A 72,089-nucleotide genomic window follows, 5' to 3' on the forward strand; every position below is an offset into this window, starting at 1 on the left:
GCCGAAAGACAATTGTAATGACGCATTTAAAAAGCACATCCAGCACACGGTTATCTGGTCAAGAGCCAACATGTCTGCGGTGTGGACTTATTTCAGTATCTCGGAGAAATACCCACGGGTAGCGATTTGCAAAACATGCAATGCTGAAATTTTAAGAGGGGGTGTATCTGCAAAGAGTTTCTCCACGTTGTGTTTAATTTATCACCTGAAATCCAAACATTCCAATTGCCATTCTAAATATGAGAAGAATGCAGCACAGAAAAGAAGTCAATCCAAGCAGCATGTCCAGTCCGTCTGTAGCGGACGGTTTTGAAAAGGCAAGAAAGTTTTCCAGTGATGGTGCCAGTGATTTCAATGCCCTTATTCAAGCCTAGAACAGACTGGATTATTCTCACTGAAGAGATAAAACGAGGTGGAACACATTATTATTATTATTTTATTAATTATTATTCTGTTATTGTTTGTTGTATTGCTGTATTTCTATACACCTTTTAAGTTGTTTGTTGTTTTTCATTTTTTGTGGAGATTAACAAGTTAAAAATAAATTGCACTGATTCAATAATTGTTTTTGTTTTCTTATTTGACCTATACACCACAATTTCACATTGCCTAATATAAATATTTACAGAATGGTTTTATTTTTCCGATTATCAGTACCAGCTATTCAAAATATATAATTTAGTGCATTTTACAATGGAAGAAATTTAAGCAGAATTAAGTTCAAGTTATCGTTGGTGTGGCCCTCTGACACAATTCAGGTTTCTCATGTGGCCCATTGTAAAAATTAATTGCCCACACCTGTGCTAAAGGACTGAATAGTGAATATAAGCTAGTAACCACCAGTTTTCCTAGTATTATTGTATTAACAGGGGGATATTCATTTTTTCTTATATCCCATATTTGACTGAACTCATCCTTTAAACATACTAAACATGCAGATAGGATCACACACTTAGGGAACACTTAAATCATGTAGTAAAAGCTTATCCTGCTACAGTAGTTATTGTTTGTTTCATGAGGTGAAATCTTAAAGTACTAATTCAGTCAAAAAGAAAACAAACAAATAAAGAACCTAAAATTAATGTTCTACATTGAGTGCAGCTTTAAGTGTTAGATCCATCAGTTATAATAATAGTTCTGTAATTCTAGTCAGCTTACATGATTTAATGTGCCAGAGTTTCATACAAATATGACCAGACCAATCCTTAAAATGTAAAAAACAACAACATATTCACAAATGTTATCAATGATCCTAAACCTAGTGCATGAATGAACTAAAAAGAGTTAGAAACAAAAAGACCTTGTGTACATTCTGATATTTTACTTACTAATGGTAAGTTTCAGAAACTCCATCGTCCATTCCATCAAATAATTTAATTTAGATTTAAACATGGAGAAAAGCCTCAAGTTAGGAATTTCCTGCAGACTTGTGGAAAAACAAGCAGCAGAAAGCATGGCCTGTACTTCATGCTGGATATCTGTAGCTAATTTGATTTTGCCTGAGTCTAACCGATGTACGGATACAGCCTTGGTCTAATTAAAATCATACATGCTTTATATTACACATATGTTTTTTGTATTTTGAGGTTTTACATAGATTTGGACCCATATGTAAGTCTCTTTTGTGAAATTTCATACATTATAATCAATACTTGCTTTGCTGAGAAAAATGGATGGTACAGTTGCCTATAATTCTCAGAAAAGTCAGTTACATCTTAAACCCAAATCAGGTCTTCCAACTTTCATGTTTGTATCTTAAAATATCATTAAATATCTTTCAATTAACATGCTTCACACTTGCAAACAAGTAACAAGTCAAGCTGAATAGAATTTCAGGTTTAAAATTTTTTGATTGAACACATTCATAGTAAATGAAATTGTAACCATTTAAAGACAAAAGATTGCCATAATCAACCACTGCCATAATGTAAAGTCAACTGGAATCAGGAAGTTTAATGTAAACTGCTATAAATACAGATTAAAGTATTGTACTGATTGTGCTGTTGATGCTGACATATTTAGCCATAGTTACTGTATGTGAGCCAAGGCCCACAGTGTTCAGTCAAGTCTTCCAACTGGTCAGGTCAGATTCTCAGAGTCGATCCAGCAGAGTATCATGGCCTTCTGCACTCTCACAGACATGAGCTCAAGGTCTGTGACTTATTTAGCCACCTGTAGTTCTTGTGATTAGATTTATACTGTTATTTTGTACTCGTAGACCCAAGACTTTATGTCCAAAATGTCTAAAACTTTTTTGATGTAAATGGAGACCAGTTGAATGCAGTAATTTATTGTGAATAATTAATTTCTTTATTATTATCATGTAATCCAGTACTGGTAATTTCATGGGTGATCTAAAAAATAAAACCAGACCCATTCTGCGTTTTGAAGCTGGTTTGTGAAGAATTTGTTCTACAGGACCATGAGCTTAAATTGAAAACAAACTCATTGTGGGAATTTTTAATGAAAATTGGAGGTACAGTTTTCTCTGGAACTGAAATAGTTTCTCTTTTGCCTATAGTAATGTGGTAGCATTTAGATTTTTGGTTTCATCCAAAAGTGAAAGTGGATCATTCTGACTCCAAAAGCAAAGCAAATATTCATTCATTCATTTTCTACCCTCGGGTCACGGGGAGCCTGTGCCTATCTCAGGCGTCATTGGGCATCAAGGCAGGATACACCCTGGACGGAGTGCCAACCCATCGCAGGGCGCACACACACACTCATTCACTCACACAATCACACACTAGGGACAATTTTGGGAATCGAACCCCGACCCTGGAGGTGTGAGGCGAACGTGCTAACCACTAAGCCACCGTGCCCCCTCAAAGCAAATATTATTTATTAATTTTATTTGTACTTCATTTTAAAAATGTCTTAAATCAAGTAAAAATTATACAGTGATTAAAACTGTCTATATTTATTTTATGGACTATTCATTGATGGACTGTAGACTAATACGCAATAACTAAAAAACAAGAAAATAACTAAAAATGTTACATCGATACAGCATTCCATTTCAGGAATGTAGTTAATTCTATTTATAATTAAGTCTTCCTATAGATTGTTAACATTTCTAGATAACCTTAACCTTGTGTAATAAAAAATATTGCCCTTTTTAGTACTTGTATTCACACAAAATTTCTACACTGCCCTGTCAGCATATCCAATTCTCCCTAATTTGCTTCATCAGTGGAAAATATAACATTCCGATGTTAATGTTTAAAATGCATGATTTACAGAAAACCCAAACTGAACATCAGCACCTAAACAGGGATGATAAAAATGTGAAGTTTTTTTTGTTAGTTATTATAAATATTTCTTATTTCGAGAGGATTGGTGGGGATGTGGGCTGCAAGGCAGCATTATTCCATGTCTAACCTGAGTACTTTTCAACATTTTGAAGTGTTACCACCTGGAATTGAAATGGACTTACCTGGTATTCACTCCTGTTGCTGTGAAACACACAAATGATCCTTTTAGGAAAGAAACACATTTTTAACTTGCTAATGAAGAATTATGTATCATTTGCACATTTTTTTAATCTTTCAATTCCATTATACATCACAAGATGACTTTAAATTTAACATTTGCTGGGTCAGTGTGGAACCTTTATCTAGCTAGTTCTGGCCTTCAGGCAGTATACTGTATTTAACACCTATGCTTTAGATACAAAGGAAAAGGATAAAAAAAAAGACAGCAAGAAGCAGAAATAATCAAAAGAGATTCCTGACAGTGACAAAATAAAGGAAAAAAGATCAGATTTGTGTGACTAAGGTAAGAAATAACATGGATATCACATATAAATTTATATCTCCTGAAACCTAAAAATCCATAAATTAACTTAAAGAAATCATTGCAGTTTTATTATTAATGATGGTACATAAGCATTAAATGCAAAACCTAGCTGACAAAGGCTTAATGAAAATGTAAATGTACACGCAAAATCCTGATGTAAAAAAGTGCTTAATGCTTGGAAGAGAAGAGGTCTAAAGAACGTAGTGCTTTGAATGAAAAATGTATGTTTGTTACTGGGCAGTGAAGGAGGGTGTGTTTACCATCTACGTCAAAATTAATTATGTGTTAGTATGGGTGTGTTTGTCTGTGTGTGTATGTGTGTGTCTGTGTAATATGCCTTAACATTTACTTGTAATGGCACAATGATAAAATCCAGTTTAGAGTGTAGAGTGTGTATGTGTGGGATTTCTTTAATGTTCCTTGACCTTCTGCATCAATAATGTATGAAATGCAGTTTCAGAATATAGGGGAATACAGCACAGCATTTTATTTACCTTTTTATTTTGTGTGCATGTTTTTTGTAGTTTCACTATGTATAAGTATCTGCTTAAAAAAAACAAAACACTTTGTTTGGCAGTAACACCCAAAGGAAAAAAAAACACACACCCACTCACACTCTATATGACACAGAGTGCAAGCAGGGTGTGACACAGACCAATGACGTGCAGAAAAGTGTCACATATTTAACAATAGCCCTCATGAGTTAACGCACAAAGAGACATGAGGGATTGGAAATACTTTTAGTTTAGTTCTTTTAGTTTTTCTTTCACCTAATCCTTTGACCTTCTGCTGATGATATATCAATGGTTTTTTGTAAGATCAATTCCCTTTTTTTGGAAGATTGCTTCAATCATATGCTTCCAGTGAGCAAAAATCCTAATTGTAAACTTAAACATTGGTAAAAACAAGAATTAAAGGGTTGAATTTGTGTCAAAATGTATGCAATTTGTGGCTGTTATGCAAAAAGATTCTATTTCTTGTTGAATAAAAGTAACATTTGACCTAATGAAGATCGATACAAATATATCAAGTCAAGTCAAGCAGAGTCAAGTCATGTCAAGAAGATATTGTCATGTCTTTCATATATAGCTGATGCAATACATAGTGAAATAAAAAAAACATTTCTCCAGGACCATGGTGCTACATAAAACACAGAGCTAAGGACTATAAAAATATGTCACTTTCTGTATAGATTTTGGCAATATGTGTTGTGACATCTAGCATGCACACTACATTATCTGGTTTGTTTAACTAGTGGTATAAGTCCATGGCTATGAATGTTATTAGTATGACATTGGTGCTGATTATTAGACGTTTTCATTGGTTAATCAGCACTCTACAGTATATAAAACTACATCATGACTCCATCTCACAAAATGACTTTTCTCAATGGGTGGCAGGACTTTTAGTGACAGGCATCTAAAGTTTATCATTTAATTCCACATATAGAGTTTCTATATACTGTATAAAGACTTTCATGTGGCTTACTGTATTTTTCAGATTTTTTAACCATCTGGTTTGTCATGCTACTCTCAGGTTAAGAAAACCATTATAAAGTATAAAAACACTATTATTATGATACTATAGAAGAAGAATTTTGGATGGGAGTTAATGTAATTCTTTTTTAAGCACAGTAAATAAAATCGAAGCTCATGAAAGTAGTTAAAGACTGTTAAGTTTATAGAATATTTTAAAAGTTTATAGTCATTTGTTTAGCCTTGCTGGATGCAAATAAGTGCTCAGTGTTTATTCTCTAGCAAAATGGAGGCATACTTTGATTATATTTTGATGATATTCAGCCCAAACATTTGCATATCTAAACATGCCTTTTTACACTTGAAAGTGTGTACAGGGACAGAGCACAGGTTGACCTCATGGAGTAATTAGAGGCTAGTCGTCGAGCAGCCTTGGATAGCCTAGGATAGAGACAGGCCTTAAGGCTCTGTAACCCTCCAACATTCCTGTAACGTCTGGTCACATATTTAACCATTTAGCTTCCATGGTATAAAACCATGAACATTGAACATTTGTTTAAACGCATAAATGTTATCTAAAACCAGACTCACACAGTTAAACAGGATTAGACTATGTGTTAGAGATATGCATATATTCCATTGTTTAGCACAGAAAAGATGTTAGACAGAATTTTTTTTTTTTTTTGACTTTAATTTACCAGGGTCATGAATGTTAACCAATTGGATTTTAGTTTTTTATGATACACTGGATTATGCCTACTTAAAAATCAGATGCTATTTTCAGCAAATTAATGCTTCCTGTTTCATATTAAATATTAAACCTGCATGTACCAGTCGTTTATCGTTTCCTCATGCCTGATCAGGCATGTCAGGAAGGTGTGCCAGTTTATTAAGAAGGGGTATTCCTATGAACTGATTAACATGGCACTTCTGAGGGCAGAAAAATATAATAAAATAATAAAACATCTTGATTAAATATGATGTACGTTTAACTCAGGATAGTTTTGTTGACCTTTGTGGGTTCTAAGATTCCAGTTTGGGACACATCCCATGTAAGTCTTTATTGACTATTTAATGAATGAATCATGAAACCAGGATCAGGTTAGGTCAAAAAATGGAAGGATAGATATCTGTTTGAATGACACACACGTAGATAACAGCTGACTCTCACTACAACTGCAGATTACTGTACTAAATGGTATGTTACTGTAGCACTGGCGGTCAGTGACCCCTTACTTCCTTTTCAGCTCTGTGCCAGGACTGAATTTACGTCACATTAAAAAAAATCCAGAACTGTCTATATGTACTGTATTTAAGACACCTGGATTTAAATGGTTATAATGCTTCTACGTGTGTTTGATCAGTGTACATGACTGCTGTGTCAGCAGGTCATACTGGTTCCACAAGGATATACATATCTTGCAAGACTACATTACAGCACAATTTACCTGCTTAAATAAATGTCCTGAAAATGACTGGGTGTGTGAACTATAAATAAAGTAAGTAAGGAATCTTTGCCATACGTACACATAATCTTGAATTAAATTAACCTGTTTTATACTTGATTCCCATTGATGATTGCCTAAAAGCTTTGAACCACAAACTTCTCTTGATGCCGACTATTGGTCAACACAACATGCCAGTCCAACACAAGTATGAAGCTAAAGAAGCATCCAGAGACACGAGTGCTGCCAATATGAATTATACTGTACATACAGTACAATAGTATACTGTAGTTATAGTACAATAGTATAGTACAATAGTACAATAGTATAGTAAAATAGTACAGTACTATACATTGAAGCCATTTGGTTTCAGGTTCAACGATTTATATGAGATGGTAGATAAAAATTTCAGCTTTCATTTTCTGACATATACATCTAGGTAAGTTAAAAAAATTGCAAAATTTTTTTACAAGTGGTCAAAGTGTGGAGGAAGAAAGAACCTGCTCAACATCCATAACATATAAGCTCATCTTTCAAGCACATTGGAAGCAATGTCATAGCTTGTCCGTACTGTACATGGCTGCTTCTAGAACAGGCTCACTGATCTTTTTAATGATAAAACTCATAATGGTAGCAGCAGAATGTATTCATAAGTCCACAAAACCTCTCGTCTGCCAATTTACAGAGAAATGTATAAAATATTTAAAGGAACTTCATCAAGCAGTAAAGCAACACACTGCCAACACAACAAATAATTGTATAATTGAGAACTGTAGTCTGTTAAATGCTGTTAAAAAGTGGAAGGTTTTAGACTGGCCAAGTCCCCTGACCTTATCCCTGAGCAGCATATAACCTCCTAAAGAGGAGACTGAAGGGAGAATAGAAGTCCTACAGTTTCACAGAAAAAACATTACATATTGATACTCACAATTTTTCTGCAACCTCTATACAATAATTAGCAATGCTTTGTCACAAGCATACATTTGCAGAGCAAAATTTTTCTAACATATTATGTGTTACTTCAGCTTCAAGCAGAATGTTACTGCTTTTTATGTGATGAGACTAAATTGCTTTTCATTTTGTTTGACGTAAAATTCTCTTTTTGATTTTTAAATACAACCTGGCTTGCAATTCTCACTGTAGTCCAGTACGGTAACATAGGCATTTTTAAAAAGTCTTAATTCTCTGTATTCTCAAAAGCTTTGTTTAAGCAACTTACAAGATAAAATATCTACATTCTGAAAATATTCGCTTTACCATAACACTTTAGCATGTGACTTGCTGTGATAAAAAAAAGCATGTAACCTCCCGCATCTGTGTCTGATCTTATTTGGAAAGGGCAGGTATGGGTGCAAGGTTTCATTCCAATCACCCGATCCTCTATTTAAAGCCAAGATCAACTGATTAAACAGGTGTAATCAAAATGTGTCTTAATTAGAATGAAATCCTGCACCAAAAACGGGGCTTTCCATGTGTGATAGTTTGGTTAATTAAGCTAAAGTTCTATTAATTATACAGCTCATGAATTAAGACACTGATATGTTAATTAAGCTAATTATCTGTTAATTAGCCTACATTCTTGCTGCATTATGATTACTGCAGGAAAGACCCATTTATTTTCCTTTCCATTATTTTGGTCTGCATAGTTTGTTGTACAAACCAATTTTACCAAAGTTGCTGTTCATTTATGAGTAATTCAAATAAAATTAAATAAAACTAAACTTTCACTTAACAGGGTACCAAGAGACATGAACGAAACAAGGAAGCATAAACCTAAACATAAAGACTTTACTGTGCGCATCTCAGGGCTCTTATTTACAATCTGTTCATACTAAATCTTATTTTAAATATACACTGTTATTTGGAATTACGTTCTATTGAAACAAATGAAAACAAAACTGAAAGTGTCTGAATACTCATTTCACTCAGTGTATATATAATGCTATAATTCAATTAGTTTTCAGGGTTTTGAAAGGTACAGGTAGCTAGAGGTAGACAGAGATATGATGATTTTGCTTTTTATTAAAAACAAACAACTAAAACAAACAATCCTGGCGGGTTACGTAATACTCAACATGAGAAACAGACAATAGGTGAGACACTTAGCAAACAGATGTGAACCAGGCAGAACAAATAGCAGAGCGGTAACCACAGCTGAGCATAAAACTGGCAACGAACATTAGTAATGTCACAGACACAATACTGCAACAAGAAAAATAGGTATCTGTGTGATAATCACGGGGAAAACAACCGTGATAACTGTAGTTTTTATCAGATGTAGATTGATGTGACAGAAAAAATGAACTGTTGTGCCAATATGTGTGAAAATAAAATAAAAAAAAGGTATACTTTAAGTCAGTATTAAATAATGTTTTTCTTTGTTGATTATAGATAAACTGTCTAAAAGTAAATATATAAAGATTCCTTCAAGTACAAAATCTCTTTCAGGCAGTGTAGATATTTTCAGTTGCTCATAAAGTTGACTTTTGCAAATGAAACCCTGCCAGGCATTTGAGACAGAGCACTTGTGTGAATGTAACCCTGCTTGTTTACCAGTGTGCACTGCTCTGAAGGAACTTGTGTAAAGCCTCACTCACCCTTGCTCTTTTAGAGTTGTGGGAATTTTCTCAAAACTGTCTGATTAAAGACAGTGGGGGAGCATGTAACATACCGTAAAGTCATGCTGCACAGGACATGCAGAGGTTTGATGAGAACATTATAACAGTGGGAAATGGAGTGAAACGATTCTAGTCTAATGCATTGCACTTAATCCTACTTATTCATAGGTGTTTCTGAATGATGTTCAAGTGACATATTCTTTCACTGTATGTTAGACTTGTTAGGATATACACTTAGGACACATGTCATGGCTTGTGTTTTTGAACACCTTTTTTATGTTATCCTTTTGTGCAATGTTATGTTTTTTTTTAATATTACTGGTCTGCGCTTCCAGATTTTTATAGCAAATTTAAAAAAGTACAACAACAACCTCAAGCAACAAACATTCCATGCATGATACTCGATTTTGAGTTGTCTTGATTTTATGTACTAACTTAATAATGGCATCATGGAAAGTTTTCCAGTATCTGATGAATGCCTGCTTAAAATTATCTAATGAATAATTAATAAAACTGCATCTGTTGTTGCCATTCATTATGTTGTCCATGCTGGTTGTTATCTTCCTATGTGAATTCAGCAAAAGGTGATGTTGAGACATATCATACATATCTGTTACTGTGAAAGAGGAAGTATTGAATATGGTACATGTGCAGGTAGGGGAAATCCCACAGAACTTAGGATGTCTAGTGATTATTAGGAAATCTATGCCCTTTATAGACATTTTGAAAAGTTTAACTATTCATTCTCCAGTTTATTAGTTGGAATGGTTTACAATTTCTGTTTCAGTTCAGTGTTAGTGTAATGTTATGCAAGTTTTGCTTTATCGCTATAATTAACCATTTTAATGTCATTACTGTAGCATCTCTTCTTAACATGCACATATTTGTGATGGGTCCAGCTAATTCCTAAAGACACCCCATTCAACTATTTAATCAGATTTCCAGACCAAAGAGGTGTGATACTGTTTTAAATATAGTCTTCATGAGAGCAAAGCATAGTCATTAGCTTAGAGCTTGTTACACTACTTTGTTGGAATTTTGGTTTCTTTTTAACCTAGACAGGATTCATGATTGCAAAATATGATCTCTTGCCTTGTATGACGTCTGACTTCAGAAAGAACTTCCTGGACTGGGAAATACCTTTCCACATGAAAATAAAACAATCATCATAAAATATTTTACTCTTGCATCAGGTCTCTTACCTGCTGCATGAAAGCACTATAATCACCCCTAGGATTTGTACTGTCTTTAATGACCCATGACCTGCAATTACAGCAGCTATTTTACTCTAGCAGACAAATGTCATGTTCATGTGAGTGTGTGACTAGAGCTCAGAGTGTAATTGGTTCATCTACATTTAAAGACTATGAAAAGTTTTTTTCATCAAGGAAACAAATATACATGCAGATTTGGTGCACATACACATGGTGTCAGACCAATTACCTTTAGTTCAATTTAATATTATTTGTATAGTGCTTTTAACAATGGACATTGTCTTAAAGGAGCTTTAAACAACATAAAATGTTTGTGTAAATTTATTTGCATTTATCACTATTTATCCTCAATGAGCAAGCCTGAGGTGACTGTGACAAGTTGAAACTTCCATAAATGGTATGAGGAAGAAACTTTGAGAGGAACCAGACTCAAAAGGGAACCTGTCCTCATTTGGGATACACCAGATAGTGTGAATATAAATTATTATAAACACCGGAGAGTGTTATTATAAATAATGTCCTTTCTACAGTCATATACAGTCACTTGGAGTTGTGTAATCAGGACCTCCTGAGCAACTCATAAATTATCTCATCATCTGAGTTCATTATAAGTTCAACACTAAATCCTCCATGCTAAAGCCTTCGAATGCTCAATGATGGAGAAAAAGCATATGTAGAATGTTATTGTGTGTATTGATTAAAAGTTCGTTCTCCTTAAAGTCCTCATGGGGTTGGCAAGTTCTCTTCGATGTCTGAAATCTTCATGAAGCAAAATCAAACCAGAGCTAGTACGTCTGTAGATGCCTCAGAATCCTCACAGGGTTGGCTGGCTTCTCTTTGAGGTCTAAAATCTTCAAGTTCATGAAAAGCTACAAAAGCAATAACTACAAAAGTATAATATCCCCAAGTTACTATGTTATTACAACATTATAGTTAGCTAATTTATCCAGGTAATTGACTAAATCAGAAGATGTTTTCTATGAAGTATGCCTGAACACATGAGGAATAAAAGAAACAGCAAGAGATTAATAAATTTTACAAATTAATAGCTGTGATGCAATTCCTTTTAATGTGCCAAGAATGCAAGTGAAATGACAGTTCAGAGGAGTTTCGCAACTCCTTAGTTTCTCAAAAGCTTCTGTAAATGTGGAAAGTGGAAATGTTATAATATGTAATTTATAGTGCACAACTAATAACAGCTAAAAACACTGACTGGTAGTTTTTGCACATCAAAGTAGCTCATTACAATTGCACGTACCAGCACATATGCTCATAATAATTAAACTGCTCTACCACCAACCTGCCTCCGTATATACATTGTTAATTATTTCCATGTACTTTCTTCCTTTCTCCTCCGTATAGTAAATTCTTTTTTTATTGTAATTTTGTTTCAGTTCTGTCATTCTTGTCATTCTGTGTATGGTTATCAATGTGAGAAATGAAATTTGAATTTGGTAAATTGTATTAAGATTCTACACAGCTCTGGAACTATCCTGGAGGGATGAATCAATTCTTCCAAAAAACTTCCCCTGTGTAAACAATTCCTCAGTGGGTTAAAATCCGATGGCTATGAAGGATGTTGTGTGCCATGTGGATGAGGAGTTTGAATTGGTTTATACACTGCAAGTCATTCATGCACTGTACTATAGCATCCCTCTCTACATAATTATTAAAGTACTTCTCTTGTCGTCAGTCTGACTTCATCCTGCATTAATCTCAGTTGTCTGTATTTTTCTTGGATAAACACAGTCATACACAAGTGTCATTATTATGAAATGTGCGCTTTCAACCACAATTTCCAACCCTATTGTGACTCATTCTGGATGGTGCCATGGATATACTGGATAGTTTATGCTAAAGTTTTAGTTTTCTTCAGAGGATCATTTTACTCTAAGATTCTATAGCTATGTATCTAAGCACTGCTGCTGTAATCATACCACTGATACTGAACACCATTTTAGCACAGTCAGTACTGCTTAACTTTATTATATAAAAGAGCTGTCAGCTCTGGATGGTCATTAGTGATCTAAATATAAATCTATACCTGGTTTTTAACAAAGTTGCTTTGCGACAATGTGTGGTGTTAAGATGACTTTACTGAGTTATACAGTAAGATCGAGTGTTTACCTAGTATCTCATGCACAGGGCACTCCTCCCCTTCTGTCTGCTCTTCTGTCGTCACCAGAGAACAACAGAGTGCTCCCTCATCAACAAACACACACACACACACACACACACACACACACACACACACACACACAGTTTCTTGACTGTTCTTATTATAACATAGACAGACTGCAAGATTCATGTTCACACATTATCAGTCTTTTAGTAAAAGTGTCTGTTTGTTTAAGCCAATGTTTGTTTAAGCCAAATCGAACTAAAATATTTCCGACAGATTTACATGCTGTAAATTGATAAATGGCATTCACATGTAAATGACCAGGTGTGTGCATGGCACAGGTGATCACTGCAAAAGGTGAAATTCTAAAAGCTTTCTATGACAAATAACTGCATCCTGACTAGGGTTTACGGGTGGAGAAGGAATGCATTCTGATGTACTTAGAATATACAGTACATTAGGAATTACAGTATATGGTTAATTGTAGGTTAAGACATGCCAAATCACTTATCACACTAAAATATGCCAAAATATCTGCCAAGCACAGCATGTGCCAATTCCTCCAGTAGTATCAATGCTTGGTAATTTGTAATTTGTGTAATTTGTGTGTGTAGGTCACACACCGTGACCTACAAATGTGGCAAACACTTCCACACCCTGTACCACAGACATTGTCACATTCACAGTCTACTGATAATCACACACCTGAACACAATAAGCTTCACAAAGAGTAAGAGAACTGACTGCAGTTCCACACTCATCCACATGAACTTACCAAGACTGTATTTCTATGTATTCTTCTTCTGGTATTGACTTTGTTCTGCTTGTCATTTATGATTTAGAATTTTACCTGCATATTGATGTGTGCCGATCAATTGACTGTTACTTGCTTTGGATTTGTTTGCCTTAAACTGTAAAAAAAAAAACCACAAACTCCATTTGCATTCATCTTCACCTCCAACTCATGACTGTGTGTGTGTGTGCTGTGAGTCACAGCTCTTGTACTTTTCAAGCATACTATGTCTTTGTGTTCTCATCCCAGCTTGCCTTGCTTTCTCAGCTGTCTAACCGAAGCAGCAGGCAGCCTTGACATTGGCGTCATATCACTGTTTGTCCCTAAACATGACATATTTGTTTGTGTTCTAGGTCACACACCATCCTTCATCTTCTCATCAGCAGATGTGTGTCTCTGAACTGCCTGGTGATGTGTGAGAACAGAAAGGGTTGTTGCCAGTTGCCCTGGAAAACTGTAATAATAATTTAAAATCAGAACTGATGCAGGTTTTTTGGCTACATTCAAGACACAATTTGCTATACACCAAAAAACATCTCTTGCCATCACATAAGATCCCATAATAAGATAAAAAAAAAAACAACAAAAACATTTTTAGATAAGAACATTATAACGGACTGGTTTTAGTGGTTGGTTCAGGCCAGGGGTCGGCAACCTTAAACACCCAAAGAGCCATTTGGACCCGTTTCCCACAGAAAAAAAACACAGGGAGCCACAAAACCCTTTTGACATCTAAAATGAAGATAACACTGCATATATCGTTTTTTACCTTTATGGAAAGTATAGAAAAAACTGTAGTGTGTTGCATTTATGAAATCAATGAATTGTTACCGGGGCAGGGTTAGCACGTTCGCCTCACACCTCCAGTGTCGGGGTTCGATTCCCGCCTCCACCTTGTGTGTGTGTGGAGTTTGCATGTTCTCCCTGTGCCTCGGGGGTTTCCGCCGGGTACTCCGGTTTCCTCCCCCGGTCCAAAGACATGCATGGTAGGTTGATTGGCATCTCTGGAAAATTGTCCCTATTGTGTGATTGCGTGAGTGAATGAGAGTGTGTGTGTGTGCCCTGCGATGGGTTGGCACTCCGTCCAGGGTGTATCCTGCCTTGATGCCCAATGACGCCTGAGATAGGCACAGGCTCCCCGTGACCCGAGGTAGTTCGGATAAGCGGTAGAAGATGAATGAATGAACTGCTTCCGAGTAAACGAAATTTTATTTCTGCAAGCAAACAAAAATATTTTGAACAGTTTGAACTAACCTTAACAAAAAGACGCTGAGTTGAAGGTTACTTTCAAATAAAATGTTCAATGTGTAATTTATTCCTCTTCAAAACAACATCAAAATTTTAACACTTAAGTAAAGTTGGCCGCATATTCACAGATTGGAGTTTCCCGAGTCAATAACTCCTGAGCTAAACGCTGTTACTACACAAATAACACCTCTTTACTATAGTAGTAATGTAGAGAGGCAGCTACAACGCAATTTTTCCTCAAAATCATCTTTCCTCCGAGTTTGACAAAATACACAAGTCTCTATGTGCAAACGGCTGAGAAACAGATTCCAAGGGACCGTCTGCAAAGTGCAAAAACCCGAAAAGCGAAAACTAAAAAACAGTCAATAACTTCACTGTAATACACTGTACACTGTACTGTGAAGTTATTGATTTTTTTTTATTATGAAAAATTATAAATATTATACAAAAAGACATTTCTCCCAAATAAGTGTTGTAGTATAACTATCAGGACATCAGTGAAGTGTATTACTGTCTGTATTACTGACTGTTTTTTAGTATTCGCTTTTCGGGTTTTGCACTTTGCAGACGGTCCCTTGGAATCTGTCTCAGGTGTTCGCACTTAGAGACTTGTGTATTTTGTCCACCCGCGGAGGAAAGCTGATTTTGAGGAAAAACAAAATATGACGCATATTTTGAGCGACAAAAAAATTAAACACGGTTTATTTTAATGTTACAAGAGCATAATCTTAGAATTTAATTTTTAAAAACTAACTAACTAAAATAAAATAAATTTAAATTAAATATTAATTTTCCAAATCCACAGGGAGCCGCAGCACAGGGATGAAAGAGTCACTTGCGGCTCCGGAGCCGCGGGTTGCCGACCCCTGGTTTAGGCCTTCAGAGAACTTTTTTTTAAACTTAACACTTACCAGGCATGACTACCAAAACCAAATAAATTCCTCTGGTTGAACTAGAACTAGAATCCTGTTTTGTAGAACCAATCGGTTAAACATAGTAAGAATGTTGCAGTCTTTTCATCTTTTTCCATTATCTTAATTGGAATGCACCAGTAAAGATTTCGTGTTCACTTCAGCATTACCTTTTAAACAAGTCTAACAGAAGATTTAGCACGCTCTTTTTAAGTATCTTTTTAAAGGTTAAATCCTTCAGAATGACTTATTATGGTTATATACTAATTTGGTGTTATATCATTTACTCTACATTTAATTAATTTATTTCTGCATTTGAATCGGCTCACTTGTCCGGCTCTTTTAAACGATCTCATGTAGTTTTTCATGTACAAAATCCCTGACCATCATGTGTGTGGTGAGCTCAATGAGCATTAAAGCACTTTCAGGTTTTAAAACTGCTGATGAAGGCATAAAATAGTGACATGCACTGGTTTTAAAATGGCTGACCCCTTAAGCACACACACAAAACACACACATACACACGGTAAAACATACAAATTGAATAGGTAGTCACTGCTGCCATGGCAACGTGGCAGTTACTAGCCTGTCTAAACCTCCCATGTTTTTAGACATGTAATTCCCCTTAGAGCTCCCATTTCTTTCTGTGTACTCATGCTCAATGGTGTGTTAGCACATCAGTGTGATTTTCAGTGTGCATGTTCGCATGTCCACATGTGTTGAAGTATGTATATCCATTTTTATGATTCCCATATACATTTACAGTTTGCCACGATTGTTTACACACTGCTGTTGTGGCTTGAATAACGTTTCTCAAAAAAAAAAAAGCCGTCCTCTCTTTTCCCTCCTTTATTAGGACAAAACTCTAAAGACTAAAGATTGCTGGATTCTACTCCTGTTACACTATATGCAAATATTTTGTGTAGTGCTCTAAGCACAGATTTTAGGGTTTAATCAGCTTTCATTTTTTGGCAGCCACTGAAATATACAAGTAAACATAAACAAACATTGCGAATCAATTTGAAAATGGCCTCACTAGAAAAACACAGCAGAGCTTTTCTTTACACTTCTATATCTTTCTTTACAAAAGTTTCTGAAAGTTGTAAAAGGAAGACCTGAGTGTCTCGGGAAGTAAAATATATTGATGGATTATGTGTATACAGTTGTACCTAAATGCATCTGTGTTTGTTATGGAGACATGTGCATATAGTATGTCTATGTGTGTGTGCTGTACTGTGTGTGTGTTTGTGTGTGTTTGTGTGTGTGTGTGTGTTTGTGTCTGTGCATAAACTCTTAGTAATTGCCATTTGTGGTTGCATATCCTAAACATATCCTCATTGCTGTTGCGTGTGCATGACTGTAAATACCACACCCTGCTGTCTGAGTGTGTGTGTGTGTGTGTGTGTATGCATGTGTTTATGCTTGTTTCTTCACTCAGGACTCAGACATGAAGGAAAGAGTGAACAAAACATTAACTAAATGTAATATTTATTCTATTCTACTTTTAGTTTCTGTTATGCTGAAAATTTGCTGCCAGAACAATAAGCATCAGAAAGAACATACTATACATTCTGCTCATACTAAACCCTGCCTAGAAGAAGTATCTCAGGTCCAGTATGTGAATAACATGAATATTTCCAGTACATCTACAGTAAGAGCATACTAAACTATTTTTGACAGCATTTATAAGTTACATTTCCAGTATGTTTAAGATTCACAGAGCTCACAAAACTCATAAACATGCAAATGTGAGCCTGCAAATTTAAAACTTAATGGTTTTGTTATATAAAAAATTGGTTGTATTTCAAAGCTTTTTACTTCTTTACCATGTAAAGTAAATAATATTTATTTTGTATAAATTTTAATTATATTTATTTTGATACAAAATAAAAGCAAAATATTTATGCTAGTTATTTCATTACTCTGTTTAAATTGTATTCCTGTTTCCAGATAAAGGCTGGAAAAGTTTAAAATATAAAAAATATGTAAAAAAAAAAAAAAAAAAAGATGTCTCAACCCTGCTGAACAACAACAAGAGTAACAAACAAAATTACAGTTGTCAGGGTTTAATGTTTGCCATTCTGTAGATTTCCAGTAAGGATATTCTAGTTACTGTTAATTATCACCAACTGAGCCAAACAAAGCTTTATTTCATAAGCCAGTGTTTTCAGCATTGGCACAATGAAAAAATCCACTGCTGAGATTTCTGAGGTAAATGCTTACAAAGTGCTTATATATGTACAGTATTGGAAATGACAATATGCTAAGATAAGACACAAGATAATTCCCTGGTGGTCCATCGACAGATCCTGTGCCCTCACTGACATGGCCTGGGTTTGAATCTGGGGCAAGGAACCAACCCAGCCACTGAAGGATTAACTTTCTATGGGAGGGTTGAGTCAGGAAGGGCATCCAGTCTAAAACCTGTTCTTTAATTAAATATTGGATTGGGATAATTGGAAAGGATGATCTGCAGTGGTGACTCTGAGCAGGAGAATATATGATGTATGATGCATTAAAGATATACAGCTTCTAACAGCATCTGACAGACACTAGCTACCTCATTATTTGATCACATCACTCTGCCATTTTGCACGTAATACATATACTTTTACAACCCAGCCAAACAAGCAGATTTTGGTGAGATTTAAGGAATTTGCTCTTATCTCTTTCTCGGTTTCCTTTCAAGTTTTCTTATATGGAAATTCATCATTTGCATAACAACTTGTGGTAGGAAACATGACCTATCCTCTGCACTCTTCACAGCAGAACGTGCATTTACTCATGTGTGATTGTGCTCGGTGATGGACTAGCACCTTGTCCAGGGTGTATCATAGTACAGAAAATGAATGGCTTGAAGTTCAATAATATAAAAACAACAGCATTAATCTTTTGGTATCCTCCCACCATCCAACATGTTGTGTAATGCATAACTAGCCAGCTACATAGCACATAAAGTATCAGTATAAGTAGTTACAGATTATTAGAGTGTTATGCAGTTATGCATGTGTGTGAGGGATGTGGTATCCTAGTGTTTAAGGTGTTGGACTGCTGACAGGAAGGTGATGAATTTGAATTCCAGGCCCACCAAGCTGCCACTGCTGGGCCCCTGAGCAAGGCCCTTAGCCCTCAGTTGTATAAATTTAAATAAATTTTAAGTCACTCTGGATAAGGGTGTCTGCTAAATGCCAGAAATGTAAATGTAAACAGTGGAGCTTTTTTTAAATGCCATTTAATTGAATAAATAATTGCCATTACTCATGAAAAACTTTCTCCAGATAAACAAATGTTTTGATAATCCTGATTTATATCATACACATATGCCTATGTTGATTTATGTCTATCAAAGTGTTGGTACTTTCTTTAATGTGTTCTATACTCCCTTTTCCTTTTTCTGCTATGTAAAGAAATTTTCACTTGAAACTTGTCCAGACTTGATATACTGACAACAGTGTACTGTGCCACAAAATCACCTCAAAACTATAATATAATTGTTATCTTTCTATGAGGATTTTGTATATTCACAGACCTAATTACTCCATATACTGTACACCTTTACTCTTATCCTTTTCTATTTGTGCAGGCAGCTATGAACATTTCCAGGAACCTTTCAGAACAGAATTTAAATACATACTGCTTTGGGAAAATAAAGCTCTACAATCTCTCTGCTGATCATGACATGAGAACAAGAAGAAACTTTTTCAGGCTCCATTTAGGCTCCAATTTCCTCACATAACTAAAAGCACCTGTAAAATGTTTGCTTTTTAAATTAACTGCAGCATCATAGATAAAGTCATAAAGCATGAGTTTGTTTATCGTGATGGTTAAATTGTAAAAAGGAATTTGCTTTCAGTGTTTAATTAACCAGTTGAATTTATCATAATATAATATCATAAAAAAAACAGTAGTGGTCATAAAACTGGGAAACATAAATTTAGCATATTATGGAAACTACAATAGAGAAATAAAAAAATATCTAAAAAATACTTGGTTAAATAATTCATTTAATGCACACATCTGAACTTCATTCAAATGTAGTCACATTGTTTATACTACTGATCTTGAATTCCTATATTATATTTTATATTTTCTGTATATAGCTTTTCCTTTCCTACCTGAAGTAAATAATGGTTTATGTAAATTCTATTTTTCAAAGTATTTTTATGTTACTTACAGTTGCAAAAGCATTTCACTGCACATCTCAAATGGTATGGTTGTGAAAATATTTTTGAAGTATTAATTATTTGAAGATTCAACAAATAATCAGTAACAGTAGTGAAGATGCACTGAAGTTTCATTTTAACCCCATTGTGTAACACACACTTTGGTTTTTATGGGCTTGTCTTCTATAGTTCAAAATAGTTCAAATTATTTCCTTAATGAAAGCATCTCAGAACCACTTAACATGTAATGCATTGTCTTTCAATTTGTATTCACTTTCTGTTTTAAAAGATACCAATGCTTTCCAATACCAATGCAAGATACCAATGCATACCAATGCTTTCTAAACCATATGACTAATATAACTTTAATTACATCCATCATGTAATTAATGTTATAGAAGTCAAACAGTAAGACCTCATTGCATTTCTAAAACAATTGATTAAAAATCTGTTTTATTATCTAGTAATCATGCCACAATGTTACAGTACTTCCAAAGGTTTACACCGAGTTGCACCAAAAAGGCCTTGAAAATACATGTAAATACACGTTTTCAGTGCTTGTGGACTGAGCTAAAACCTGCTAAGCCTGCTAATTTCAGTTCATAGTTGAGACTTCTCAAATGGCATACGTCCTGTACTTTTTAGTGAATGTAGTGTGTTCACACTGTGAAACTCAGCAAGATGTACTGTGTTATTTTTATCCTGATAGCCAACCATAGGAACACTCTGAACACAGAAGCACTCTGAGATTTTCAAAATGTCCACCAAGTCACAGATAGACAGAATTTAGAAAAGACAGTTTTGTTATTTAATTGATGCTTTGTCTACATAAAGGCGTGAAGACTCCTGCACTTTGCACATTTTCCCTAAAGACTGAAACATGTGTCTGACTTGGAGATTTTAACAGGGTCTCTTAACCACAGCCTTAATAAATATATGTCAGAAATCTGTATGATCTTGAGGCAGATGCATTTCCTGACACTTTCTTTATTTGATCTCACCTGCTTTGTTGTTATTTATTGTATATCCATGTTGTGTTTTTATTTGCTTATCCTAGTTTAATTATAGCTTTCATATTTATTTCATTTATGTTTCAGAATGTTGCATTTAGGCATGATTGGCAAAAAAAGGTCAGGGTGGCAGAGATCATCCTGGAAACACAAAGATATAAATCCTGAATGGAATATCAGTGCATCGCAAGGTGCCTCACATGCCCTCTCCCACATCTTGCAGTAATTTAAAGTAGAAAATCATGTTTTTAATTGAAAAATGAAAGAAATTAATCATCTGGAGATGATCACGCAAGTCACTTAGACAAGTTTTTGATCATGACATGTTTGCTGAATTATTTGTACAGTTACCAGTGTTAATCAAGGAAATGAGTACAAATGTATCAGAAAATACCATGTTTTTAATGTACCTGTTAAATCTTTGGCATAAAATGATACACTAAGAACACAAAAGCCATTAATAGGTGTACACTTGCTTTTTTAAGGAAATAAAAATAGAAATTTGTGATCAGTACTCAAAACTTGACAAGAACAAAACATGGTTATAAATGAATATAAAACCATATTTACGCAAAAAATAGAAAGTGACAAAAAAACTAATTTCACATTAGTGGAAAAGGAATATTTCATGAATCACTCTCCCATAATCTCACTAGACAACCAGCATCCAGAATAAAGCCTGTTACAATTTGTAAAGAGGTGTGTTGATACTGAAACAATGAGATTTTTATATATTTTATTTAGAAGAAAAAAACTGTTAACTTTCCCCAAGAAGCTCCACCTATGTTCTTGTAGCAGACTGACCAGTCAAGTGTGTACAAGATTCCAATAAAACTACAGCACTTAAAAAAATAAAAAAATTATGTTACCCAAAACCACTTATTTAAAAGAAGACACATGGGAGTTCTTTTCAGTTCATTTGTACTCTTTGGGCACATCCTCTTCCTCATTAAGTAGACACGTGCGAATGATTGCTTCCGTCACGGCATATGGGTCGCAGTTGGCTGCGGGACGGCGATCCTCAAAATAACCTCGCTTCTCCTGTCCCACGGCTCTTGGGATTCGGATACTAGCACCACGGTTTGCCACGCCAGCTGAGAAATCGTGGATGCTGGATGTTTCATGGCGACCAGTAAGACGCCTAGCATTGTCAAGTCCTCCTTTAGGGTCGTAGACACGAATGTGGTAGGGATGTCTCTTGCCCAGCCGCTCAATAGCCTCCTCAATATACCTGCATAAAAAAGTTTGGAAAAAAAGAGAAAGATTTATGATCTGGAGGATTATGGATTATGGAAAAAAAAAATCAGTCCCTATCACTGTATATGTTGTTTTATCATCTATTCTTAAAAAAAACCCCAAAAAAAACAAAACAAAAAAAAGTATTGCATATACAAGGACATTAAACATAGAACTGGACCGCAATTAGACATTAAGATAGATAAGCAATTCATTTAGATTTGTCAAGATTGTTGTTATGTTATGCCCATTTTTGTTATGTTATGTTATGCCCAATTGTTATGCCCAACAGGCCCATTACTACAACTGTAATTCCCTCAGTACCTGAGGCCTCCATCCTCTCGCATTTCCTTAGTGCTGAAGTTGGTGTGGCAGCCAGCACCATTCCAGTTGCCTGTCATGGGTTTGGGGTCAAAGGAGACCACAACTCCAAAGTCTTCACACACCCTGTGCATGATAAAACGAGATATCCACAGGTGGTCACCCATGTCAATGCCTTCACAAGGACCCACTTGGTATTCCCACTGAGAAGGCATGACTTCTGCATTGGTGCCACAAATCAGAACTCCAGCATACAGACATGCTCTGTAATGGGCCTCAACAATGTCTCTGCCAAAGGCCTTATCTGCTCCCACACCACAGTAATAAGGACCTGTTTAAAATACACAACATCCCTTCATTCAGTCATTCATTATAACCTATAAAAGGCAGAGAGCAATACTGAATTAAAATCCATAATGCAGTCCACAAAAATCTTCACCTTGTGGTCCAGGGTAACCATTTGTGGGCCAGCCAAAAGGATGACCGTCCATGGCAAGGAGTGTGTATTCCTGTTCCATTCCAAACCATGGATGCTGGTTTTCCGCCATCTTCATGATTTTTTCACACGTATGACGAAGGTTAGTTTCTAAGACAAAAAGACATTAAAAAGACATTATCCACTAACACTCCTTTATAAACTACACCAGACTCGAAAGTTTTACCAGCAAAAATTAAATGATACCATATTCATACCTGCAGGTTTTCTGTTGTATTTGAGAACCTCACAAAGGATCAGCTTGTTGGGGTCCTTCCTGAATGGATCTCTAAACATGGTCTTTGGTATGAGGTACATGTCACTATTCGATCCCTCAGCCTGGTATGTACTGGAGCCATCAAAATTCCACTCTGGGAGTTCTGCAGGAACCCACAAACCATAACTGAGTCAAATCAGAATTCAGACAGAGCATTTCGCCAGCATTTACATGCAAAGAGCATCTCAAAACCGCATCAAAATAGTGAACTAAACAGTACCTTCAATTGACTTGGGTTCTGAGTCCAGAGTCCTGGTCTTGCACCGGAGTCCCTCTCCTGTCCCATCAATCCAGATGTACATGGCCTGCACTTTGTCTCCCTGTGGCAGGGCCATGTACTCCTGCTTCACAGCTTTATTCATCTTAGCACTGGTAGAAAAGGCCATTTTCTCTTTGGGCTATAAGAAACCTAGAAACACATAATTACACACCACTATAATTAATTTAGACGCTTTTGAAATTTTGCATACATGTATATAATAATGCAATGCATTATACCATATGCACACAATATAACAAACATAGATATTTTTAGATGTAGATACAAGAGGTTCCAGTTAAGCTAGATGTTTAAGGCTTACTGTAAAGGAAAATGACCAGTATACATTTTACCTTAACATGTTATCCCAATGCACTATTCTCTAAAACTAGAGCTCCCAATGACTCAATGCTAAGCTTTTAGGACCAGAGTACATTTTGTACTGTTTGTGATCCACTAAACTCAGCTTGCACTTGCGGTTCTTTACTGAGTTCATTAAACAAAATTGAAATTCATTAACAGACAGCTAATGTGGGAAAGTCTTCTTGTGCTTCGATGTGTCTCCGTAAACTTACGAAAAAGCAAACAAGAAAGAAAACGACAAAGAGTGAAGCTCAGTACAGCGCCAGCACACAAAGACACCGCCATGATGGAGAAACTCCACAAGGAACAGAGACTCCTGGAGCCGGACAAAGCACATCAACATCCTGAACCACGTTACACACGACTACAACGATTTAAAGCTCGTTAATACCTTTACCTAGACAATCACAATAGGATTTATTTCAAATAATGTACCTTAACCTAATCAAATTCAGATACTAATAAAGATAAAGTCAAATCACTTATTATTATTATTATTATTATTATTATTATTATTATTATTATTATTAACCAGAACAAAAGACTGATAATATTCACGAAATTCTATACTGTACTATTAAATAAATTCATGTGTATTTATCCTGCTATCCCTACAGTTCTGTGAGAATGATGTAACAGAGAACAGAAATTGCACTCGCTTGGCTATAACATTATAATAAACCTCTTTATAAAAAAAAAACATTCTACAGTCACATCGAAGAGAACAGCAACTTTATCTAATATTAAACAAAACGTTGAAACGACACAGTTCTGATTTAAATAAAAGGTTTACCTAATAAAAGAAATGTCGACATAAAAATAACATTAAATCGTTGTTACCGTTCAACAGGATTAAATGATCAGTAGATGACTGCTGTGTGTCCAGCTGGTTTTACAAGAAAGTTTTAGTATCTCACATTCTCTATACCGGCAAGTTCAACCGTGTCACCAACTTTTAAAGCGCGACATGAAGCTGCTACTTTCCGAATGGATAATGGTGAGACATGTGATCAAGTTCTGGAGAAACCAAGAGAGTTCATTGGACGATCGTGGTGAGGCGGTCAGGGTGAATAGATCTAGAACGATATCATTGGACGAATGTTTGACGTAAGAAATATGAAACTATTAAGATCTAGATTCATAGATTGGATAGTCGGTTCATGAGTTAGATGACGTATTACAGACTGGAGGAGACCATTGGACGTAATCAGTGCCAACAGGATGCAGCATGTTCGTTTTTTATATTTGTGATTTTAATATATTTTGTTAAACCACCTTGAAACACCCTCGCCACACATACAAATGTTGGTCCTCAATAGCGACTCACAGTGGCTTGTCAAGGAAACACAGCTCATCACTACACAGGAAATCTACACTTTAGCCAGGGTACTTTCAATCAGCAGTGAGGGAATACTAACTAGGAGTTCTGGGACTCCTGATCAAGATAGTGTCGTGTGTGTGTGTGTGTGTGTGTGTGTGTGTGTGTGTGTGTGTGTGTGTGTGTGTGTGTGTGAGTGTGTGTGTGTGGACAGAGAAGTTAAGCTGTGGGTCATTAAAATCATCCCTTCATCCCTCTAGTAAAGGCCATGTGTATAGGAAGCTTGATGGATTTTGTATGGTTTATGATCATGCTTATCATTTGTGTAATTTAATTTAATTTAAATACTGCTTACTCTCTCATCACTCATTTTCTACCGCTTATCCGAAAATACTGCTTATTTTATTTTATTTTATTTGCGAGTGCACAAGTGATACATCATTGCCCCCTGTTGGATATATTTTGATCTGCAGCAATAACAATCCTTACTATTACGGTTACATACGAAAGCTATATATTTTTGTATTTCAGTATAAAAACACGTTTTTGTTCTAGACAACAGGACAAATAGAAGCTTTGTACACAAAATGTCATGAGAGACATTACATTTCAGACAAAAGTGCAGCATCATTCACATTCATGTACTGAACTTACTGTATATTTACTTATTTTACTGTGACACACACTTGAGATAGGATGCAATCATAACAAAAAACAATTAACTGATAGGTAAGAGCACAACAGTGGCTCTTTGAATCTGCTGAGATTAAAACCCCCTTCTGCAGTTACTGGCGCCTTTCATTAAAATAAACAAAATTGAATAACAAATGAATATCAAATGAATAACAAATTAATAACATGTCAAATGTGGTATTTTGAGTTTAAACAAATATGGACACATATATAAACGGGGACACATATTGGCCTATTATATTCATATGCTAATATTTTGTTTGTTTAAAAAACATTGTTTTTTTAAATCAATACTTAAATAAAACTATTGACCAACATTTAATGCATATTTGGCACATTAATCAGCACCTCTGAACCTCATCCTGTAATGTCTAACAAGGTGGAAGTGAATTATTTTACAATGGGGCCGGCGGATGTCTCTTCTATGCACTTCACATTGTATAACAAATGTTCTAATAGTGTTAAGGATCACAAATTTGTTTTTGGTATCTGCTGACCACAACAAAAAGTTGAGAAGTTTGTCCATTTAATTGGATGCCCTCAGGAGGCAAAAAAGATAAAGGTAGAAGAAAAGGCAAATAGCACAGGAAACCATAATATATAGTGCATTACATGTTTTCAACATTGGATAATTATTATATCTATTTTAATATCTAGTAATAATGCCACTTAAGTTTACTTCCAAAGTTTACACAGAGTTGCACCAAAAATGCCTTGATAATACATGTAAATACACGTTTTCAGTGCTTGTGGACTGAGCTAAAACCTGCAAATCCTGCTAATTTCTATTCATAGTAAGTTCTAGCTGCCGATTGCCTTGGCGTGGGTTTTATGCTACATGTGGAACAAGATTTACAATATTAGATATTTATATCTCAATCAATGTAACTAGTTTAAATAAAGTTTCCATTAAAAATATCTAATTTGAGATGTCTCAAATGGCATATGTCCTGTACTTTTTAGTGAATGTAGCACTAGTGTGTTCACACTGTGAAACTCAGCAAGATGTACTGTGTTATTTTTATCCTGATAGCCAACCATAGAAACACTCTGAACACAGAAGCACTCTGAGATTTTCAAAATGTCCACCAAGTCACAGATAGACAGAATTTAGGGTAGACAGTTTTGATATTTAATTGATGGTTTATATCTACATAAAGGCTTGAAGACTCCTGCACTTTATACATTTCCCCTAAAGACTGAAACATGTGTCTGACTTGGAGATTTTAGCAGGGTCTTAATAAATATATGCCAGACATCTGTATGATCTTGAGGCAGATGCATTTCCTTTCTTTCTTTATTTGATCTAAACTGCTTTGTTGTTATTTATTGTATATCCATGTTGCGTTGTTATTTGCTCATCCTAGTTTAACTATAGCTAGTTCAGAATTTTGCATTTAGGCATGATTGGCTAAAAAAGACCAAGAAATCCCTAGATATGGAATGTTGCCCTCCTGTCATTGGCTCTTTAAGTAAACGCTTGATTTTGTCTGCACTGTTGCGTGCTGTATGGGATGTATCTCATTGTACTACTTGGATCTTTAAACTACATGTTATTGTGAATGTGTTATCATTCAAAAGCTTTCAGATTCTTAATGAAATATCAGACAGGACAGTACTGACTGTGAAAACATTAGATTAGCAGTTTCTGGTTAAGATTTTCAGTTTTCACCCCTAAAAATGCAGAAATCTTTTCATATTATTTTTTAAGCAAAAGTTGCTGTGAATGTCTCATATCTACTTAATGGCATGCGAAAAAAAATGAATTGTGCAATAAAAAAAAAGGGTGGCAGAGATCATCCTGGAAACAAAAGGAAGAAATAAATCCTGAATGGAATATCAGCATATCGCAGGGTGCCTCACATACCCTCTCCCACACCTTGCGGCAATTACAAAAAATGGAAGAACTAACCATCTGGAGATAGTCATGCAAGTCACTTAGACTTCCTGTTGTACCAGGTTTTTGATCACCCAAGATATGTTTGCCGAATTACTTGTACAGTTACCAGTATTACTCAAAGCACAAATGTATCAGAAAGTACTGTTTTTAATGTACCTGTTAAATCTTTGTCATAACATTATACACTAAGAACACAAAAGCCATTGATAGTTATACATTTGCTTTCTGAAGCATAAAAAATAAAAAAAATTCATCTGTACCCAAAACGTAATAAGAACAAAACATCATTATAAAAGGAATATAAAACCATTAGGGCAGTAAGTAAAACCCAAGTTAACACTCAAAATGGAGAGTGACGAAAAAAACTAATTTGGGCTAGTCCCCTTCTTCATTAAGTAGACAAGTGCGAATGATTGCTTCCATCACAGCATATGGATCGCAGTTAGCTGCGGGACGGCGATCCTCAAAATAACCTCGCTTCTCCTGGCCCACGGTTCTTGGGATTCGGATACTGGCAGCACGGTTTGCCACGCCAGCTGAGAAATCGTGGATGCTGGATGTTTCATGGTGACCAGTTAGACGCCTAGCATTGTCAAGCCCTCCTTTTGGATCGTAGACACGAATGTGGTAGGGATGCCTCTTGCCCAGCCGCTCAACAGCCTCCTCAATATACCTGCATAAAAAAGTTTGTGAAAAGAGTAAGATTTATGATCTGGAGGATTATGGAGAAAAAAATCCATATCATTGTATATGTCTAGAGGTCATGGTGTCAGAACTTGAACTTTCCAAGCTGCTTCATCATCTATTCTTGAAAAAAAAAAAATCATGTATTGTATATACAAGGACATTAAATTTGGAACTGGACTGCAATTATACATTAAGATAGAGAAGCAATTCATTTAGATACAGTTTCTCTTATACAATGTTACACATTAGAGGTCTAAAGTTTAAAATCACCAAGTAAATTTGTCAAGATTAAAGGGTCATTGTTATGTCCAACAGATCCATTACTACACACTTCCCTGTAATTCCCTCAGTACCTGATGCCTCCATCCTCTCGCATATCCTTAGTGCTGAAGTTGGTGTGGCAGCCAGCACCATTCCAGTTGCCTGTCATGGGTTTGGGGTCAAAGGAGACCACAACTCCAAAGTCTTCACACACCCTGTGCATGATAAAACGAGAGATCCACAGGTGGTCACCCATGTCAATGCCTTCACAAGGACCCACTTGGTATTCCCACTGAGAAGGCATGACTTCTGCATTGGTGCCACAAATCAGAACTCCAGCATACAGACATGCTCTGTAATGGGCCTCAACAATGTCTCTGCCAAAGGCCTTATCTGCTCCCACACCACAGTAATAAGGACCTGTTTAAAATACACAACATACCTTCATTCAGTCATTCATTATAGCCTAGCAAAGCTAGAGAGCAAGACTGAATTAAAATCCATAATGCAGTCCACAAAAATCTACACCTTGTGGTCCAGGGTAACCATTTGTGGGCCAGCCAAAAGGATGACCGTCCATGGCAAGGAGTGTGTATTCCTGTTCCATTCCAAACCACGGATGCTGGTCCTCCACCATCTTCATGATCTTTTTACACGTATGACGAAGGTTACTTTCTATGACAAAAAGACATCAAAAACATTATCCACTAAGTAAGTTTTACCAGCAAAAATTAAATGATACCATATTCATACCTGCAGGTTTTCCGTTGTATTTGAGAACCTCACAAAGGATCAGCTTGTTGGGGTCCTTCCTGAATGGATCTCTAAACATGGTCTTTGGTATGAGGTACATGTCACTATTCGAGCCCTCAGCCTGGTATGTACTGGAGCCATCAAAATTCCACTCTGGGAGTTCTGCAGGAACCCACAAACCATAACTGAGTCAAATCAGAATTCAGACAGAGCATTTCGCCAGCGTTTACATGCAAAGAGCATCTCAATACCCCATCAAAATAGTGAACTAAACAGTACCTTCAATTGACTTGGGTTCTGAGTCCAGAGTCCTGGTCTTGCAACGGAGTCCCTCTCCTGTCCCATCAATCCAGATGTACATAGCCTGCACTTTGCCTCCCTGTGGCAGGGCCATGTACTCCTGCTTCACAGCTTTATTCATCTTAGCACTGGTAGAAAAGGCCATTTTCTCTTTGGGCTATAAGAAACCTAGAAACACATTACACACCACTATAATTAATTTAGATGTTTTTGAAATTTTGCATATATGTATATAATAATGTAATGCAAGGTCAAGAAGCTTTTTTTTTGTTATTTCAACCATACAGTCATATGCAAAAGTTTAGGAACCCCTGACAATTTCCAAGATTTTCATTTAGAAATATTTGGTTGTTTGGATCAGCAATAAATGAAAATCAAGGAAATTGTCAGGGCTTCCTAAACTTTTGCATACGACTGTATATAGCTGTGCAGTACACATGAAATGAGACAACATTTCTCCACTACCATTGTGCTACATAGAACAAAGACAGAGCTAAGGACTTAAGTAAGTAGTCTTAGCTACATACGTAAAGTGCATCTGTACAACCTGGTGCAAACAGTGCAAGACAAAAAGACAGTGCAGTACAAAAGACAAGACAATACATGAAACACAATACACAAAAGCAGCGCCTACCATTGTAAATGCTGTATGTTCTATATTGCATGTGCAGAAATACTGGAATGAACACATTCGTATTATAGCAGCAATTACATGAGATATTGTATTGTATTGTGCAAAACAGCAACCAACTGAGATGTGAAAGACAACATGTGCAAAGAGCAAAAACCTGTGTGCAAAACAGCATGTAAAAATTTTGATATAGTGGTGATTTAGACATGTATGTATATTGGAGGATGTGTATTTAGTGCAGATCAGTGCAGTCCATACAGTTGATCATGTGTGTGTCTGTGTGTGTGTGTCTGTTTGTGTGTATTGTGCTTGGTACAGTTCAGTTCAGTTCAGTTCAGTTATTGAGTAACTGTTACACAGTCTGGTATGCTTCGGTACTTTTTTCCAGATGGCAGGAAGGTGTAGAGTGTGTGTGAAGGGTGTGTGGGGTCATCCACAATGCTGTTGGCTTTGCAGATGCAGTGTGTGGTGTAAATGTCCATGATAGAGGGAAGGAAGACTCCTCTACAACAAACATCTCTTTAGTTTTATCAACATTCAGAGACAGGCTGTTGGCTCTACACCAGACAGCTAGCTGTCACACCTCCCCTTTATATACTGACTCGTTGCTCTTGCTTATGAGACACACCATGGTCATGTCATTGGCAAACTTGATGGTTCGATCTGTGCATTCTGCACAGTCATGAGTCAGCAAGGTGAAGAGCAGTGGGCTGAGCAGACAGCCCAGAAGGGCTCCAGTGCTCAGTGTAGTGGTGCTGGAGATGCTGTTCCCGATACGGTCTGACTGAGGTTTCCCAGTCAGGGAGTCCAGGATCCAGTTGCAGAGGGATCTAATCATTCCCAGTAGGCTCAGGTTCTCAATCAGGTGCTAAGGGATGATTGTGTGTTGAATGCTGAACTAAAATCTATGTACAGCATTCGTACATAAGCTTCTTTTTTGTCCAGGTGGGTGAGGGCTAAATTAATTGCCTTGTCAATGGCATTGTCCGTGGTGCAGTTTGGACGATACATGAACTGTTAGGAGTCCAGTAAGGGTGGTAACTGGGTCTTGATGTGCCTCATGACGAGCTTCTCGAGGCACGTGAAGACATCTGCTACTGTAGCTGTTCTGCACATTCACTGAGCACCCTGACAGGAATGTTGTCTGGTCCAGCAGCCTTCTGTGGGTTAACTCTGAATAAAATTCTCCTTACATCAGCTGTGGATAAATTAGATGCTTAAAGCTTACTGTAAAGGACAATGACCAATATACATTTACGTCTTAATTTTACCTTAACATGTTATCCCAATGCACTATTCTCTAAAACTAGAGCTCTCAATGAACAGCTGCTCAATGCTAAGCTTTTAGGACCAGAGTACATTTTGCACTGTTTGTGATCCACTAAACTCAGCTTGCACTTGCGGTTCTTTACTGAGTTCATTAAACAAAATTGAAATTCATTAACAGACAGCTAATGTGGGAAAGTCTTCTTGAGCTTCGATGTGTCTCCGTAAACTTACGAAAAAGCAAGCAAGAAAGAAAACAACAAAGAGTGAAGCTCAGTACAGCGCCAGCACACAAAGACACCGCCATGATGGAGAAACTCCATAAGGAGCAGAGCTGCACCTCCTGGAGCCGGACAAAGCACATCAACATCCTGAACCACTTTACACACGACTACAACGATTTAAAGCTCGTTAATACCTTTACCTAGACAATCACAATAGGATTTATTCCAAATAATGTACCTTAACCTAATCAAATCCAGATACTAATAAAGATAAAGTCAAATTACTTAATAATAATAACAATAATAATAAATTTTTATTATTGTTAATATTATTATTAACCACAACAAAAGGCTGATAATATTCACGAAATTCTATTCTGCACATTTAAATAAATTCATGTGTATTTATCCTGCTGCCATATGATGTAACAACCTTATAACAAACTTCTTTAAAAACGAAATTATTATTATCTAATATTAAACAAAACGTTGAAACGACACAGTTCTGATTTAAATAAAAGGTTTATCTAATAAAAGAAATACATAAAAACATACAAACATAAAAATAACACTAAATCGTTTCTTACCGTTCAACAGGATTAAATGATCAGTAGATGACTGCTGTGTGTCCAGCTGGTTTTACAAGAAAGTTTTAGTATCTCACATTCTCTATACCGGCAAGTTCAACCGTGTCACCAACTTTTAAAGCGCGACATGAAGCTGCTACTTTTTGAATGGATAATGGTGAGACATGTGATCAAGTTCTGGAGAAACCAAGAGAGTTCATTGGACGATCGTGGTAAAGGTTGTAAAGGTGACGGAATAGATTTAGAATATGGAACTATGAAGAATTATTCTATGAGTTCGATGACGTATTAGAATCGTGTGTGTGCGCGTGCGTGCGTGCGTGCGTGCGTGTGTGTACAGAGAAGTTAAGCGGTGGGTCATTAAAATCATCCCTTCATCCCTCTAGTAAAGGCCATGTGTATAGGAAGCTTGATGGATTTTGTATGGTTTATGATCATGCTTATCATTTGGGTAATTTAATGTAATTTAAATACTGCTTATTTTATTTTATTTTGTCACGCTCACACATTGTATTTGTCACGCCAGAGGTGGGAGTAAGTCACACATGTGCAAGTCTCAAGTCTTAACCTTCAAGTCTCAAGCAAGTCCGAGTCAATTTTTATGAGAGTCATGTCAAGTCAAGTCAAGTCACTGCTTTATGTCAAGCAATTCAAGTCAAGTCATAGCTTGGGTCAAGCAAGTCACTGGCGTCATACAGATGTTTGATGATTTAACTAATATCTATATTTAATATAAATATTATTATTTATATAATATAAATAAATATAACTATATATTAAACAGAGTTAAATATACAGTATTTATGGACTATGAGAGTTTTATTTTCAACAAAAAATGATTATATGCATTTATTTTTAAAAGGTGTCCACATACAGGTGAGTTGTAAATACAATAAAAATCTCAAAACTACAAAGCCTATGTGTAACTGAAATAAGGCCAACATAAAAGCATGAAAAGTTTCAATATGCCTCAAACATGGCAGAAGATCAGAAAAGTATATATAAAAAAGTAAAATGGTTTCAATGCAACCAAATGGCATTTTTTGAACAGGCATTCCCTTTTAATGGGACATAAACACATCCTTAAATTAGATCCTTCCTTTTTAACAACAGAATAACAATAACAATCACGTCAATCAAAAAACGTAAATTATTGAATCACACAAACCTTGAAGTGAATTAACTACTGGAGAGAGAGAGAGAGAGAGAGAGAGAGAGAGAGAGAGAGAGAGAGAGAGAGAGAGAGAGAGAGAGAGACACGATTGGAGTGAGTGTAATTTATTAATATTAAAGGGACAGTTCACCCAAAAATGAAAATTCTTTCATCATTTTCTCACCCTCCTGATGTTACAAACCTGTATAAATTTCTTGTTTTGATGAACACGGAGGAAGATATTTTAAGGAATGTTTGTAACAAAACCATTCATGAGCCCCATTCACTTCCATAGTATTCTTTTTTCCCCACTATGGAAGTGAATGGGGCTCCTGAATGGTTTGGTTACAAACATTCCTCAAAATATCTACGTGTGTGTTCATCAAAACGAAGAAATTTATACAGGTTTGTAACATCATAAGGGTGAGAAAATGATGACAGAATTTTCATTTTTGGGTGAACTGTCCCTTTAAATTGAATGTGTGCGCGTGTGCATTCGAGACAAGTATATGACTGTGCTTGCAGCTCTAAGGTTTTTTATTTTTATATTTATATTTAGTTATTTTTTATATATGTGCATACCCATAAACAACCCATACGCAAGTTATTTCGAGTCATTCAAGTCCGAGTCAAGTCTCAAGTCATGAATGTCAAGTCAAAGTCAAGTCGAGTCTTTTTTTAATATTTGTCAAGCAAGTCTCAAGTCTCAAATTTGCTACTTAAGTCTGAATCGAGTCAAGTCATATGACTCGAGTCCCCCATCCCATCTCTGTGTCACGCAGAAAAACGAAAAACTGACTATTTATCATATATTTAATACACCGCTTTCTCTATGGAACCGAGCAGGAATCAAGCGCGTCTCCCCTGGAGCTCTTAGTCGAGCCTGCCACTTATCAGCCAATCAAAAAAAGAAGGCTTCACAATAGCCAATCAGAAAATAGCATTATTGTATCTGGGTAAGATTTAACGCAACAACCAATGAAAAAAAAAACATATCCTGGAATTGTTCAGCGTCATCCTCGTTCACCCAAAGAGAAAACCACTGGAGCTCCGAGCATCACTTTGAGCACAGAGTAAGTCATGCTCACCTGTTGTAATGTTACAACAAATTCACAACTTGTTTGACACAAACAGTGACATGTTGACTGCTGTTAGAGACGTTTCCCAGATAATCAGCATGAGTTTTTGAGTGTCTGTAACTTAGCCAACAGTTTTACAGCCTGTTCACTGACAACACCTGCTCAGAACATGTAGTCTAGGCCAGTGGTTCTCAAACTGGGGGCCCTGAGATGGTGCCAGGGGGCCCTGGCTTTATGACATTTTATAAAATAATGAATTTATCATAAATTAAATCTCAGAGAAATAAGGCTACTAACCTCCAGCACTACATTGTATAATTTAATATGTTTTGTTTAATTCAAATATTAAGTTTTAGATTGTTTTATGTCATATTTAAAATATGTCACTCTTGCCTGTCTTCAGAACTTGAGAGCCCTGATCAAATAAATAACAAATGAATAACATGCAAATGTGGTATTTTGAGTTTAAACAAATATGGACACATATATAAATATAGGGACACATATTGGCCTATTAAATTCTTATACTCATATAGTTTTTGTTCTGCATGTAATATAACATAAACTTCTCTCTTTAATTACAACTTGTTCAATACATCACTTTCCTCTCTCTCTCTCTCTCTCTCTCTCTCTCTCTCTCTCTCTCTCTCTCTCTCTCTCTCTCTCTCTCTCTCTGTGTTAGTGTGTGCATGTGCTAGTGAACAGAACTATGCTCCTAACATTTACAGACACCATGCACCATGGGACCATGTTAATGACCAAATCAAAATTTTTAGATTTAAATTAACACTGTAGAGAAAACCAGATTTTCAGCACTCATTAAAAACAGTCGTGAGGGGTGAAATGTTCCCATGGGTAGCAAATTAAGTAGGATTTATATTAGAACCATTTTATGTTCTATCTGTTTTTGTAATTCCTAGACTGCCCATCCAGATGGCAGTGCAATACCAGATGCTGTCCTACCGTATCCCAGCAATGAGGAAACCCAGCACATGTTCAATTAAAAAAACCTGCAGGCAACTTGCTTCTGCTGTTTGAGTTACATTGCTGTATTCTCTATTATAAGCCTTTACCAAGAGCTACTGAAAACACTGCTATATTATAGAATAGGATGATATATAGAGTATACAGAGTACGAAATCTAAGTAACTTCTAAGTTATTTCTGGCTGGACATACTCAGTATCAATGAGACAGTTTGGACATCTGGTCAAATTGCATTATATCTTACTAGATGAATAGCAGGTAGAAGACATATATTCAAAAATATATATTCCTAAAAACACAGTGAATTATGAGGAAAACATGGATGAAAAAAGAGACGTGAAAGACTTGGTGAACTTGGTGTCTTGTTGAACACATCACTGAGGAAAATATATACCCTGGATGTGAGATTGTTACAATATAAATATGATGTGTATGAGGGTTAATTGAAAAAAAAAAAAACATGTTTTGTTGGTACATTTTAAGCTGGTCCTGGTCCGCCTTGATACGTCCCCTAAATACATGTCCTATTCTGGTCCATATTATGTTTGACATTTTGTATGCCTACGCATACACAACAGTTGTCTTTTCTACAGCCTAAAAAACATCCTCTCTCACTGAGTGACATCTAATGAGCACCCACAAAGACACATTGTCCCCGCCTATTACATGCCTTTATGCTCAGAAGCCAAATCTTTGTTTTACTGGGCAGTGTGTATTAAAATAACTGTAATTGTTAATATCTTGAAATAGGTGTAGTTTCTCAAACATTTACTTATTTTACCTTCATTACACAAGAGATGAATGCAACTCTGATGCAACTTAGCATTAGATTCTCCTGTTATACCTGACTGTATCTCAATGATTTTGTTTATCTGCTGGTGAATTGTTGAGGTGTGAGAAGGTTTCTTATTTTATTTTATTCTTTATATTATTTCTGCATGCATATGATAGGACTAACTTCATTAACACCTCAATTAAAAGAAAAAAAAAATAAGCAGAACTATACAAAGAATAATAAAGTGGGTGAAATACTAAGAACATTCAAAGTGAACAAAGCAATCTATAAATATACACAAGACCGAATTTTATAGTACTAAAAAGCACTCATAAGGAAGATAGCTAGGAGGGTAATTAACAATGAAACCTATATAAAAATGTTAAGTACTTTCAAAATTGAGGACAGGTCAATTGGCTACTAACACATAGGCAGGTCAGGGGGCTACATTGCTAACACATACACACCTTCCGGCATGTTGTAGGTGGAGAGCTAAGTCATATATGGTTCCCGAATATATGCATTCAGAATTCATAAATTAGCAAATTTTGCAAATTTTTACATTCTGCTTTGCGTGCGTATGACTTTCTCATGAGCAGCTACACAAATACATCTTACATTTCCCAACAGAATAAACATCAGTCTAAAGGCAGAAAATGGCACAAGAGGGCTCTGACTGGACCCTGTTATTAGGATCAACTACAACTATGCAGTGTGCATTGGCCGTTAATGACACAGGATGATCCTAGTTTAATCTGTATCGATTTGTAATACAAAAGTGTAGAGTGCTAGTACATTCAAACTACAAAATATAATGGAACATCATTAAGATTATCTCATCTTAATTTTAATGCAAACTGTGTTCTTTTGGTCAGAGCAGCTCTCTGAATTTCTAGGTTAAGTGAAAATCAGATCATATTTAGGAGCCTTTTATGCAGAAATGCAGATCATTCCAGTGTGTTCACCAACTTCTTACTCACAACAATATTTCTAGAGGCTCAGTGCAATGAAATAGCCCCAGTCTGCCTATTAAAAGCATAGAAAAGACCATTTCAGAGATGTCTGTGAAATCATAATTGCATCACTTATGCTCTTATGTGCAATGAAAAGGCTTAAGATCCTGCGTTAATTATAGCCTCAGCCTTGCACAATAGAGAAATCGTGTCAAATTAGTATGCAGAACAATGCTTTATGTATCAGAAAATTAATCTACAGTGGTAATTTGAATTAAAAGTTTTTCAACACAGAATAAGTGGGACAGTTCAGTGGAGAATCCTTTTTGCTAACATGGTCGGACTCGCTTTAAAATATTCACCCCAGCCCCCCCTTCCCTCTTTGTTACTCTCAGAGAAAAGCAATTAAAAAAAGCAATTGAGTGTGTGTGTTTCTATTCTCTAAAACCTGTCAGCTCCAAACCAATTTGGGGGACAGAAAGGCAAAAAGGGAAAGTAGTAGTAGATGAGAGGAGTGCGCTGTGTCTTTATGGAGATGATTGCCTGCTTTGTGGTATGTTATGAGAGCCTGAATGAGTGAGACAGAGGGCAGTGCAAAGGGCAGTGGGGGGGTCTGCAGTTCTCCTTCTTCTCCATGCAAAGACCTGCTTATCTGTGTTATCGTTAGAAAGAGGATGAGCATATCTGATCAAACATCAGAGATATTAAAAATGACAGTGTGTACAGCGTGAAGCCTCCTGCCATCGGGCCCTGTCCTTATTCACCACACCATGGACCCAGTGAACTTGATCTTGTGGTGTGTGTATACTCTATATATATTATATATACACCAAACGTGAATAAAATTGAGACTGTATTGATATAAAGTAACTTAACCAAGGTTTGCAAAGACATGCTGTGACTGTGTTCTAAACATGTTCACTCATTGTGAACAAACCAGTTCTACAGTGATTTTTGTGTATTAGCTTTTGTGTGTTGTTGCCTTCTAGCTGCCATTTAAACAATAGGCTTTTAACAAAAAGCTATAACTTGTTGAAGTGAAGTTATAGTGTTCTTAGCACACTTCAGAATAACAATATTTTAAGAAGAGAACCAAGAAGAAGATAAGTAACCAGACAAAAGAAATAGAAAAGCTGGTACAGAACAGAATATATTAGATATTTTCAATTATCTACCATACAGTATAGATTTTAAACAATAAACTTCTAATTTGTTTTTACATATGAGGTATTAAATATTTAAATATTATACTTATGATTTATTAAATGTTTCATACCACAAGTATTATGTAAAGGTAGTAAATATTTTTAGCATGTGTCTGTATTTTTTTGCCAGTGTATCATTTCATTGCATCTGTTGCAATATATTTTCATTTAACTGGATCTGTCATTGTTGGGAAACATCAGAAGGCAATTAGTGCTAAGCATTCTTAATATTTATTATAGAAATACTATATTTCTTTCTTTCTTTCTTTCTTTCTTTCTTTCTTTCTTTCTTTCTTTCTTTCTTTTCTTTCATATTTTTTTAAATTGCTGCCAATTACATCTTTAAATTAGTAACAGGATTATGTTTGTTTAAAATGTAGAAATAACAAATACACAAGCTGTGGCTAATTAGCATCCATACTTGTGTCAGGATGACATTAAGAACGCTCTAATGATTTACTGTTTTTCTAATTTATGATTTATTTTCAGTCTATAACTTTGTTAATATGGTTGTACTTTCATATCAAGCTTATAAATATAATAATACCACTGAAATAAGTGATCTTTTCTTCTTTTCATGATTTCCAGACGTTTTGGATTATGTACCTTCATACAGAACATGGACTTGTCAATTATTCCAAATATTCATACATATATTTGGAATATACATATATGCATTTCATGAATGCTCGAAGTGCAAATGTTACATTTATTCATATATAGTTCCAAAAAAAAAAAAAATACAAGTTTGATTATTAGTTTTAAATTTAGGGTAACAAAATCAACCATATGAAATGCTTTCTTTGTCAAATACAGTTATTCATCAATAATTTATGACAATTGTAATATTTTGGTTAACTTGTGTAGATAATTATAATATACATAATAATTATATATATATATATATAATTATTTTTTTATTATATATATATATATTTTTTTTTTGTGTATCTATATACATTCAACCATCCACTAAACAGATTTTCAGGTGTCAGTGTTTTATAATGTGTTCCATTTGCATTGTAGGGGAAAAAATACAGTAATAAGTACAGTACAGTAATGTCACCTCAAAGTTCCTCAGCCATACATCATCAAAATATTTAAAAGTTTTTTCAACTTCCTATAGATTATTTAAAAGCTGTTTAATTCTGTAATGCGGCATCATTTCTATAACTCACTGGAACAAAATAATTTTCTGGCTGCTGATTGAATCATGAGATATGAAATCCTAATTGCTTATTGAATATTTTCAAAACATATTGTTGTCTTACACTTGTCAAAGCTCAGCAGGTCACACACACCCCTCAACACACACACACACACACACACACACACACACACACACACACACACACACACACACATCATCTAAATGTCATCAGACTGCAGCTTGAGTGAGGGACGACCCAGGGGTGAAAGACGGCGCTTAATTTCTCTAAAATGTGCTCTTTTAATTAAAGCAAATGTGCCTGCCAAATGGCAGCACAGAGATAGTGGCACAATTCCCAAATGGAGAGGAGTTCATTAATGTTCACAGGGATGGTGGCTTAGAACACCCTTCTCTCTAGTGCGCCACACACACACACACACACACGTGCGCATGCACACACACACACCTGTGTGTTTTCCAGTCTCTGAAAGTGGCTATGCTTATGGTAACTCTCTTGTTATATATTTATTTTTATTAATGGAGTGGAGCTTAAATGCTCTTTAAATGTGCATATATATTTAAAAATGCATATAGAATAATGTCTGTTTTATCGTGTCAGTTGTGTCTTTTAAATATTTTAATATTATATCTAAAGTAGAGCTGTATAGCTTTCAAGCTCCCACACATTCTTTATGGAGTATATACTGTATGAACCTAAACTTTAGATCATTGCACGATATTGCATAACTTTTATACTATGCTATTAAGTTCAGTGATCTAGCTCTAGATCATTCAGTTTATTCCATTTTCTCCTGGTTTTGATCATTTGCCAGTCACATCACATGACATCTACCAACCGGAATGCTGCCACATGTTTTCTCAGAGACATATGAAGCCGACGACTGCATCTTTTCAAACTGTTGCTCATGCTACATCACAGGGTAGCTGAATACACTCTGAGGAGTTTGTCATTTAACCTCTTCCACTTACATGTGCTTACAGATAGTATTCCTGTGACTTGACATGGGAGAAAGTAATATATCTCTCCTACCCAGAGATCACAGCCGGATCTGCTCTCTTGGACCTCTCAGGAACTCTCAGGAAATTCACCCACATGAATATGCATCATGGTTTATTTTATTTATTTAGTTATTACCAATACACAGTGCATCATTTAGGTCTTTCCTATTTAACAGATTCCATTAATATCTCAGGCCAAAAGCTAACACATGTTTCTTATGGGACACATAAAGCCAGCTGCCAAATATTCTGCTTGAATCATTGTTATAGAAGGAGAGAAATAACTGCTCTATTTTGTACACATGATCAAACAGACACTTTTTGTTGACTGCTGTAGCTCAGCATGACAAAGGAGAGAGGAAGTCTTTCACACATTTCCTGATATACTTATACCTGAATTGATATACAGATATGTGGTTTCTAAGCAGGATATTTTTTAAAATTGGAGTTTTTTTAATGCTTTTCTTTATAGCTTCTGCTGGTGATGCAGCTGTTGGGCAGTGAGTAGTCATGAAGTAGGAGAGCTGGAGTTTCTTAGCAGAGTTCCATGTTGCGTTTGGCTCTGGGCTTTCTCACACACTCTGCACGAGGCCTGCGGTTCCTCTCACACACTCTGCCTGCAGTGAGCAGGTGGCCTACAGCTACTTCAGCTGTCTGTCAGGTGTCAGCACGCATAAGCTTCATACACAAACCCATACACAACTCAGACACTCAAACATCCCACTCTTACATGCTACATTTACTTTTAATGTACTTCAGAATGAACTGAAAGAATGTGAGTCGACAGAACTGAGCATGATGGTGGTGGTTGTGTTGGTCATGTAGCTGCTTGTCTGAAATATACTAGCTTAGAACATAACCAATGGAAGTTTTCCTGTATACGTCTATGTAGTCTATGGTCCAGAACTAGATTTCATCATGATTACTACAGTCTGAGAATTAAGTGGATCTACTGATATTGCTGTACCACTGCTCCTTAAAATGTGTGATGCCAAGCTTTCTGTTGTGGTTTCACCTTATTTAAAAAAGCTTTGATTGCTCTTTGTAGATTCATCCACATCCTTCCAACACCTGAAGGGTTAATTCCTCAGAGATCACCTAGACATCAATGCCCGATCGGTGTTCCTATTATTATTATTAGATATTTTTAGTAATATTATTGTGCATTTCTGCAACTACCTTCTACTAGGGTTTGCATCATGCGCACACACACACACACACACACATTAACACATTCATTCTCATTTAGTGCCAAAATAATGTACTACCAACATGTTTTTCAGAGATAGAAGGTAAACAGAGAATTCAGAGGAAACCAGACTCATACAGACAAGAGGAAATATGCAAACCTCTGACTGAATTTTACATCCCTTGCAAGCCACAGTTGATAAAAGTGTCTAATAGAAAATGTAATTGTTGATAATGTTGGGTCACTGATTCTGGTTGTTGTTGCAGTTCTGTATTAGCAGCTGTGCAAGAGGTAGAGAGCTCACACAGATGGCAAATCTGGTCTCACACACCCAGAGGCTGAAGAAGAAAAGAAACAGAGATAGAGAGAGCGAGATCTTAACAGCATATTCTTGCCATGAGAATGTCAGATGTGCCTCTGTCAGGCAGCAGCCATAAGCCCCTATAGCTATTCACTCTCCCTCATTCGCTGCCCCATCTAGACACACACATACGCACACACACACACACACACACACACACACACACACACACACACACACACACACACACACACACACACACACACACAGAGTGCCAGTGGAGCAGCGCCACAGGAGTGTATGGTTAAGAATAGCAGAAGCCGTGTCACATCAGATGTTTCGCGGCGCATTCTCTGAGACAAACGGTTCGGTGCCAGGCTGTGCCAGATGAGTGCCTCCTCCTCCCCTCCTGCGATGCCACGCTGCTGCCGGTCCTTTGCTGTCACACACCCTCAGAGCTCCTCGCTGGAGGTTTGGCCCTCAGGTTGACATAATCCCACAGAGCGCCACATTATTAAGATGATTCCTGTCCCACAGGCCCATGGGATTACAGTGATGTTGCTCTGGTTAGACTGTGTGCTCATTGCACATCTTCTTTTGTCTTATCTCTGTGTGGGCTTGTGAAATGGGCTTTTTGTTTATTGAGTAAATTGGAGAAATTGAAAGAATGAGTCTTGGATTGTGGATCAGAGACATGCGAGTGTGCAAGGCCCTTGAGGTGTTCTGGGATTTAAGGAAACGCCTTATTACTCTCCAGTGTTTCTCAAGCATATTTCAAGGTGATCGTTATATTGCAAGAATGTGGTGTTGGCTCTAATATAGAATGCTGAATATGATTATATTGTGGATATATAGCAGATGTGTTAAACCTAGGTCCAAATAGAGCCCAAATGGCTCACTACTCCTTATCCAAGCACACTAAATAGGGTATGAAATAATGGGTTTTACCCCAGACACAATGCATTATATGAACATTGGTAGATATATAGGATTCAGATCCCTAACCAATATACAAATAGACTTCACAGGATGCACTGGGGTGCTGTCAGCACAAAGAGGAATATATATATATATTTTTATCAGGATGGCTCAAAGTATGTTATTGTGCTTATACTTCAGTGACTTGCCAATGATTAAAAATGTTTAGGTTATTAATGATTGACATGTCATGTCTTTAAACAAATTTTACCTTGAATGTCTTCAAGACTAGTTAGTTATTGTTAACACTTATTGTATGTTACAGAAGCTATAATCATTATAGTTGTTCCTTTATCAGCCTATATTTTCTCTCTTAAAGTTAACAAGAAAAAAGTGCTTGTCATGTAGAAACTGGAACGCACAAAATCCCTCGTCCCAAAACTCCCCATTGTCAGAAAAATTACAGACTTTGATGAAGCACTGATCCCAGAGACTCCTATAATTAATGTTAAATAAATGTTTCCTAACAAAAAGCTTAACCGTATCAACAATATGACTTTATTCATTAAGCAATAGTTAATAGCAGTTAATAGCTTTTGATTATGTGGATCATCCATCTGTTTATCTGTTGGTGCTATAAGAACAATAATGTATTCAAACAAGAACATTAAGTTAAACATATACTGTATGTACAAGCCAGATCTATTGTCAGAAATGAATGCATATCTTCTGAGTAAAGAATTCAAACCATATTGTGGTTTAATTGCTTGTGTACTCTATGTATATGTCCAATAATGGGTCATCTTGGCTTTATATTCCTAGTCCATATAACTACACTAATGAGTTTTAAATCCCCCACTATAAATTTGTATGTATATGTATGTACTGTATGTATGTATGTACTGTATGTATGTATGTACGTATGTATGTATGTATGTATGTACGTACGTATGTATGTATGTATGTATGTATGTATGTATGTATGTACGTATGTATGTACGTATGTATTTATGTATGTATGTATGTATGTATGTACGTATGTATGTATGTATGTATGTATGTACGTACAGTATGTATGTATGTATGTATGTATGTATGTATGTACGTATGTATGTATGTATGTATGTATGTACGTACAGTATGTATGTATGTATGTATGTATGTATGTACGTATGTATGTATGTATGTATGTATGTATGTATGTATGTATGTATGTATGTACGTATGTATTTATGTATGTATGTATGTATGTATGTATGTATGTGAGAGGCCCTGTATGTATGTATATGTAGGGCCCTTCATGTGCCATACAGTATGGAGTTACATATTCAGATCCCTACTTTATGATTAGGTACACTATGTAGTGTATGAAATACAGCCTCCTACATCATATGTGTCTCTCACCCAAAGAGACAGTAGTCACTGTAAGGCCCTGGAGTAAGTCCCATAAATAGCTCACAATTTAGCATAGTGTAATCTCTGTTTCTAAATCTCACATGCTTGTGCTTTCTGACACTGCATATCACATATCACACTATACAATGCACAAAAAGTTATCACACAACTAAAAAATTAGTAGTATCAGCCATCTTGGAGACAGATTCACTTTCTTTTTCAACACAGACCTTGTTTTACTAAAATTTGCCTTATAAAAACACTTGTACTCTTCAACTATCGCACTATCGAGCAATTTATCCGAATTCACAGACAAATTAGCTCTCTGTATATGGGATCTTAATACATAAAGGCCTTTCATTTCTTCTGTAACTGCTTTATATTTCTGAGGGTGTGGTAAATCTAGAGCCTATTCTGGAAAAAATGTTAGGCATGAGGTGGGAATACACCCTAGATGTGCACATACATTGACACATTTTAAAGCGCCCGTTCACACCTACAGTAGCAGCAAGGAAGCATAGCCAGTCCACCTACCTGCACGTTTCTGGACAATGAGAGGAATGTGGAGAACCTGGAGGAATTCCACACAAACGCTAAGAAAAAACTGACAGACAGCAACATAAGCTCAGAATCAAACCAGTGACACTGAGGTAGCACCATGCAGTGACAAACATACAGTGGATTTGTACATAAGAAATTATTTGGATGATAATTTTGTACTTTTTATTTCTAAATTAAAGTCTAATTAAATGCAGAGAAAAGTGGAAAAGAAGAAAGGTGTAAGAAGTTAATGCTTCTTGAGCAAACAACACCAAAAGAGACAAATGTGGAGCAAGCTTAAGCTTCAGCTAGAGGATCATCAGACAGAAACCCTGCTAAGCTGCTCTCTGCAAATCACACTCTCTGATCCACATGCATAAAAACCTCACCATTCCACTGCTTTAGGCTGAGACTCATCTACATATTTTACATGTATATAAATACAAAGACTATTCAACAGACGCGCACACACACACACACACACACATATTGACTTATGTTTCTATTATTTTTTTATTATTTCAATTTATTTTTTAGTATTTTTGATGTATAGGTTTCTTTGATGTTACTAGTCTTACGTGTGCTGCTTTATCATCTTGAATTTCCCCTACGGGGGATTTATAAATGTAAAGGTACATCTCTCTTTTTATCTTTCTTTCTCTTGCATACCTGAATTGTTAAATATACTATTCTTCATTATAAAAGCCCTGTCATTCCCTATCATTTCTGGTAATATATACTTTAATACACCACAGAAAAAGGGATCTGAAAGGCACAATGATGAAACCTGTTTTCTTCTTTTTGTTTGCCAAGGAACTTTGATCAACTGAACTGAAGGATGAGAGGATGTGAGATTCATCTGAACTTGATGATTTAGTTGGATAGAGCTTGTTTTTGTTATATTCCGTTTCCTATCCTGCTTTGTATTCTGCATCTTTATCATGTGTTTCAGTGGCTAGTGACACCTGGCCTCACATGTTATTGTCTGTTTTAGCCTCAGAGCTAATGAACGGGCTGATGGGAAGGTCTGCTCTAATAGATCCTTCTCAGCCCAAGGACAAGGGGACACAGACACACAGAGAGTCCTTGTCTGGTGCACTGGGGAGAGGTGTAGTGTGTGTATGTGTGCATGCCTTTCATGAGCAGTTTGTAGAATGTTGTACACGCTTAAATGTGTCGCTATATATTTCTATCAGACATCATGCATTTAATCTGATCAGATTTGAACAGTCCTCTTTTTGACATGAGCATTACGCATGGAGCCATGTTTTATTTTGACCCTGTCAGAATCAGTCATATTAAACAGCTACTACTGTGAATCTGCTGACATAGACGACAAAAGAGAAGATGTTTGACACATGTCAAGCCTCAGCGTTGTCTCTGTGGTGTGGTGAAGCAAGGAAAAAAAAAAGATTTACTTTCAATTAAAGAGCTCTGATTGAAAAAAGACCATTTCTATAAAAACCAAACTCTTCATCAAGAATCCAATTACCTCCTCCTGAAAAAGAAACCAATAACGAGTTTTCCAAGAATGTAATCCTTAATGATGGACCTTGAATGGAATAACTCATGCCAATTAACCATTTTCATTTGATTTAGATGGACTAGATAATGTTTCACAATATCAATTACATGACAAGCTTCGAATGGAGAATCTTAATGATGAAAGGAGATAAGAAGGAAGCCTAATTAATGTATCCTAACCACTTTTTCATTTCAGACGTTAATTAGCCCTAGCAAACCACGTTTCTAGGTCAAGAGTATAAGCTGCTCTTGCCATCATTAAAAGTGACATCCAAGTGGTCGAACAACATTTTATGTCATCGATGGAAATCATGAGAAGGACTCAGTTTTAAATGTGGCTCGCAATATGTTTCTGTCTTATTAATTATCTGGCCACTATTTTCATATTCTTTTAATTTTCATATTCATCTAAAGTAATTACATGTTATCCATGCAATTACTAGCCACATATTTTAGAGCTGTATGTCTTTGACACAACCTCTTTTACCTGCTCATTATAGCTTTTCATCCAACCTCCTTTACCTGCTCATTATCCCTCCATTCAACCTCGTGTACCTGCTCATTATCCATTCATCCAGCTACTGTTACCTACTCATTATCCCTCCATCCAACCTCATTTTCCTACTCATTATCCCTCCATCGAACCTCCTTTACCTGCTTGTTATCTCTACATCCATCCTTCTTTACCTGCTTATTATCCCTTAATCTATCCTCTACTGCCTGCCCACTATACCCTCCAATATCAACTACATACTCTATAAAGGCATCTAACAGCCTTTACCTGTGCACTACCGGCCTTTACCTGCTCACTCTGATCTTTTGTAAAAACCCCTTACTCAACTAGCTAATCACCATCCTCCACCCATCCTCCAGTACAGGCTTGATTACTAGCCCCCCTTTCCTTCCTTTCTCACTCCATTCATCATCCATCCAACCATCCATCCATCCATTTAGCCAACTATCATTCTATCATCTCTTCCATCCATACATCTCTCCATCCAACTATGCATCAATCCTTAACCCATCAAGCCTTCCATTCATTCAACCACCCAGATCTGATGGACTCCACTCTTATCTGTGTGCACATACATGTATATATCTGTGTATATATATATACACTACTTATTATGAATGTTTTTGATCTATTGGAAAGCATCATATAAATAAAATGTATCGTTATTATTAATCTCTTCAGGGCTGCCATGACTTTCCAGGATGTGCGTTTGACACCCCCGCTCTAGATAGACAAGATAATACACCGCAATCAAACATAATACATCTTGATAATGAAAACAAGCAGATATATAGCAGCTGTCAAACACGTGTGTGGTGTATTGAGCTCAGGTGTAGCTCGGCTCTGTGTACTGATGTCCATCAATCTGTCGCTCAATGCTTTTATTCGGCACTCTGATACTCGCTGATGCTCGTTGCGCACTTTGTAGTTAATTTGCAGCCGTGACAGTGATATTCGGCTGGACATGCAGCAATTAAATACACTGTGACAAGCCTGTTTGTGTTCTCTGTCAGGAAAAACACTATAAACTACATGGCAGTGGGGCGTTTCTAGTTTCGAGTTTATCTCTGCAGCAAATTTCCAACTGCTAAAGTAACACTGACAGGTTTGAGTAAACATTCAAAATTGTGCAGCCTGAATACTAATAAGCAGGGGCATCAGTAAGGGGGAACAGTTAGTGCAAGCGCCCCTTAGACCATAAGGATCCTAGACTGCATATCATTTCCAGCAGATGGGACAGACCCTGCATTAGCACTAGCTGAGTCCTGGAAATGGATGGAATTGACTTGCTGGAAGTATGGAAGTGTAATATTACTAACACTACTGAACCCACACATTTTAAGTTTTTAACTGGACATCGTTAATCAGGGAAAGCTTTTTACTGAGTGCTATGGTTTAATATTATGTAAAAAGAAAGTTTTGCAAAATTCCTATTGATTAAGATGATAATGATGATGATGATGATGATGATGATGATTATTATTATTATTATTATTATTATTATTATTTTACAGTGTTATATGTACAGTGTAAATAAATATCTACAGACTTAAATCAATATGTATTTAATTAAGCATGGAATAAAAGTATTTCTATATTAAATTAACACAAAAGCACCTAGACAATTGAACTAAATCATACATGAAGTAACATCTGCATCTATGATTCGTCGATTTTCCAGTTTCATTGATTTTCCAAATTTAAATATGTTCAGAAGTAACCAAATGTGTCTTATATACTAATTTTAATACTTAAACCCCACATTTCTCTGTGTTCTCTTTGTCTAGTCTTATCAAAGCTCAGTAACTGGGCTGTGACAGTTTAGTGCTCTACATAGACAGCAGGGGGCACTGTGGGCAAGTTAGGTGTGATTATGGAAACAGGGCAGACGGACCTCTCTGCTCAGGCTAGGTCTAAATCCCAAATGCCTACCTACAGTATTCTCTATCAAAGTACACTACATATGGCATGGATTTTATGTTGTATCTAGGACACCAAATGTGCCATAGGGATCCTTATGTTACATATTTTATGTATGTACTATAATGAAACATATGCAAACTCACTACTCCCTAACCAAGGGTCTTATCAGTTATTAACATATCTTATTGATGGCATTACATATGTTATGCATAGCCATTTAGAATTCATCTCCCCACTTCATACCGAATGTAAATTAATGTCTGCTGTATTATATTCAGGGCACTATAGGTGCCATTCTGAGGTATTTGGGATTCAGCAAGTGCACTACATAAGGTATTAAATAATGTCTCTTATACTGTCTGTAGGGCACTATAAGTTTCATAGCTTTTTTGAAATTCAGCTCCCTACTCCCTGTCTAAATTCACTGGATAAGGTCTGAATAGGGCTAAGTTAATGACTCCCGCACTCTACACAGTGCACTTTATTTTCAATACTGAGACATTTGGGAATCAGTGATAATAAGAAAATAGAAATCTGAACCCCATCTTTTGTAAAGCCCATTCTTTTGGAATAGGAAGGAAAGCCATTTTTTAGATTGTAAATTGACTAAATGACTTTCAAAGAAGACTGAAAGGGTGGTAATTATCATTAGTAGGTACAGTAAAATTTTATTGCTGCAAAGAAACCTAAGCCGTTATCCATTTGCTCTTAAGATGTAAATGTAGACCTATTTTTAAAAATATGATTTAACGCTGTGCTCTGAAACTAAGTGGCTCTCTAATTTGCTTCATTTGAAGTTTAATGCTGTTTTAACATTTATGATTTACATGACTACTTAACATTTAGAACGGCTGGAGATGTACTGAGCCCCCCCATCCCCCAAATTTTAATATGATACTGAATTCAATACCTAAAATATTTCCCACTTTTTAAATAGTGATCTGACATGAAGGTTTTCATAGTAGATGAGAAATATAAGCTTTAAGATTTTAAGCTGTGTGAAAGATCACTAGTATTATTGCCTTGTGCTCTTAAAACGTTTTATATGCTGTGGTCAAATATAAGATCAGTGCTATATTTGTCAGCACACATTCACAGGATAAACATATAATCATTGGGCTGGACAGAAAAAAGTCAAATTCAGTTGCTTATTTTCAGACCCATGCTGTCCATGTGAGATCCTTGGAAATGATCCATATCAGTGACTGTGTCCTTCTTTTAATGAACTCTACAGCTGACAATTTTAGTCTTTATACAATGTTATTTTCAAGGGTGAAGAGCTTCCCAAAAATACTGAGATAATCTGCCAAATTGAACAAAACTCATTTACAAATGCACAATTCAAATGGTTATCACATGATTAAGAAATGTTAGCTACATCATCTATAACATATACTGTAGCTAGACGTTATATGTATTTAAGAAGCAATATAAACATTAATGTCATGACAATTTCCCCATTTCTTTAACACTTCTTTGTACTGGAGTGGTTACACCATCCCAAACCAATAAAATATCATTCACTCTGTGACCTGGACATGTTAGAATGATATATATATATATAATGATCATATAAAGGCACCATAAAGTATGTATCAACATTAATTCCGTGTGAAAAAGAGAACCAGTCTCTGATATGCATGCAGACAGTCCACATATCGATGCTTGCTTATCGCTATTGACTTTGTCTGTGTGTGTTGGAGGGAGGGAGGTGGTTGGGGGGAAAGTGTTTGTGGAGCTATTGGCTGTGGTGTAGATTGATGCTCTTTTGTACCTTTCCATGTATGTTGGCTGAAAATAGAGGCTTGTGGGTTGTGTGGTTTTGAATGAGTATGTTCATGCATGGTAATTCTGAGAGTCAGTCTAAGCAAATATCAAGATTTTGTAAGTGTGTATGTATCAATGTTTTTTGTGTATATTCTAATGTTGTGGTTTTCTAAGTGATTTTTCTAAGTTTCTAAATGTTTATGTGCATACATTGGGAGTTATTGTGTGTTTACGACCATGGATTGCAGATTTGCTTAAATCAGCCTCAGTATGTATGTGCATGTATCAAGGTGTATCATGATTTTATAAGTGTGTGCATTTTAGCTTTCAGAAGGCGTTTGTGCATGAGATTTTCAGTGTGCATAAACATGTATTGTGATTTTGTGACTGAGCTTGAGCATGTGTTTGTGTATGTCACTTGGTGTGTGCAAGTATGTGTGTCAGGGACTGTGTGTGTGTAGTGGGATTCAGTGTCCACAGAGCTGGGGTATGTTGGTGAGAGAACAGCAGGTGAGGGGGTGGGGTGGGGGGTGTTCACTATTCACACAGCTCCATCTGAACTCCTCTGGGCTGCTCGGTCATGCAGCACCACGACACTGCTTCAGCCGAGCACATCCATTCTCCTCACTCTGCTCTTTCATAAAAGCCCACAGCAATCAGCATGACTCGCCCCTGTGCACATTTAGACTACAGACAGGAATGAAGACAGGACACTAAGCATGGTTGCCCCTTAATGTTATCTTTACAAAAAGACACTTGAGGACCTATTCTGATTTTGCTGGCTAGCTATCTAGGTCATGTAAGCAATGTTAAGCCACAACGGTAATAGCCTTACACTGTAACCTTGTCTTATTTATTAACATACAGTATTTTAATTCATCTTTTTTTAATAGAGTGGCAAAAGCTAACTACCAGACCAACAAGCTATTCAGCTATTTTCAGTAGCTGCTTTATTACCTCTCATTTTAGCATACAGTACTATTATACAGCTACAGTAAGTTTTAGCCATTTGAGCTATTATACATTTATTTCTTTGCTTATTGAACAGTAGCAAAGTATAAGTTACACAGGTTAGCTCACCATACCACCATATGGGAGATGTTTGCATTTCACTTCCCCATTCTTTATCTAAGGGCACTACAGAGGGTTTGAAATAATATCTCCTACACAGTTGGAAACGAACTGTTCCATTAGGAGCCACTTGGGATTTAGTTTTTTACTCCTTATCTAAGAACACTAAATAGGGAATGAAATAATGGCTCTTGTACTGAATGTAGTACTGTAGATCTAATAGAGAGCCATTTGGGACACAGCTCTCTTTTCTCTACCCAGGTATTCTTATTAAGGATGCCTCTCACATGAATCCCAATTGAACATACTGTGCAATGCAAGGTTATGAAATAATGGCGCCCACAATCTATGCAGTGGACGATTTGTGTAATGGGGAGCCTTTTGAGATTTATAGAAATAGAGGAAGCAGAACAAAAACAATGTTTCCACACAAAAGCCAAGAATTCTTCAGTTGCTAAATTTGATTAGCATCTTCCAGGAGCTCAGAAACATTTTCAGCCAGGAACGAGATTGATGTGAGCGCTTATGTAGGAGAGAGCCTAAATAATCGTCCGACTGTGTGGCGCGCGGTGTTGTCGGGTCAGTGCAGTCTCTCTGAGTGCGCTTGTCGGGTGAGGAATGACTCCGCTACTCTCTGATGTAGGAAAATAAACCTCTCAGATGTGACACACTGGTTCTGGTCGAGGACGGCAAAGGCCAAACAGCAATCAGCCGCCTCCCTCTGGGGCTATAGGGTTCCAACTCTGGGGAAGAATCAAACCATGCCCTTGCCAAGTGGGGACACAGAGAAAAATATTTATATTCCCCAACATACAGCACTGAGCAGTGCTCACTTCCAGAGTCATTTTCTATAGTAGGATGTTTTCAGAAACAGACTTAAAGAAAAAAAGTTCAGCCAAAGATGAAATTTACACAATTTTCCTGTTGCCCCAAATTTAGTTGATCAGACATCATATGTTTTGTGTTAGATTTTAGCTTCTTTAGCTTTGCAGTGTGCTACAAATCTAATCTGCATTATCTAACAATTAAAGCAACCTCACAGACATCAGTTTAGAGTAAATCATAACACAACCAAAAAACCCATCAGCATCTGTTACTGTTTAGCTACATTTGCCTTGTAGCCTTCTAAAGAGCTGATGAAGTAAACCATGTAGCATCTAATAGTGGCAGCTCAGCAGTTAAAGCTCTGCACTAGTGACAGGGAGGTTATGAGGTCAAATCTCAGGACTACCAGAAATCCACTTCTGAGAATTTTACTTGTGCTGTTGGTGCATCTTTGACAGAACTGATCTGTTGTAAAAGCGCTATTGAACAAAAGATCCTTTCACCTCAGTCTCTAGATACTGCTCATCAGAGTCACATCCAAAATCAACTCCTGAGCTTCAAAATGCATCTGGTTTATAAATGATGTTAAACTTTGATTAAGGTGTTAAATTCAGGAATTGCACCTTTGATGTAACGTTGCTACAGCTCATATCCCCTGAAGTTCATGTCTGAACAACTGGTTTACATCATTGCATGATTCCCACAGCTGGGGGATTTTTAATGATTTACTCTTCCACCTAACGAGGGATCAGGGCAGAGAGTCAGAGAGCGGTGCGGGAGAAGCAAACATCAGTCTTCCTCCTTCACCCGTTCCCCTGTGTCCCTCCGGTCACATCTGCATGCATTTGTTTTATAAAAGCTGCCCTCTCTCGCTCGCCCGTTCCACCTCACCCCAGGTTAATGGTGCTCTTTTAAAATTAACGACCCCTAAAGATATACAAGCTCACCGTGTTAGAGACATGATATATGATTTTCTCCTCCTAATTACCACTAAGCCACCATTCTCGTATATGAAAAGAATAATGTCAGGTTTTGTTTGTATAGGTTTGAGTGGTTTTGAAAGTGTGTACATTTTGAGTGGTTTTCTGTCTGTGTTTGCGTGTGGTTATAGCTCTAAGGGTCATGACACACCAAACTGACGCTTAAATAGCTCCAACCAAGGCCGAATCATAATGACCTACTGTTGTTTCATGTCTTCTGTGAAATGATCACAGTGCACAGACTATACTCAGTGTGTGTAGATCAGTTAGTGACAGCATTCTACTGTAAGTATATTTTTGCAATACTGTGCTGTGTAAAAAAAATATATATGTAACTCGTTTTAAATAAATATGACCGTGTAGCTTTGCGCCTTCTGTTATAAATAATAGTATAATGCTATGCTATAAATAATGTATACTACTGTACACATATAAATAGCACTGAAGCATAATATCCAACACTCCCCTTCTTTAATCTTTTCTTTCAGGTGTTTAAGTCTACTGTATGTACGCTCTGTTGCTTATAAAGTTATGTTAATGTTAAGCATCACTCAAAAACATAAAAAATGTATTATTATTAGTATTCGTAATAGATGATGAGCTTGTTCATAGCAATTAGATATGTATAACAGAAATACACTGAAGGAGCTGTGAAACAGTGATGATTCTTCTGCGTTACTGAACATTGAGGTATTTATTGGCTAAAAGGAAGTAGCAAATCCATGGTTTGCCTTCAGAGAGCTTCACTAAACCACTGATCACAAATTCATGTAAAAGACTGATTTCAATGATAAACAATAAATGGCTTCTGAATTGACATTAAACCCATCTCAGTGATGTTTCATACATATTCCTAGAGAAAGTCTGAAACTTTCTCCAAATTTCCATTTCCAAACTCAGCTGACAGCTTGCTCCCCCTCAATGGCTTTGCCGTGGTTCGAGGAATGTTGTTGATCCACACAAAGTAGAACGGAGGCCTCCGTGTGACGCACAGCTGGCCTGATCTCCCATAATGCTTTGTCTTGATGAGACAGTGAAGAATGGCCTGCCGCCAACATGTCAATATGAGCTCAGGAGACGCGCATGTGTGCAGGGTGTTTTTTTTCTCTTTTATTTAATCCCGATTTTCCTTAAGATGATGGCACTTGTTACATTTTCACTGCCTGCCTGTCAGCTTGACATGGCAATATCCACCCCCTCCACTCCCCGGCCTTCCTGGTCGGTTTCATTTATTTCAAAACACCATTTCACACACGGCTGGCTTTAACAAGGCATTATACAGTGTAGAGGGGGAGTCTGGGAGATAGAATCGTGACAGATACAACATTTTTTATCGTAAAAATACAGAATATTGTAAATAGTAGACTCCATAAAGCTGGCAGGGGTTTGCAGTGAAATGTTTTCGTCTTTTTTGAGCTGTGGTTGCTCGGCGCATTCTAGTCTCTCTCTCCTTCTGTTTCTGTCTGCAAAATAATGTCAGATATCGACCAGCATCTGATGGATTCTTCACATTTATTTCTCCACAATGAGCAGTGAAAGTGTTTCACCATCCCAAAGTGTGCTCCTTGTGTTGCTTGTGGCCTTGTGCAGATGTAAGTAATAATTACTCCTATCTCATATTGCTGCCTGCAGCTACTTCCCACTAAAATATTAAACATCTCGAGACCTTTCTTTTTGATTTAGAGAACAAATGCCACTGTAGTTAGTGGTGTTTATGTGGGTCTAGGACGAAACTCTGTTACTATCGTTAAACTTTATTCTGATCATGAAAATTGACGAGGCCCAGCCTGTTAGTGTGAATCCTCATATAATCGTTTTATTATAAACAGCTTAACAGGCCCATCTCTCCTACAGCTTATAATATGCGATGTATTCTGAAGTGATAAAGCCTTCCCAGGGCACTTCAGTGGAGAGCACACACGGCAGTCATTTACAGTACACGTCGTTCCAAACTGACGTTTACAAAAACAATTTCTCAAATGTTATTACAAGTAAATGATTATAGAGGATTATTAAACAATTATTAAGGAGAAAAAAATTGACATTTGGAGACAACATCCTGTTATGGTTTTCCATCCCCATCTGGCAAGTGCACACATACACTGCATTTAGCATGCCATATTTGGTAATAATGTAAAAGACCAACTCAGCCAACTTTTTAGCTGTTAGAAACCTGACCTGAGCTATTTCAGCTGCACTCCAATTGCCATTACTTTCAACGACTCTCTGAGGACCCTTCAAAGTTTAAATTTTGCAAAATATAGCCTTCCCCTGTAGTAGGCATAGCAATGATCACTTCACAAAAGACAGCAGCTATAAACTCTCTTCATAACTGAAGTCAGCATTCAGTGGGATTTCCCAGGAATGAGTTAAAGATTACCGGCCTATAGCAAACGGCTGATTTAATTTAGAAATCCCAAGGCTTTTCAAGATCATCTGTCTTCATTTAAGACTGCAGCACCTCAGTGTTTTGGAAGTCTCACTTCTGACACACTGACACTGAAAGTGCTTCGTGGCGTTGGGTGCAAATGATCTTGAATTAATCCTCATAATGTGGCACGTGCCGTTCTATTTCAGTGACTCTGCACACGATGCTGCATCCTGACTAACTGAGCAGCAGTGAGCAGCAGGGTGTTCGTATTTGCCGTGAGAATATGTATGTGTGTGTGTGTGTGTGTGAGCCATTCCTGACTCCCTCTCACCAGCGCTGAGAGCTGTTTTGGGTGAAACACGGCGTGGCTGACATATCAGTGATGTTTATTAAGAGACGAGTCTATCAGGGCTCATGAGCGGCTGCTCACCGCGCGCCCATCTTTTGTTTCTTCCGGAGGGTGTCATCAATCTTACCGCCGGCTCCGCTCTCCTGAACGCTTGATAGCAGATCACGGATTCCTCTCTCACCCCTCCCTCTTCTCATTCCCTCATTCTCTCACTCCGTATGGGCCTCGGCGGGAGAGGCAGGTATGACGGCACTCCAAGGAGTCTACATGCACCACTGAACCAGGGGAGAGAGAGGACAGGGAGAGTGAGAGACACAGGGAGTGAAAGAGGAAGATCATTAAATGATTCATTTTCTATTACAAGGAACATGTACATATAATGAAATCATAATTTTATGCATATCCATTTACATAACTATGAGCTGAGTGCTCCAGCTTTGTCTGCAGTATGTATGCCATGACAAAGAAAATGATATATATTTCATTTAATTCCCTTTTTATGAAGGTACTATACATACATATGAGAAATGAAAAGAAAATTATAAATAGATTGTAAAAAATAAACATTACACACAATAATAAAAAAAAATCTTAATTCCAAAAGAAAATAATTTTAATAAGAAATACTTTTAAATTAGTCAAATAAATTATTTCATAAATAATCTAAAAACAAAATACATGCAAAATTATTGACAACCCGAAGGAATATTTTCAATAAAAATGTCATGCTTGATAAACATATTGCATTTCATTTACTCTCAGTTCTCAGGAAATCTGTCGCTTCCTTCATCCATGTTGTGGTTCCATGGGGTATAAATATGAGATTGCACACATTTCATATGTCATCCATTACCATGAGAATAAAAAAAAGAAGCTTCAACACAAGAGATGGACAGTAGTTGACCTGCACAAATCAGGTAATGAGATAAACAGGGATACATAAGCAGGGATAGGTAGCAAGTTTTTAAATTTGAAAATTCTAGTTGATTTTTATGGTTGCAAACCTTCAAGATCTGTTAAACACTGCTTTGTAAAGAAAGATTCAAGAAGATGAGAGCAGTTCACAAAATGCAGCACCTGAATTCCAAGCCTCATTCGGACATGAGACCAAAATAAAGCCTTTGTTTCACGCTTTTTAAAAGAAGGCCTGATACTTGGTATATAACATGCTGGTGGCTAATTAAAGCATTGGAGTTTTGTGGTGGTGGTTCAGGTGCTTTTGTGAAGACTGATGGCATCATAAATTTTAATTTCATTCCAAAAACCTGGTTTCCTCTGCCAGGAGGTTTTTCTGCCAGAGACAGAACATTCACCACATGATGAGCCAAATATGCTTCCAAATAAAAACAGCTATTGTTAAACAAATACAAAATCAACAAATCTTTAGCAATGACCGTCTCTGACACAAAATTTTCATTCTAATTGTGTTGATAATTTTACACTGTAAAAAAAAAAATCTGTATTTTGTATCTATATGTTTGAGTTAAGATATACATCATAATATAAATACAGTATATCACAGTATATTAATTTGAGCTTATCTTCGCAACAAAATATGTATTTATCTATATAAACTATTGTTTAAAGGTCTTACTATACATATATATATATATATATATATATATATATATATATATATATATATATATATATATATATTGTTTTATAAATTTGTGTCATTTGTGTGTCAGCAGAAAAAGAGATTTTTGATTTTCTTCCAAATACTTATTTTCAAATAAATTGTTGCAGAGAATTGTTCGTAACATTGTGACATTAAAGAAAGTAAGATATCAAGTAAAAGAATATTTTCAGGTTTCAGGTCTCTAAGGTTTGCTGTCATACAGTTTTGTAAAGGAAATTTGTGGTTGGTAGTTTCAAGCATCCTGGCAGGTTTTCTGCGATGCCTGAAACCTGCAAATTTCCTCATAAAACTACTATGATACTGTCCCTTAGAGATCTGATGCTGTTTTATAGGCAAAGTGCAGTCACACAAGTACTGAATTGATTTACTTTTTTACTGTTTACTGCTCTTTATAGTTGTTTTATTTGCAGAAACATTTCACTTCTTTTGTGTTTTGCTTTACAGATGCTTTCCTGCCGTCCTTCATCAGCTGTGCAGCTGTGCAAGCAAAATGCTTGAGTCTAAAGAAGTGAAACAATATTTATTCACTTTAATATTGTTGAGATTTTAATACTGTTAGTATTTGATTAGTAGTATTATTACAATTTTGCTACTTTTACACCTGTTAGTTAAACACATTATACTAAAAGTATTAAATCTAAAATGCTTATGACTGAAACAAAATAGAATAAGAGCTGGGATACAGTTTGTGTGTGTGTGTGTGTGTGTGTCCACCATTTGCATCTAAATTAAGTAAATAAATACAGATGCAGTAACTGTGAATAACAGTAGTATACATACACACATATATAAGGGCAGACCCTAATCCAGAGAAACGTATAAAGTGTATATATATATATATATATATATATATATATATATATATATATATATATATATATATATATATATATATATATCCACACAGACTTGAGTGTATGTTCAGTTGTGCAATTATCATGTCATTGATGTCACATTTGGCATTGCTTGCTAATTGGGAAGATGTCAGTGTAACATCATTTTCATCATCATGTTTATCTACTGCTTTATTTAACTATCATTGGTTATAATGTGTGAAACCTGTCAGTGTTGTAAGACAGCACAATCTCATAATGATTTTTTTTAAATCTCTACACACTCACTGTGTGATAAGCAGATTCCTCTCCCTTCACACAAATTTCATCCTGTTATTATTTGATATGATCTTTTTACTGTGGAAAAAAACACAAAAAAAAGAAAAAAAAAAAAGATTCCAACTTGGCTAAAGCTATTAAAAAAATGGAATATTAAAAATGTACATTATCAGTGATCCAAAACGATGTTGTGGTCTAAATTAACAAACCATCTCCTTGAGATGTTGCTGAGGAGTAATTTGTGTACGTGTGTGCTGACACTGGTGAAAGATGCGTGTACACTATCTGGGAGTTGATTAATGTTATATATTTTTTGTTTGTGCATAATACATTGTGACTTTGTAAATTACATTCATAGTCATTAGCTAGACAATTTCGATAGCTATGTGTAGTTTGCTGGATGAGACTGTTTATTTGATATAGCTCAGTAAATCAAGTATGGTCACTCAGTCACATTATTCTTTCCATAATTACATTGGTGGAACACTAAACTTTGTCAAATTAATTGTCTGTTCTAGCAAATAATTCACATTAGGTGTCATTATGTTTGCAGAGAAAATAAAACTAGATAGGTGGCTAGCTAACAAAGCTACTGATTTTTTAGTAATGGAAGACAATACGTGCTATAGTACCAGCTAACATCATTCACTTATATAACTTTTAAAGCAATACATTTTTGTGAGAAATGCCTCAACATTTTTGTCATATCTGTATTGCTGGGGAATGTATTTACATTAGACAACTGTTCAACTTGGCAGTGAGGAAGGAGAGCAGCAGAATGTCATATGTACTTACAGTATGTATATATCTGCGTATATATGTGTATACCTGTGAATGTATGTGTATCATTTTTACACATATATACATTATAATATTCAGAGACTGAAAAAAATGAAAAAAAAAAAATGTTCAGAAGCGACCATTTGAAATTGATAGACTTGTTCTGTGCTCACACACACTGTGTTCTATGTCCATGGGGACTGATAAGGGGCTGTGGATTCAAACACTTCAGCAGAGTCATAAGCACCATGTAGATGTCGACACCTCTTCCGTCTGGAGAAAGTGAGGCTTCATCATTTGAGCTGAATGTTACAGACTGAGATTTATGGACTGATCTGCACGGCACTTGTGTGTGTGGACACTGTACATTGTAGAGCCAGATCATGATGAATCTACTGCACTTCTCTCTGGCTGGACTACTGAATCCTAATGTCTGCCTACTGAGGAGAGGGAGACAGACATTGAGAGAGAGAAAGAGAGGGGGGATTGATGAAAGGGACAGAGAGGACACTGAAAAGAGGAAAAAAGGAAGGAAGATAAGACTGACAGAAAAGGAGACAGAGAAAAATTGAGAAATTGAAAGAAAGAAAGAAAGAAAGAAAGAAAGAAAGAAAGAAAGAAAGAAAGAAAGAAAGAAAGAAAAATCATACAGGTTAAGTAGAGAGAATGAGAAATAAAACATAAGAAAGGAGAAGACATCAAAAGAACATGGTCAGAAATGGATGCTAAGATATTACCTCACTTCCTGTTTATAGGAAAACAAAAGCTGTTAATAAAATCAAGCTTGTTTTGTGTTATTGGATTATATTGCAAAACATGTTTGCTACGTTTAGTGTAGATACATGTGCTGCTAAGAAATTACATGACTTCCTGTTTGGTGACTTTTGTTTGTGCATTATGAAAAAAAATTAAGAAATTGAGAGATTTTGTTACAGTCTTATGATGCTATGATCCAAATTTTGTGACAAGGCAGAAGTTGTAGAAAAAAGTGGAATGATGTATGTGCATAACTTGGCATGGCCCAAGGAATCAGAGGATATGTGAGTTGTTGCAGAGTTATTCATTACAAACTTAGGTCTGAATTTACCTTTGTTGGTGACACTAAAGTGCTTGAAGGGTGGATACCAAAATTGCTATATAGGTAGCTGATACTGTACTGAAGTATGTAGTACAATAAGTATGAGAAAGCACACAATTGAATATAAAAGAAAATAGAGGAAAAAACAACAAGAAGGAGAAAAAACTAAAGCCAAAACATACAGTGATAGATTTTCTATGATAAGAATAGATATTTTTTGTCTCGTAGGTATAGCGTTTAACTAAATAGCATACAGCAGCATATAGCATAAAGCTCACATGATGACTAGAAACATTATCTCAGTCAGCAGGACAGGTCATTGATGCGTTTTATTATCCATATTGAACGTGTATCATTGGAATTGATGGGCCAGTGTTTGATTTCAGAGTTTGCTCTTGTGCGAGTCAGATTCTCTAGTGCTCCATAGGGAAATAAACTTGGAATGAAATAAATGCCCATTTCACTTGTGATTCCGACCCAATCCACCTACGAGTTCAGAACGAAGCCGCAGAGAGAAAAATCTGCTTGCAGTAGTCTGAAGCTGAAGGGAGAGAAAATTTGAATCAATATTTCCCATTAGCGAGGCTGATGCTTAGAGCAACAATGGGCTCGGCGGAGAGAATCGAGTCTTTGTGTGTTCAGGTGTGGAGGATAATTGAATCTGTCTTTAGAGAGTTCCAGCCTGATTAAACTGGGGGGGTGGAGGGTGGGGGCATCATCACAATCAGAGAAAGGTTATGAGGAGATTGAGAGTCTCTCTCTCTCTCTCTCTCTCTCTCTCTCTCTCTCTCTCTCTCTCTCTTTCATACACACACACAGAAATTTGATTCTTCATGAGTGAATGGGATTGCTTGTTCATAGTGTGTGGTAGATGTTACGAGAGAGTGTGTATTGTGTTCCTCAAAGATAAGTGAAGTTGAGCATGTGTTTCTTGTGTAGGACCATTTGAGGCATGTGTATGTATTTGTGCGTATTACTCCCAGGTGTTGTGTAGTGTAATGGAGAGCGAGATAGGGATCAGGGAGGAAATGGCTGTTGCAGTGTTTGACCCGTGCTTCACCTCTCCTCGATCTGTCATACTGTCCTCCATCTGACTTCTCACCCCTGCTCCCTGTCTCCACTGCACAGGGTAAGAGGAAACAGACTAGCACTTCTGGCTCTGATTTGGGCCAGGAGACACATACACACACACACACACACACACACTCACACACACACACACACACACACACACACACACACACACACACACACACACACACACACACACACACACACACACACACACACACACACACACAGAGTTTATATTTTCTTTTTCTCTTGAACCCAAACCATTTGCTGACCTCCTGTTCTGCACAGCAGAGATAAATGTGGTTTCTGAGCTCCAGATTCCAGCCACATTTTGGGATTTCCCTTTGAAATGCTTTGAAATGTCAGTCTCTGCAACGACAGAGGAAAAGATCCAAAAGCAAGGTTATATTCCTCTGGCAGAGAAGTTACACTAATTCACAAAAATTTCCATTTTCCCCAAATGTATTCAATCATCCAAGATACTGTATGTTTGGTGTTTTTTGCTTTGTGCTGTAGCTATGGGACTAATGTAGCTCAGAAATAATGTAAATTTCACCCCAAATCTGTAAATATATACCCACACTGTAAATATCTGAATCAAACCACAACAAGCATTGTTATTCTGCATGTGGGGAAGAAAAAAAAAATACACAACAAACAATTCCACACTATCTGGGCTAGAAAAGAAAAAAAAGCACCACTTACTGTGTCTTAACTTAGGTAGAGAATGGAATTAAGGTAAGAACCCAGCCGTTAATATTGTCTGTGTGACCTGTTCATTTACATTGACATCTATTTTTTTAAAACCTTATTTATGATCTTAGTTTCAATTCATAAATATCACAAAATTAATTAATTCATTATTAAATGCTGCACTATATAAAGTGACTTTTATTTTTCTCTTAATAATTGTTAGCCAGCTTTTTGAAATGACATCTTTATTTATTAAGTGGAAGAAAACTTACATAGCTAAAAATTATGACTGTTTTATGACTGAGAGCTTCAAGAGAAGTGCTGCTCGCAGACAACAAATTAAGCTAACTCGATACACCCAGCAGCCCATCACCCTAGCAAACCACAGCGACCAAAAATGACATGCCTGTGTTAAGATCTTAAATTGAAAAGAATGTAAAATTCAAACATGCCCGCCAATGATTTATCTATTTTTGATCAGAGAAAGCCTGTTTCTGTCAGAGTAAATCCCGCTCGCTCTTCGATCTGATTGGCTGTCTGATGAAGATAAGTGGTGATTCAGTGCACCCACAGCACAAAATAATTTGTCTTTGTCATCCTGTCCAGTTCATTACACCGTGAGATACAAAATACCTATGAAGCTTGGAAAAGACTTCATAGCTTGTTACAAAACTAAAGTAAATTTCAGACACCAAATATGTTTTGGCTGATTGACTACACTTTTTGAGTAAAGAGAAAATTATGCAAAAATGTGTAGTGAACCATTCTTTAATTCATTTCATAGGTTTTGATTGACATGCCTGTGTACATTATAAGGCTTTTACAAGTCGGTTCGTAAAGAAAGGGTGAATTGAACAACTTCTTAAAAGTTTGATTTATAGTTGTAAGGGATTTCTGTGACATTATGAACCACTGGATCAATGCAACTTGTCATAGTCATCATCACCCCAGAGATGAGAAAAAAGGTCACTTGGTCAGTGAAGCTGCCTAGCCCCCCCTCCTTGCACCCTTAGATGGCTCAGGTCATCGATTGGCTTCCCAGGAATCAGTGTGCAATGTGCTGTAGCATTTTTCAGCAGAGACAATTTCCCGATGTTTTTAGTCAATATTTAATGTAATATTTTGTCTGAATGTATGTTGTGGCCATTGACAAATCGACCATTTGCAAAGTCATACCCACTCTAAAGTACTTTTGCACTAATGTTGGAATGGAATCTCATTTTCTCATTTTGCTTTTTCCCCTTTTTAGTCTTTTTTTTCTCTTCTGAAGGTGTTTCCGTTTGTTCTAAGGGGATTATTCATTGCTAGTGTCACTTGTGCATCCATGATCTGGACCAAGATTTCTTAAAGATGCTTTGTGAAAATAGTTGTTAAAAGGATTATATCATTCTTAGGTTAATGACACAAGCAAATAAAAATTGACACAAGGTGTTTTTTTTAAATCCTGCAAACAAGATGTTCAAAACCGCTTTTGGTTAAATAATTATTTTGGGACTAAAATTATAAAAATATGACCTCTTAAATGACCTCTATGTTTATAAGCAATAATTGGATATAATGGCAGTTAGAGCATGATGTGCTGCTGATCACTCAAAAGTGTTTTATGAATTTAAAAAAAAATTTTAAAGTTAATATTTATTTTAAAAATATGTTTTTTTGTTTGTTTTCCATTTAAAATGGACAATGAATGAACACAACATGGAGACTGTTGATTCAAAACCATATAAGAATATAAATATACATAACTTGATAGCTAGTGGAAGTTACAAAATGTATTACAAAATACAATATGTTCATTTATGATGTTCTTTTATAAACAACTTTAATATAACAAGTACAGTACGTGGTCACAAGTATATAAACACCTGATCATCACAACAATATGTGAAAATGTCTGAAATTCGGAAGCATACAATTGTATAGAAGAGGCCTAAACCTGTTCCAGCATGTTCCACCTGTTCAATGCCCCTGTGTAGTGCAAGGTAATCTTCTTATCTGGCTTGATAAGGCTGGATTGTAAGAACTTGTCCTGACCTCAGTTCCACTGAACACCTTTGGGATGAACTGGAATGCTGACTGTGCCCCAGGCCTCCTTGTCTGACATCACTAGGTGACCTAACTAATGCTCTTGTGGCTGAATGAGCAAATCCTCACAGCTTTGCTCCAAAATCTAGTGAAAATCCTTTTCAGTACCGTTGAGGGTATTATAATAAAGTGTAGAATAAATCTATAATGTGAATGGTCAGGTATCCACATACTTCTACTATTGTAATCGCACTGATGTCACCCAGATGAGGATAAGTTCCCTGCTGAGTCTGGTTCTTTTAAAGGTTTCTTCCTCATTTTTCTTCCTCATTCAGGATGAATATGAATTACATTTTTCAAACTTATAATTTTTTTCTGCATGTTCATATTTCTTTAAGTTAACAATGTCCATTGTTTACAATGCTATACAAATAAAATTAGATTAGGATACTGTTGGAGCCCCAGCATTTTTCTCATACATTAGCAAGCACAATCTTGAAAACATGAATACACGTTACCTATGAAATCTTTAAATGTATTAATAACTGAGTTATTTCTGATGCTGTCTAAGGCTTTTCTGGAAATGTCTGACTTTTAAAAGAAAGATTTTGCCATTTTATTTCTCCAGCAAAGTGCAGCCTGTAAATGAATAGTGTAATTTCATTCCCACTCCCTAATTCTGAAATGTAGATTTTTCTTTTTGCTGATGATATATCTGGAAGATGCTAACAACAACAACATGTGCTGGAATACCACTGAATATTTCATGTGGTACCACAGTCTGGCTTTCCACTAAAGTATTAGATCACTTACGCCTGTCATAATCTATTCTAGAAGTGCACTGCTGCTTGGTAAATGGTAAATTATCAATTTGCAGTATTATTGCAGAGATGAAAGCTGTATGAGTCTTTTTTCTTTAGTTTTTCTTTTTGTAGATGTAGGGAATACTGTTACATTTGCAGTTTAATTTATGAAATCTTTTCAAGATCAGGGCTGTTAGCGTGAATAGTGAAATGTGTGTTTGACTCTCAGCTGCGTGTATGAACGGCATGACAGGGTGAGTCTGCATACACTGCAGCTATTACTGTATTAGGGCGAGCAATCAGTTATCAGGATAAAGAAATAAATCTTCTTAATGAAGCACAGACACAGCAAGCACAATATCATTAATGCAGGGATGCTTACTATATTTATCAATGCATATGTCTGGTTCCTTGCTGATTATTACACTTATTCAAAAGCATTTTATAAATCATAATACCCAGGAATCGCATTTTGTTATTTAGAGATTAGAGCAGAATTTTGTGAAACAATACCAGCCATATGTAGGCAAAGAGGAACAGGCACTGGTTATAATACTGCAAAGCTTGTCCAGTTTTGAAAAATGGCTATGAGTCATTTTAGCACTGATTTAGAGCAATTGACATGACTCAATGAAAAGAGACAGAATTCCCATCACTATTTTTTACAGGGAAAAGTATGCTCAATCAATCTTCAAATGATTATTTTACATTCTAAAATCTGTGACTAGCAAATGATTTTGTTTTATGGAAAGCAGATGTTCTACTTGTATGCAACTCATGTAACTGAGCTAAAAGCATCCTAATTACCACAATTAGTGTCATAGCATTACAAAGCATCAATCGTACCTTCTGCTTACTTTTAAATGCCTTTGGGGTAATATAAAGTAATAATACTACTAATAATAATAATAATAATAATAATAATAATAATATAATGATAATCTTATTATTTATGCAATAAAATAATTATCTAATCATATATAGAATTTTCCACTTTCTGTACCTGGAGCCTATCCCAGAGGATTAGGAGGTCCAGAACTCACCATCACATGGTACAATCACACACATGCACACACAGACAATTTAGAGAGGCCAATCAGCATTTCTTTGGACTGGGGAGGAAACCAGAATGCCCAGAGGAAACCCATGATGCACAGGGGGAGCTTGCAAACTGAATGGAGATAGGACTTGTGCCACCAACTCGTGTGATGCAATGATCCTACCAAATAAGATACTCTGCCCCTACTACAACCACCAGCAGCAGCACCACCACTACTGCTACTACTACTACTACTACTAATAATAATAATAATAATAATAATAATAAGTAATAAAGTCTACAGTCTATAGTACACTCCTTAAACTGATGAAGATGAATATGGAAATCTTGACACTATTTACAGTAACCACGTTTTTTGCATTGGTTTAGCTTTTATTCTTGTAGCCTATGGATGACGGCAAGGATGATCTGGAAGCATATCAGTTTCTACATTAGTTTTATTTTTTTTCAGAGCTTGCCTTTGAGTTTGCAGGCCCTGTGTAAGATCTTGAGAACAAGCACTTATTAAATCTTTGTTCTTCTTAAACTTAACATTAATTTAAAATTAGATTGCAGAAGCATACACGAGAAGCAATTATTAATTATATTGGTTTGGAAGTCAGCTAATTGGTTGATGTTACATCATTATCACTAAATAGCTAGTTAATTGATTAACCTTAACATAATTTCACTGATAACACAAAGCAACACAAACCATCCATTACATCATAGTATGGTGAACATTTTATTTACTTATCATTGATCTGCAAAAAAAAAACTATGATTTCTTAGCATCAAATGGTTCTTGTACATGCAAATAGTATGAGCTCACAAAATAATCTGGAGTTATTAAGCATCAGCCGAGGAAAGTTAGCAAAATTTAGCAAAACATTTAATCTAGCTTTGTAACAACAGCTAACATGCTTCTTTAGTACCTATACATTGTTCTCAAACGTGCAGAAGTTTGAGTAAAGTGTGACAAACATACACATTTTAAATTTTAAAATGTTTTAGTTCTGTCGACAACCCAAACAAATTAAATATGTGTTATATATTACAGATACATCATGGCTTCATGTTTTTAAAATACATATTTTTTGGTTAAAAATAAAAAATTAAACTGTTATACATTGTGGAAAAAACATCTATTATATATAATTATACTCCATGTATAGTACCAAGCAAAGTACTCCATGAAAAATACAAAACCAGCAGTCAGCTGCTCAGCAGCTCTCCAAATTGCTCTGCATTAAATAAGTCTAAACCCCACAGCTACAGAGTTGAGACAACTGTGGATGTCTCACTGAAAAGACTGTAAATCATGTTAGTGGACTAGAAGATGCAAGGCCTTGGAAAATGCTGAGGCTTTGTGTACAGGGCTATTGATTCTTTCCTATTTCAATTCCCTTGATGGAGCGCTACCCAGAATTTTTTGTTTCCTAAGCCAATACTACAAAAAGAAAAGCTAAAATAAAGTTCAGGGTTCAACCATTGTTAAACCCTTATTGGCCTTGGAAAACCTCAAAGCATTTTGAACAGTTGAAATTCAGCTTTGAAGGAATGCCTTAAGTATATAGCAGGGGAAAAGTCATTACTGATTTTTAATCAAAACCACACAGGCTGAGAAATAAATGCTAAAGGACATATCTGTATATGACACATTACATGAGAAAAAAAACTACAACTAAACAGAGGATGGTAGAATAACAACACGATGGAAGACAGGCACCAAAGCACTGCAGTGTGTGAAAAATGCACTATTGTTCATTTAAATTGTTCATCACTATTGGATCTTTGAGGAACAATCTAACCATCTGACCAAATTAGCATGACTTTCAAGTGTCAGTAAAGTACATATGTTACATAAGGAAGAAAGTGTTCCTTCTTTTTATATGGACTTCATCCTTTGTCCAAACTCTAATGTAGGGAATCTAAATGAATGTTTTTATTAAAGGCAACCACACTTGGGTGAAGCTGTTATTGCTGAAAAAAGGGAAGATTATAAGCTTCTGCATGTTTCTGCAAGACTAGAATTGTCTTTTATTGTCTATTGTGTCTTATATTTGTACGCTGTAAGTGAGTAATAAGAGCGAGATAGATTGGTCACTAACATTTCTTAGTTCATTTACATCTACTTTTTAGATTGTGTTTCTAATCATAGGATTTTTAACAGACATTCTAGAGTTTTCTGTGTATATTACAGACATATTATAGGTTTAGCTTGATTACAGCATAACCGATTCCTAGCTGGTTTAAAATTAAGAAATTGGCTTATTGAAATGAAACACTGATTGCTATTATAATAATATCCTTTAAGACTCTCTTCAACAGTTTTGCCTTTCATGAAATGGTTATACTGTAAAAATATCAATCCTAGCAGGCTAGCTATGTGTATATACGTGCATTTACTTTACTGTACCTGCTAAGATTTCATCTCTAGATCGTTTCCATCTTCATTATCATTGTCATTCGTATTATGGTCTGTGGCCACAGAAGTCTTTCCAGAATCGTCCACAAAATTAAGAGCAATGAATCGTTTTTCCCATGTTGTATACAGTTACATTGTTCAAAGATCTAGCATCATGCTTTACCTGTGAGTGCAGCAGCTGGCAGTCTAAGGGAAATGCAGTGTTACATCTGGCCTCTCTTTAATGACAGCCCCACCTCTTTAAACCCTCTGCACATCTGTTTTATCTGCAGCATGGCTCATACAAACACCTCTGTGCACTGTGAACACGTTTCATTAGAAATCCTATCAAAGAATATATTTAAGGTTAATAAATATATACATTATATATTTAAAAAATAAAAACACCTTGTTTGCATTTTTCCATGTTTTCAAGAACAAAGAAATTAATATATTAAATCCATTCACTTTGTGCATATGAATATATAACAAACCTAATGCTAGAAAAATAAGCAGCTAATTACAGCATGGATGCAGAGCTGCAAAGAAAAAGACACTCAGGCTTCCTCCAAATAACAACTAGGAGATTACATGATGGCAAAACTTTTTGCATTTGTTCTTTTTTCAACTCTTATTTGGTGACCTTTATAATAATATAAAATAAACATGAAATGAAAAATAGAAGCTCAATTATTTTGTCTTCACCACTGTATTCACCAGCATTATGAATCTCCTGTAGAATTCCACTTTCTTTGTTATTTTCTTTCTTTATTCTACACAGTTTGATAATAACAGAAAAATGTTATTTAATAATACCAGTAATGCTAATACCAGTAGGAATAAAAAATAAAAAATAAAAATGGTAATTGTCATCTCAGTTTGTCATCGGCGCACTCCTCAGGACAACTCATATCCTCTGTAGTGTTCATCCAGCAAACAGAACAGCATCACTCCCCTCTAGAGCCTTGAGCCCTGGGTTAGACTTGAATCCGTTAGATATGACCAGCATGTAACAGGAGCGTATCATAATAATCATAATTCCTGACACTCAATAGGTTTTAATTGTGTTTATTTACAATACAGCTTGTATGTGAAATAAGGGTTAGATGTGTTTACACACTCTAAACTGTTCTTTGCTATATATCATCATATTTCTGACTATATATAAAATAAATCATCCAAAATAATTGTACCCGTCTGATACGTACATGTTAAATAATTCTATTGCACTTTATACAAATAAAAGACAACATGAAACAATATCCTGGATCAATTTAATTGGAAACAGAAATGACCTGCATGCACATAAATAATAATTTTGATGTTCTTTATTAGTATTTGGTGCATTAGGTCATATTCCCCTCTCTTGCTGTTACAAATAGCCTTGAAATATATGTGGAACATTATGGATTGTTAAATGTCATCAACAGAAGTGTACCATATGCCTGAGAAAAACCGTCTGGGAAAACAGGTCCAGGAAGACTTCTGATTGCGCTGACATGTACCTCCTGTCAGTCTTGTTATAGACACTCCCCAAGGCCCCTTTACTCCACCCCCATTTTAGTTCTCAAAAAGGCAAACATAGCTGAAGAACAACTGCGGAGCACCCATCTCTACCGGATAGTTCTTCTATGGATACCCTATACTGGCAAAACATATAAAAAGAAATCACTCTCTGAATTAAAAAATGAAAGTTGAATTAATGGCCAGGTTTATGTAATGAATTGGACTGGTACCACTAACTAAAAAAATAAATACTCCCATAATAGGTTGTGTTGTAAACAATAACTAAGAATGCCTGCAGTATTGAGGCTTTTTTTTTATGTCCAAGCATGACGCTTATTACAAAGGGATTGCTCTCTTCCTAGGTAATCTCTATCAGTTTTAAGTAGTATGCGTTGGCAGAGATTCATTGGTATGGGATCAAAATGACAACAAATGACATGTTGAAATATTAGTCTGTATAGACAATGACATAGCCTTCATTTGATCTCCAAAGAAGTCATTTAGACAAAACGGACATCTGAACAGACATGTTTCAATGTTCAAAACATAAAGCGTAAAATGCATTACAGGATTTTTCACTACAGCAGCATCCAATATAACTTCACTCTAGGTACTTTATCACCAAAGCACAGAGACATTGCTGTATAAAAATGTATGAAGACCATTTCATTGATTTCTGAGAAAGGTGAACTAGCAATCAGGCTGGACATTGCTGTGGTCCTGGAAAAACATCACAATGGAGTGTGCAATTTTAGTATGCTGCATGCATCAGAAATAAGGTTAAACAAGCTACGCATCGTAATTAAGTAATGGACTGACATTAGTCCCATTTCTGGTACAGACACACACATACAGAGAGACACAGACAGACGCATCTGGGCATTTTGGCAAAATGCACATTGTCTAGTGGAATTCATTGCATTTTGCAGTGGGGCAATATACAGCTATTGTTTTCCCCACACTTTGGCACCATTTTAATCTGACAGCCCTGACTTCAAGGGAAGTTTTTTGAAGGCCACTCCCCACAAATGAAATACTTTGTGTTCCATTTATTTAGCACTGATCTAACACTCAAGGTCACTCTAGACACACATTTAAAAAAACTAGTAGGAAATAGAAAGGAAGATTTGGGGGAAACGCACAAGTTAAGCTGCTTTTTAAATAAGGAGAAGGCAGTGCAGTCATGGAGATTTTCTTTATTTCTAAAACCATGTCACCAAATCTTTAATGTGCCTTATTTAAACACATATATTACTCTAATAAATTAGTTACGATTATCATTGTATTTGGACTTTTTCTTAAAATATAAAAATTCTATTCTCAAAATCTTTTTTTAAATTGTGGCACTTCAAGAGTTCCATTATAGCCATTGTAAGTGTTGGAATGCAGGTGCAATCTGTGCTGAATGTGTTGTGTGTAGAAAAACCTTAGCATATTTAATTTGCAGTTATTGAAAAAGCAATTAAATTAATCTAAGACTAAGGTAAATATGAAGCAACTATTTTACAAAAGTAATGGTTGAAATGAAATCATGAACAACCTAATATGGGGTTAAAAATAAAAGTGCTGTCAAAATTATTTCAAGGCTGTGAACA

The 72,089-nt window shown here is 36.1% G+C and overlaps 2 protein-coding genes across 2 annotated transcripts; both read right to left on the bottom strand.

Moving 5' to 3' along the window:
• Positions 1-21,178: 21,178 nt before the first annotated feature.
• On the bottom strand, positions 21,179-24,727 carry LOC132844410 (glutamine synthetase-like). Its single transcript, XM_060867835.1, has 6 exons — positions 24,569-24,727; positions 23,327-23,515; positions 23,048-23,209; positions 22,794-22,940; positions 22,358-22,685; positions 21,179-22,028 (listed from the first exon to the last, which is right to left on the bottom strand). Exons 2-6 carry the CDS (start codon positions 23,490-23,492, stop codon positions 21,713-21,715), a joined length of 1,119 nt encoding a protein of 372 aa, XP_060723818.1. The 5' UTR covers positions 23,493-23,515; positions 24,569-24,727; the 3' UTR covers positions 21,179-21,712.
• Positions 24,728-28,014: 3,287 nt separating this feature from the next.
• Positions 28,015-32,495, bottom strand: LOC132844419 (glutamine synthetase-like). The gene is made up of 6 exons (XM_060867848.1): positions 32,349-32,495; positions 29,620-29,808; positions 29,341-29,502; positions 29,116-29,262; positions 28,680-29,007; positions 28,015-28,312 (listed from the first exon to the last, which is right to left on the bottom strand). Exons 2-6 carry the CDS (start codon positions 29,783-29,785, stop codon positions 28,015-28,017), a joined length of 1,101 nt encoding a protein of 366 aa, XP_060723831.1. The 5' UTR covers positions 29,786-29,808; positions 32,349-32,495.
• Positions 32,496-72,089: the final 39,594 nt, after the last annotated feature.

Source organism: Tachysurus vachellii, chromosome 4 (genome assembly GCF_030014155.1).
Source record: "Tachysurus vachellii isolate PV-2020 chromosome 4, HZAU_Pvac_v1, whole genome shotgun sequence".
NCBI lineage: Eukaryota > Metazoa > Chordata > Actinopteri > Siluriformes > Bagridae > Tachysurus > Tachysurus vachellii.

What these genes read in the sequence shown, in the direction of transcription:
- LOC132844410 (XM_060867835.1), bottom strand. Translation starts at nt 23,492, where the DNA reads ATGGCCTTTTCTACCAGTGCTAAGATGAATAAAGCTGTGAAGCAGGAG. An exon ending in ATACAACAGAAAACCTGCAG is followed by an intron (nt 22,941 to 23,047) that starts GTATGAATATGG and finishes TTTTTGTCTTAG; the next exon opens with AAACTAACCTTCGTCATACG. An exon ending in CGAGAGGATGGAGGCCTCAG is followed by an intron (nt 22,029 to 22,357) that starts GTACTGAGGGAA and finishes TTTTTTATGCAG; the next exon opens with GTATATTGAGGAGGCTATTG.
- LOC132844419 (XM_060867848.1), bottom strand. Translation starts at nt 29,785, where the DNA reads ATGGCCTTTTCTACCAGTGCTAAGATGAATAAAGCTGTGAAGCAGGAG. An exon ending in ATACAACGGAAAACCTGCAG is followed by an intron (nt 29,263 to 29,340) that starts GTATGAATATGG and finishes TTTTTGTCATAG; the next exon opens with AAAGTAACCTTCGTCATACG. An exon ending in TGGTTACCCTGGACCACAAG is followed by an intron (nt 29,008 to 29,115) that starts GTGTAGATTTTT and finishes TATTTTAAACAG; the next exon opens with GTCCTTATTACTGTGGTGTG.